This window comes from Silene latifolia, chromosome Y, assembly GCF_048544455.1.
Source record: "Silene latifolia isolate original U9 population chromosome Y, ASM4854445v1, whole genome shotgun sequence".
In the NCBI taxonomy this organism is placed as follows: Eukaryota; Viridiplantae; Streptophyta; class Magnoliopsida; order Caryophyllales; family Caryophyllaceae; genus Silene; species Silene latifolia.
This window is the reverse complement of record NC_133538.1, coordinates 230,544,100-230,616,188: the sequence shown is the minus strand read 5'-3', so window position 1 is coordinate 230,616,188 and position 72,089 is coordinate 230,544,100. Positions and strand designations below refer to the sequence as shown.

General features: G+C 40.7%; 2 protein-coding genes, 4 non-coding genes and 1 pseudogene across 6 annotated transcripts; 3 read left to right on the top strand and 4 right to left on the bottom strand.

Moving 5' to 3' along the window:
* Positions 1-11,082: 11,082 nt before the first annotated feature.
* LOC141630218 (pentatricopeptide repeat-containing protein At3g02490, mitochondrial-like) lies at positions 11,083-11,993 on the top strand (the record flags this gene model as incomplete). Its single annotated transcript, XM_074443073.1, has 1 exon — positions 11,083-11,993. A coding segment is annotated over one exon (867 nt), but the record flags the coding sequence as incomplete, so codon positions are not given.
* Positions 11,994-16,763: 4,770 nt separating this feature from the next.
* LOC141630217 (pentatricopeptide repeat-containing protein At3g02490, mitochondrial-like) lies at positions 16,764-18,441 on the top strand (annotated as a pseudogene).
* Positions 18,442-22,160: 3,719 nt separating this feature from the next.
* Positions 22,161-22,595, top strand: LOC141630216 (uncharacterized). Its single transcript, XM_074443072.1, has one exon. It carries the CDS (start codon positions 22,161-22,163, stop codon positions 22,593-22,595), a length of 435 nt encoding a protein of 144 aa, XP_074299173.1.
* A 9,170-nt stretch (positions 22,596-31,765) lies between these two features.
* On the bottom strand, positions 31,766-31,872 carry LOC141634690 (small nucleolar RNA R71). Its single transcript, XR_012539415.1, has one exon. It is a non-coding gene; the product is annotated as a small nucleolar RNA R71 (small nucleolar RNA).
* A 9,161-nt stretch (positions 31,873-41,033) lies between these two features.
* LOC141637126 (small nucleolar RNA R71) lies at positions 41,034-41,140 on the bottom strand. The gene has a single exon (XR_012541688.1). It is a non-coding gene; the product is annotated as a small nucleolar RNA R71 (small nucleolar RNA).
* Positions 41,141-50,343: 9,203 nt separating this feature from the next.
* LOC141637125 (small nucleolar RNA R71) lies at positions 50,344-50,450 on the bottom strand. Its single transcript, XR_012541687.1, has one exon. It is a non-coding gene; the product is annotated as a small nucleolar RNA R71 (small nucleolar RNA).
* A 9,199-nt stretch (positions 50,451-59,649) lies between these two features.
* On the bottom strand, positions 59,650-59,756 carry LOC141634787 (small nucleolar RNA R71). The gene has a single exon (XR_012539508.1). It is a non-coding gene; the product is annotated as a small nucleolar RNA R71 (small nucleolar RNA).
* Positions 59,757-72,089: the final 12,333 nt, after the last annotated feature.

Here is a 72,089-nt window from a genome sequence, read left to right as displayed (position 1 = left end):
TTTTTTTTAAAAATAAAAAAGGAGGCAGAAACTCATTTTTTAGTAGTACGGATGTCATTAACTGAAGCTGCTTGCCAAGAATGTAATGTGTCAGCAATTTTTATCCCAACAATAACATGTGAATTGAACTTAAATGAAAATAATAGAATAAATGTTACCATGTCAGCCTTCTCAGACTTAGTCTTCCTTTTCTTCTTTATCGGGGCAGTTTTCCCATAATATTTCGTTACTCCAACCTGTAACGGGACGCCCCTCAAACGACCTGGATGTTCGGGTCGGCCGATCGCTCTAGCAAGAACGTCATTACGACCACTGGGAGTGAATTTCCCTTCTTCTACCTCTTTCAATACGTTGTCCTATAATATATTAAATAAACTTCAAATTATATTTGTGACTAAAATAATAAAGTTAGTAATGAACTTGTCTTAATAAAATAATGCTTACTATGTTGTCCAACACTTCCTCATCATATTTGTCACGCGACCGGGATCCTTTAGGCGTGTGCCCTTCTTTATAAGTTACATGCCGATCCACCTCTTTCACTCCCTTTGCCACCTACACATTAACATGGTAACATTTATACATGTAAATGTGTATCAATGCAAGTCCAAGTGCGATTAAAAAAATAAAGTCTCACAGGGGAATAATGCATGCTACTTACGAGGTTCTCTTCTATCTTTCTGTAACCGCCTCGAGAACCATACCATTTCCCCTTCTTGCATGAAATGTTAGTACGATTTCTTCTGCTAACGGCCTTCAAATAATTATATAAAAGCGCAAGTAGATGAGATAATAAAAAGATTATATAAAGGACTCATTAATTAAAGAAATGATAAGTAAATCGTTAAAAGGCGAGGATATTTAACCTGAAACTTCTCAGTAGTTCTCATCTTTTTGAAAAGATCCCATTGTTCCTGCTTGATGGTGGGACACTTGTTTTCCGGTGGGCTCTTACGCATCTCCCCCGTTGCCTTGTCCACATACAACCAATCCCTAGCAACGTCACACCTCCACTGCCTGTGGACATCCGCTGCCTTATGCATTAAATACTCATCATGGCTTTCATCAGGTATAATAAAGCCTTCCTTTACACGAGCCAAGTTTAACTCCGCCAATTTTGGATTCAAATTTCTAAAATCATCTAAATGGATAGGCACAAACTGTCTTGTGCAAGTACCAATCCAACTGGAGAAAAGACCCGCATTTGGACCAGTAGGCAAAACCCATCTCACTCCATGTTATTTCGAACGGCTGTTTAGCGGCTATAGCTGCAAGGACTTTCTGGCACTTCGTAGCGCCCCTCTCACCAGGCTTATTATCCTGAGGCTTATTATTCTTTTGACTTCTTTTACGTTTTTCACCCATGATAATCCTAAAACCCAAATATGAATGATATAGGAAATGAACAACTTAACAACGTACATGCAGAGTATTATCTAAAACCCTAAACCCTAATAGGATTGAAAATTTAAAACAACAGATTGAGCTTCTAAAATCCTAAACCCTAATAAGAGGAGTGAAGTAGATGATGCGGGATGATAAAGATAACAAAGAAGACGAAAAACAAACAGATGCATGAAAAAGAAACAAGATGATCGTCTTAAAACCCTAATGACGAAACACAAAATGAAATATGTCAAAAAAATCATTGACAACGGGTAGAGGTACTACACCCGTTGTTGAAAGTATTAACAACGGGTAATTTAAATATAACCGTTGTTATTGTTGAACTTTTTTTTTTTTTTTTTAAAATTATCAGTAATTCCATTACGGTCCAAACTCAGTAACAATACATACCGTAACAGAAGCACCATATACCGCAACATTATTCAAAGCAATTTCAACACCAAAGATCCACATCTAATAATAAGATCAAGAAAATAAGATAACACCAAAGATGCATGCATACCGTATATCTAAGCTACAGGATTTACCATGCCATATCGCAACATTATTCAAAGAATGACCATTATTGATTTACCAATAAATTAAACCATCAAATTATTGGTCTGAAAATGACTCAAAATGTTGGTCGTCCATATCACTGTGTCCTGATGAACTATCTCAGGATCGGGGACGTTTCTTGGATGTCATAGTTTCTTCGTTAACCCAAATACCTTCACCATGGTCATCACGCATATAGATGCTTTCAGTGTCCTCATTATCAGTGTCATCATCGTCGAAATAAGATACAGTGGTAGACTGATCCATTCCCTCAAAAACGACATCCTGATCATCATCACCATTATCGGATGGACTACTCCTTCTACTCCTTATAGACAGTACAACAGACCACTTCTTATCCATAGGATCGGTGACATAGAACACTTGTTTAGCTTGGGATGCCATTATGAAAGGATCATCTTATTATTGCCAACCTTACCCAGATTGACCAACGTAAATCCCATCTTATCCTTTCGGACACAATGGATGTTGTTATCAACCCAGTTACATCGCAACAAAGGCATTGTGAAATCAATGTAATCTAGTACCAATATTTCTTGAATAACACCATAATAAAGGCATTTTCCCCAAATAGGCTTTTTATCTTTTGAAGTAGCAAAGTGCATTGCCTCAAATTCAGAACTCACACCACTATTTTGCATTGTGCTCAACTCATCTTGCTCGCGGGTGTAAAAAGTATATCCATTAATGGCAAAACTGTTGTAAAAGGTGACCCTGGCATTTGGACCTAAACCAAGACGTAGTAACCTAGGAGAGATGTCATCACCAGTTTGATCAGTACACTCTAAGACAATATTCCTAAACCACCCTGCAAACGTCTTCGTATGCTCGTTCGCAATCCACTTCTCGGCCTTGTTTTGGTGATCGTATTTGAGCTCATCTTTGTGTTGTTGAATATAAGGTTTCACCTCATCTTCGTTGTTTAGCACATACATGTGTGCTAAATGCAACATTTCACGTGTCACAATTTTTTCAACCCGGCCCCTAATACCTTTTCCGGTCATCCAGTCACTATGACGATTCTTAGGAACGCCAATCAACTCCTCAGGGGAGAGATGAGCGTAACAATATGAAAGAGCTTCGTCTAAAATAGCGTTCAAAGAATACAACCTTTCGGACGATACCGATTAGATGTATAGTCCTTGTAGACTTTCATCAATCTTTCGAAAGGATACTTGTATCTCAAGTACACGGGCCCAAGGTACAAAATCTCCCTAACCAAGTGAATGGTCAGATGAATCATGATAGTGAAGAAAGAGGGTGGAAAATACATTTCCAATTGACAAAGAGAGGTTACCACGAGGTCCCGCATTGAATCCGCGTCATCGGGATCGATGACTTTTCGCATATGGATTTGGAAGAAGAGACAGAATCTAGTTATAGCATATCTTACCTTTTCAGGTAAAATGGAACGAATAGCCACAGGTAGTAATTGTTGCATCAAAGTGTGACAATCATGTGATTTTAACCCGGTGAGTTTTAGGTCTTGCATCGACACTAGGCTTTTGATGTTCGACGAATAACCATGTGGCACTTTAATTCCATTCAAGCATGCACATAACTCTTTTTCTCATTCCGTGAAAGGGTATAAGTCTTTGGCGGTAAAAATATACGATTACCTCTCTTCTGTGGTGCCAACTCTAGCCTAATACCCATCATTTTCATATCTTCCCTAGCTGCGGCGTTATCCTTTGTTTTACCAGGAACATTCAGAAGGGTATTGATAATATTATCACAGACATTTTTCTCAATGTGCATGAAATCGAGGCAATGCCTGACCTCCAGGTCAGGCCAATATGGAAGTTTATCAAAAAATATGGATCTTTACTTATAACCACGAGTAGACAATTTAGAGCCGCTCTTCTTCCCATAATCTATCTCAATATGCTTTACTTTCTGATAAACTTCATGCCCACTCAAAATTCTAGGAGGTTGACGAAGTTCTTGTCTTCCATTGAATGCTTTCTGCATCTTGCGATAACAATGGTCATGATACAAGAACCTCCTATTTCCCATATACACATACTTACGAGAAGACTTCAAGTATTCAGACTCGATATCCTCCCCACACAATGGACAAGCCTCTTTCCACTACAACAAGTCCTATCTCTAATGACGTTTATCTAGTAGCAAAAATAGAAATGCCACCATAGTTATACTTAAGGTGGCATTTAATTTGGCAAATGTTCTAAATGCACTCATAACCTATTATTTTTGGCTATGTGCGCTTAGTCACTCGTTTTCTGCCCTCACATAATTCATTGCACTCTTTATTTGACTACCCCTTCCAAATAAAACAAAAACTCCTATTTACTTTGTCCAAAATACAGAAAACCCTAACTTCAAATCCGATCGCTTCTTTCACCCAATTCCCACAGGTTTGATCTTCCCTTATTCCTCTTTTTTAATGATCAATCATATCCTTGTAATTCATTTGTCAATTTGTTTGATTTCATTTGTTACCCATTAATTTTTTGTCAATTTCTGATTTCATTTGTTACCTATTAATTTTTTTGTCAATTTCTGATTTCATTTGTTACCCATTAATTCTTTGTCAATTTTCAGAAATTACTTCTTTTTTTCGTTTTTTTACTGGTTTAATTTGTTTGATTGTTTGATACTTATATGTATTATGCTTAATACTGCTAACTGCTCTCGATCCTGATGGTTTGAATTTTTTTGATTAATTTTTGCTTAAAACGGTCTTAAGTTAAGACCTCTCATAGTCTCCCTTTTCATTTTTACATTATTCAAATCGATTGTGAGTACCTCTTAACTTAAGATCGTCTGAAACTAAGAATTTGTATCACTTTTGTTCTTATCCTATCTTTTTGTTCCTTTCTTGTTTATGGAGTATTTCAATATTGCGTGTTGGGTTTGGGCTAAATTGCCAAAGAAAGCTGTTTACGAGTGGTTTTAAGTATTTGTGTATGTAAGCTAATTAGGTTTTCGGAATAGGTATTATGGTTCTTAGTTTGGTGGTATGGGGTATCTTATTTTTGGGTCGATTTATGATCGATTCTTATCTTTTGTATTTATTTGAAGTGTTATGAATCGAACTTTAATGATATATGAACTTCAGTTCTCTTACTAGTTTACTGTGTTTCTCTGTTTTTCTGCTGGCAAATTAGGACATGGCTTTTGTTTATCTGGTTCACTTTTTACTCCGCTCGATTTTATCAAACTTTTCCACCCCGATGTGATGCTTGTTAGTTGTGATTTCTGGGTATGCTGATCAGCGAACGTTTCAACAGTTATCCTTTCTGGAGTATAAGCATACTTACTGCATTCCTGCAGTCAATAGCTAACCAAAAGGTAAATGAAAGTAGTGCTTGCACTTCAGTCAGATGGAGATATATAGTACTTTCAGTTCTTTCTTTACTATGAGTATATAACTAGTTTTTAAACTTAGAATAGAACCATGACTTGTTTTATGTTAAATTAACGGGTCAATGAAATTGTTTGTTGATAATTACCATGATATATAATGGCTTACATAGTACTTTTAGTTTACTTTATAAGTAAACTTACTGGTTGAATCATGTAGAGTGTAAATGGTGAAATGTTGTACAATTTGGTTTATGATAGTTAATGCGAAAAGAAATATTATCTTGCTGCTGCATAGGCTTTTTCACCATGCTGCTTCTAAAGTACTCCAAATCATGCTATATAACTATGTTTGCTGATTTAAATGTGTTTGCTGAAAAGAAATATCATCTTACTGCTGCATAGACTATTTGTTTCCATACACATGTACATTATTACTTTTGATATAAATCTGTTAGCTTTCTTCTGATGTGTCAACCTTAGTAGCTAGTACCATAAGAAGCACCCAAATGAAGTTTTATTTTTCTTTCAACAGAAGGTTTTATTAGGTCCGCTGTTAGTAAGACCTTACTACTTACTAGCACGTACCATAGTGCAAGATAACCATTGTTTTAACATTAAAGTCCACAAGTAGCAACCCTTTTTTTTCAAGAGGAGCTAGCCTTATTTGGTAGAGATATCCTTAGTCACAGGCTCACAGCACATAGTTGTCGCCATCTTTTACTTGTTTCATATGAATGACCATAAGAAATAGCAAGTCTTTTTCCTTCATTTTTTACACTAACATAGATAATCTCTATATTATTAGGTAGTCTCTATATTAGGTCCAAAGTATTTATTCTCGTGTAAAATTTATAAGTGATGCGAGAAATGTTATTGGGTTTCCTTTGCGCAGGTCGGAAGGTCGGATTATAGCTAAAGATGCATGGTATTTTGGTTTCGACAAAGCCTTCTTAGCTCATATTTAGAAGCTGTGCTGTGAGATCAAGGCCAGAAATTGAAGCTTTTGTGAATGTTGTAATAGCTAATTTCTAGCAATTTTGACTTTTGGATGATTGATACTAATATAAGTTTAGACTATCTTTTGATTAAGTGTTACTGGATTGAGTTGATACTCATCTAGTCATCTAAGCTTTTGTAATGACAAATTTTAATTTCAATATTATATGCTATTATTTTACAAGTTTTTTCCTTTTTTTTATTAGGTACATTTTATTTTATTCATAAAAAATACTAAATAGCCAAAAGGCTTTAAAATTTAAAAAAGAAAAAAAAACAATGGCACGTGTTTCAATAAATAAAAAATTTTATAAAGGAAAAAGGGCGGATCTCGAAATTCGTACAAAGGGATTAGGTGGCGTTTATGTAGCTATTTACCAGCATTTAAATAAATGCCACCAGGAACTTTTAGCGACATTGCATCTAGCGGCATTTGGTCAAATGCTGCTACAGTCTCTCGCGGCATTAACATATGCCGCCTAAAGCAAAATTAAACGCCGTTAAAGATGTGCATTGTTGTAGTGTTCCAATGAACTGTGTGCCCAGAAAGGTCGCTATAAGCCGGATAGTCAGTTATTGTACACAATAACATCGCTCTCAAATTGAAAATTTCGTTCTTATATGCATCAAATACTTCTATCCCACTATCCCACAACAATCGCAAATCATCTAGAAGAGGTTCCAAATATACATCTATATCATTTCCAGGTTGTTTAGGGCCGGAAATTAACAACGACAACATCAAATACTTTCTTTTCATGCACACATATGGAGGTAAGTTATAAATAGCCAACACTACTGGCCAAGTACTATGTTGGTTACTCATGTTTCCGTGTGGGTTCATTCCATCAGTGGACTGCGCTAGACGTAAGTTTCTAGGTTCATTGCCGAACTCGGGATACTTAGCGTCGAACGATTTCCATTGCTTACCATCTGCCGGTTGTCTTAGCTTTCCATCATTTATTCTTCCTGTTTCATGCCAAGTTAACATTTTTGCATCATCGGGATTCGCATAAATCCTTATGACTCTTGGTATCAATGGAAAATACCACAACACCTTAGCCGGGATCCCTTCCTTATCCTTATAACGCCACTCCAAACATTTAGGGCAATTGGTTAAGTTTTGATATAATTTCCGATACAATATGCAATCATTTGGACATGCATGTATTTTCTCATATTTCATACCCACTCCTCTTATTAGTTTTTTCGCCTCATATGTCTTAACAGGTAGAACATTACCATCAGGAAGCAACTCCTTTATCAAGGCTAAAAAACTAGTGAAACATGTGTCACTCACCCCATTTGCCCCCTTGATATTATACAACTTCACCACAGCCGACATTTTTGTGAACTTACAACCAGGATACAGAGGTGCTTCAAACTCACACAACTTCTCATACATGTTGTTAAGGTCATCCCAATTACTAGTGTCATCACCTACATCTTCAAAAGCAATGGACTCATCAACATTCTCTTCATTATCTATAGACCCAACATTCAACTTCTCTACTTCCAACTCTTCCAACTCAAAAAACTCGGCAAACTCAGGATCATCAGTTAGCCTTTCGTGTACCTCAACATCATCTTCTTCAGAGTTATTCTCTTCCTCTAATGATTCCCCATGAAAAATCCAACGTGTATAGGATCGACTAAATCTCCACTTTTCTAGGTGTATTTTAACGTCCGGAAAAGCCATATAGCTAATATTACCACATCTTTCACAAGGACATACAATACTAAAAGAACCTTTCAAATTGTTCGAAACGATTTCATAAAATTCAGCTAAACCATCCTTGTAGGTGCGGTCACTCATATTTGCATCAATCATCCAAGTTCGAGTCATTATTCTACATTCGTAATAATAGGCAACTAATTCAGAAAATACAATAATAGGCAAACAAATAAACGAAATTCAGGAAAGCAATTAAGCTAAAATATCAACAAATTAGATAATAACCCAAAAAATCCTATATCTATAAGTGTTGCTAAGAAACATATATATACCTGATTGATAAACACGATGAGGGAGAGAAGACGGTGACAACAGTGACGGAGATGAAGACAGAGAGACGATCAGGGAGGAATGGAGGATGATATAGTAGCAGTATTAGCTTGTGTTTGTGTTTTGTAGCGTATAGCGAGAATAAAGCAACTGTTGTTCTTAAGATTTTCATAACATTAATAACAACGGTTATTGAGTCTGAAACCGTTGTGATTACTTTTCATAATTTTGCGCCAAATTATTAACAACGGTTAAAATTTATTATAGACTCAACCGTTGTTATTAATTTTTATATTAACAACGGTTTTTCAAGTATGACCCGTTGTTAAAAAGTATTAACAACGGGTTCTAATATAACCGTTGTGATTACTATTCATAATTTTGCGCCAAATTATTAACAACGGTTAAAATTTATTACAGATTCAACCGTTGTTATTAATTTTTATATTAACAACGGTTTTTCAAGTATGACCCGTTGTTAAAATAAATAACAACGGTTAACAACACAGAACCGTTGTAATTAAGTTTGGTAAAATTCGCGGAATCAATTCTACAACGTGTTTTGATGATTTTCGTGAATAAGCGTTGTTAAAGGGCCGTTGTGGTTGCCTGTATTTGTAGTAGTGCAGGGAATCTCGGAAATGTCGTACTACACCGCACTTGGAGTAAAAGTGGCAGTCTTGACCATAAAGACGACTAAGGTTGTTTTGTCAAGCACTAAATATCTAACCTATGGCGAAATCTGGAGTAGCATGTTTAGCTGCTAATTGGTGGTTGAAATACGACGAGTATTTGATAAAATCATTTGGTGTTGGAAAGTTAATGAATACTATGATGATGCAGTTTATTGCACCACAAGAACCTATTTTGGAAGATATTTTAGTGATGACAACTAATGACAACAAGACAATAAGTTACTTGCTATATTGTTTGGGCTCCTGTAGTCATCTTTAACATTTGACCAAATGTATTTTAGTTGCTCTTCCTCTCTCATGTTGTCGTCTCCTTCTTTGGTTCTGTTTGCCAAAAAAAATGTGCCTTGGTGTCATTGCACCGCCAAGAAGAATGTTTGAGTAGTTCAGCAAGGCTTCTTGGCAAAATCGTGTTTTCAGTCATTTTCTCCTTCTTTGTGGTGACTATTATGCACGGTCTACCATTTGAGTATATGGACCAATTCCTTTTTTGTTTCCATACTCCCGGCTTATTTTCGCTTATTCCCGGTAGATCGGAGCAACAACTTGCGCTAATTGTACTACAAAATCGCATGAGCTATACGCATATACCCTCATTCTAATTGTGCTTGTATAATTATGTCTAATTGATAGCCCGCGCCTCTTTATAATATAGCAATAATGACGTGTTCTGCTGGAAATCTTTGAATGGCACTGCTTCTATGAACTCTATTCCTTGCGAATGTTAGTCATACTTTCCATCTATACTTTCTAGCGAATGGCAGTTGTGCTAATTTAGTAACAACCGACTAATAGATGCACATTAAATATCCTGTATAATTAACTATCTTTTTTACAAGACTATGTTGCTCACTTTCTATGCACTATTTGCTTTGGCGCATCATAATCTCAAAGCTAAAACTGCAAACAGGCGTGGGATTATAACTTCGATTTTATTACCCCAGATCGGCAGGCTTATACACAAAATGTACTAGGCACAGAACTGTTAAATATTCGTAAAGTTTCCTCAAATCTTACTACGCACAGAACCACAAATCGGGGCTCCGCGCCCGGGAGGGCGCGGCGCAACGACTAGTATTTTTTTTTTTTTTTTTGAGAAAAGATCATTATCATTAATAAAAAAGTCATACGACATCTACAACATATGCCAAGCTCAATCGGATACAAATCAATTACAACCATAGGAAATAAATTCTTGTTCAGAGAATGAAACACTGCAACAGAGTCTCTATCATCGATTCGCCGCAAAAGGCTTTCATTCATAAGAGGGTCTCCGAATCTTCCTTGACAAGTATCCATTTCTTCTGACGTGATTGATTGTAGCCATGAATCGGACAAAATATGTAAAACCATATAACGATCTATAACAACGCTTATCTTCTGCTGACTTATTAGAAAACTGCAAACGAACCAGAAAACGAAAGCTCTCAAGCTGAGAGAAGGACACCACCGATAGACGGGGACAGAACCCTCAGAAAGAGAGACGAAACAAAAACGAAACCAGAAATTAAACAAAAACATAAAGGAAACAAAGCGGAACACAGGAAAAAAACGGAAGCCACCGCCTCCCTACTAACCCACACGACCGCCAGATCCAAGCACCACCCTGCCACACCACCTCAACAAACTCGTCTGATAAGACCCGAACAGCCCACATACACCACGCAGAACGAGAGGAACGGGTAGACCCGTACGATCCAGAACCGGGTGTGGGTAAGAAAGGGGAGGAGGGTAAATCGGAAGAGAGGAGACGGGTCGCCGGAGAAAGGTCTTGAGAGACCCCATCCCCGGCGACATGGTAGGGGGTTGATGGGTGGCGGTGGGAGGAAGGAGGAGAACGGCGGCAGCAAAGGGGGAGGATTTAGGGTTTTGTTTTTAAAGAAAAGGGGGAGAAAAAACTAGAGAGAGAAGGGGTTGATACGGAGTATTTTAGTATTGCAGATAATTCGCAACGACTAGTATTTTGAAGTTTATAAAAATAGTACAATTTTGTCAAAAAAAAATCTCCCCAAAACCCTACTCCTCTTTTTCTGTTCCTTCTCCTCTCTAACCATTTTTACCACAAAAAGCTCAAATCTTTACCATTGAAATGAACAACAATGGCGTTTTCTCCTCCGTCACAACTTTCTCTCAACACCCAGAATTTCTCGTCCCTTCTTTCTTCACCAGGTTACTCCTTCTACTACAACTACTGCTGCTGTTGTTCCTTTTGTTTCTTCATCTTCAACCCTAAATTACTCAACTTTTACCCCTAATTTTCACCGCTTTTATTCATCTGATTCACCAACTAATACTGGTAAATCCCCTGAAACATCGCTTGTAATTGATATTTTCTCAAAACCCTTGAATCATGATGAAATTAAAAAAGAATTAGATGATAATAATGTTGTTGTTAGTATTGATTTAATCAATGAAGTGCTTAAACATCTGGGATCCCAACCCGATACCGGGAGTAAGTTATTTAATTGGGTTTCTAAGATCGATGGAAAAGATGTTGTTTTAGGTTCAAATTTTTATAATTTGATGTTAGGGATTTATGGTAGAAATGGTTTTGCTAAGGAATTTTGGGATTTCTACGCTTCGATGAGGAAAAAGGGTTTTGGGATTAAAAGAGGTGCTTATGATTGTGTTTTAGAGAGATTTGAGAAGGATGGTTTGGTGGGTGATGTGGAGAAATTGAAAGGGTTGTTTGTGAAAAATGCATCGGTCGAAACAGTGGGTTCTAGGGTTAAAAGGATTGTTAGGAGGGATGTTTGGGATGAGAGTGTTGAGAAGGATTTGAAGGGATTGGGTATCAATTATTCGACTAAGTTGGTTAAGATGGTGTTGGAGAAGCTTGCTTTCGAGCCTAATAAGGGGTTGATCTTTTTTAGGTGGTTGGATGATACAGGAGCCTTAGTTCAGCTGTATCAAGCTTGCTCTAATGGTGATAGAGGTCCAACAATGGAGTTAGACGAGTGAGTTTGAGAGAAGAGAATAAGAGAGAGAGAACAGAGAAAATTGAAGAGAATTGTATTTGATTATTAAGAATGAATGAAATGATTACAACATTCCTATTTATATGAGATTACAGCTAACAGCAATAACAGATTCTGTTATTTGACAGCTAAGCAATAACTAATTCTGTTATTTGACAGCTAACAAATGCCTAACAGATTTTCTTAACAAAATTCTTAACAAAATTCTTCTAACTGTATCATTACTTCCTCCTTGAAAACTTGACTTGTCCTCAAGTCAAATGAACATCAAACTCAGGAAACTGCTTCTCAAAACTTTCAGCAGGCTCCCATGTAGCTTCTGAAGCAGGATAACCCTCCCATTGCACCAAATATTGTACTTGTGCTCCATTCTGAAACTTCACTGATCTCCTTTCTAAAATGGTCTGGGGTTTGGGAGAATGTATGTGTGATTGCCCTTGAAGCCATGGAGGAATGTGAGCAGCCATAGGTAGAGTGCCATGAAATGTTTTCAACTATGATACATGAAAAACATCATGTATCATGGATGCTGCAGGAAGCTTAAGCTTGTAAGCCACCTTCCCAATTAGAGCTCCTATTTGAAATGGCCCATAGAATTTATGAGCTAGCTTCCGACTACTTCTCTGCTGCACTGTTTGTTGTTTGTAGGGCTGAAGTTTGAGCCACACCCAGTCCCCTACAGCAAAACTCCTTTCTGATCTGTGCTGATCAGCTAGCTGTTTCATCCTCCCCTGAGCTTTTACCAAGTTCTGCTTCAGTAAATTCACCATTGCCTCTCTTTTTTGCATTGACCTGTCCACAGAATTCACCTTAGACTCCCCTGGTAAGTAAGGTAAATGTAAGGGTGGTGGTTGATTGTAGACTATCTCATAAGGAGTATGGCCTGTAGCAGTATGGAAGTGGGTATTAAACCACCACTCAGCTAATGGTAACCACATACTCCAATCCTTGGGTTGCTCCCCACACATGCATCTCAGGTAAGCTTCAAGACACCTATTAACCACCTCCGTTTGGCCATCTGTCTGTGGGTGATAGGCTAACGATAGGTTGAACTCAGTCCCATGCAAGGAAAAGAGAGATTTCCAAAATTGACTTAAGAAAACTGAGTCTCTATCACTGACTATACTCCTGGGCCAACCATGTAGCTTGAATACATTGTCTAGATAAACTTGAGCGACTTGAACAGCAGAATATGGATGGAATAATGCCATAAAGTGAGCACATTTGCTTAATCTGTCCACTACCACCAGGATCACCTCTTTACCCATGGACTTAGGTAGCCCTGTTATAAAATCCATAGAAATGTCAACCCATACCTCTTCAGGAACTGGTAGAGGTTGAAGCAGCCCAGGATAAGCCACATTCTCATTCTTTGCTGCCTGACAAACCTTGCATTGCTTGACAAACCAACTAATATCTTTAGACATCCCCTTCCAGTAAAATAAGGACTTAACTCTCCTAATAGTGCCATCCCTTCCTGAATGTCCAGCCTCACCAGATGAATGATGCCACTTTAGAATTTGCGTCCTCAAGATCTCATCCTTTCCAACAGCTATCTTCCCTTTCCTTCTTATCAACCCATCCATTAGTGTGTAATGCTTGACAGACTGTTGCTGTTGGAGGGACTGGAGTATGGTATTTAGATGCAGATCATTAGAATAGCTACTCTTAATCCTTTGCACCAAATCTGAGTCTACTAAAGAAATGGCCAAAAATAGAATCTCAGATGCAGTGACCCTTGATAATGCATCAGCAGCCAAGTTTTCCTTTCCACTTCTGTAAACAATCTCATAATCAAACCCCATCAATTTAGACAACCAGAACTGTTGAAAGGGAGTAGAAATCTTCTGTTGTAATAACCATTTTAAACTTTTTTGATCAGTTTTGATGATGAAATGTTGGCCTGACAAATACTGCTCCCATTTTTGGACTGCGAATACAATGGCTAGAAGTTCTTTTTCATATACTGATAACTTTTTCCACTTGGGTCCCAACGTCCTGCTAATATAGGCTAATGGATGTCCTAGTTGCATTAGAACAGCACCAATGCCCTCATTTGAGGCATCAGTCTCAACAATGAATGGTTGAGAAAAGTCTGGTACTGCCAGTACAGGAGCAGTAGTAAGTGCATCTTTCAAGGCTTCAAATGCTTCCTGAGCTGAGGTGGACCAAGAATAAGCTCCTTTCTTAAGTAGATTAGTCAGTGGTCTACTGATGATTGCATAATTCTTTACAAATTTTCTGTAGTACCCGGCTAATCCCAAAAAACTCCTCAATTCTTTAACAGACTTGGGCACTGGCCATTCAGCTACAGCTTGAACCTTTTTAGGGTCAGTTTCAACCCCCCTACCAGAAATAAAATGCCCTAAGTACTCCACTTTTTCCATAGCAAAAGCACACTTAGACCTCTTAGCATACATGTTGTTTTGCTGCATTATACTAAACACCAGCTCCAAGTGTTGCCAATGTTCAGCTTGAGTTTTGCTGTATACTAAAATGTCATCAAAGAAGACCAAAACACACTTCCTGAGTAATGGTCTGAAGGTTGCGTTCATCCAATTTTGAAAAGAGGCAGGTGCATTGGTTAAGCCAAAAGGCATTACCAAAAATTCATAGTGTCCCCCATGGGTTTTAAATGCTGTCTTGTACACATCTTCATAGTGCACCCTTAACTGATGGTAGCCAGCTCTCAAATCAAGCTTTGTAAAGATTGTTGCTCCTGCCAATTCATCAATCAATTCATCTACCACTGGAATAGGGAATTTGTCTTTGACAGTTCTCCTATTTAACTCTCTGTAATCCACACAAAGTCTCCAAGATCCATCCTTCTTGCCAACCAAAACTACTGGTGATGCAAAGGGACTAGAACTGACTTGAATGATCCCACTGTCCAACATTTCTTGCACAAGTTTCTCAATAACATCTCTTTTAACCAGTGGATATCTGTAAGGTCGAATGCTTACAGGTTCTGAGCCTTGTAATAGAGGTATTCTGTGATCAAACACTCCTCTAGATGGAGGCAATGCCTTAGGTTCATCAAAAATTCCCCTGAACTTTTCTAAAATCCCAAGCAATGTAGGATCTTGTGTCTTATCTGGGGTTGCCAAAGCATGAATCCCCATTTCCATGGCCTGTCCTAAATCTTCCACCCTTTGAGGAACCAACTGTAACAAACATAATTGTGTTGATTCCATCAAACACTTGTCTGCGTTTTTCCCTTGCAACATCTTAATCTTCTGAGAGTGAACTCCTTTTAAGACCACTGTCCTCCCATTTAACTGAAATTGCATGACTAACTTCTTGAAATCCCATTGGACAGGCCCAAGGGTACTGAGCCACTGAACTCCCAACACCATGTCACAGCTGCCCAAGGGAATAAGCAAGGCATCTGTCACCAATGTCTGATTCTGCAGTACCCAACTGAACCCTCTGCAAATATTTTGACAAGCCAAGTGGTTTCCATCTGCTACTGTTACTGCTTGAGGGGTGATTGTGTCAATCTTACAACCAAGCTGTTGGGCTAATGCTAAGTCCATGAAGTTATGGGTACTTCCTGAGTCAATAAGAATGTGTATAGGTTTCTTGTTGACAAAACCTACTACCCTCATAGTTTGATAGCCTGGGTTCCCTGACAAAGCATTAACAGATATGTAAGGCTCATCTAACAAAAGTTCAGGTTCCTCCATTTTCTCCTCACCATGCACTAACTCTTCCTCAGAATCTCCTGTCTCATCATCCCACCCTTGAACTTCTACAGTAAACACTTGTTTCTCTTTGAAAGGACACTTATGATTCCTGTCATATGGCTGATTACAATAATAGCACTCTCCTTTGGCTATCTTATCAGCCCTAACATTGGCAGGAATATAGTTCCTTTGCCTAGGTTTTGGTGGGTAATTATTAACAACATTTTTAAGAGGTGGCATGTTTGGTGTAGGCAATAATGGGGGCTTTGATGGCTGTTTAGTAAAGGAAGAGTAGGACTTATTAAAAGATGGAACAGCAGACACATGTGCCTGAATTGCATCCTCCTGACATCTAGCAAATTCTATTGCATTCGCCATATTAGTGGGCTTAAAAGCTCTAACAAAGGGTTTAATAGTTGGTTTAAGACCCCCAATAAAACTGTCCAAGAAGAAATTATCAGGCAATAAAGGATTCTTTTGTTGCATCAAGCCCTTGAGTCGTTCAAATTCATCAATATAGTGAGTAATTGAAGTGGTTTGGTGTAATTTGTTAAACTTTTCCACAATATTATAGCTAAGATCATCTCTAAACCTTGCAGACAAATCAATGACAAATTGTTCCCAACTAGCATTATTATGGACAAACAAGTAATTAGAAGCCCACAATTCAGCTGTACCCACCATGGTCAAACAAGCCATGTCAACCTTTTGAGAATCAGCAACTTTACACAATGCAAAATATCTACTACACTTTTGCACCCAAGTAACAACCCCACTACCATTGAAAGAAGGAAATTCAAGTTTAGGAACAAACCCTAATTGTCTGGTTGATGAGCCCAAACCATTAGAAGAGTCTGAAGTAAGAATGCCATTACCCTGTTGAATGTGTTGCTGCAAATTCTGGAACATACTCATCATTTGCGTCATATTTTGGCATAATTGAGCATTCTGCTGAGCTTGTTCATCCAATTTCTTTGCTTGATCTTGAAGCTGTTGTTGTAAATTCTTTACTTGATTCTCCATTTTTGCTTTGCTGCGTGTTGGCGCCAGGATACCTTATCTGATACCAATGATACAGGAGCCTTAGTTCAGCTGTATCAAGCTTGCTCTAATGGTGATAGAGGTCCAACAATGGAGTTAGACGAGTGAGTTTGAGAGAAGAGAATAAGAGAGAGAGAACAGAGAGAATTGAAGAGAATTGTATTTGATTATTAAGAATGAATGAAATGATTACAACATTCCTATTTATATGAGATTACAGCTAACAGCAATAACAGATTCTGTTATTTGACAGCTAAGCAATAACTAATTCTGTTATTTGACAGCTAACAAATGCCTAACAGATTTTCTTACTAGAATTCTAAACAAAATTCTTCTAATTGTATCATTGGAGGAAAGTGGGTTGTTTAAGCATGATCGGGTGACTTATAATACGATGGCGATTGTTTTGGGTAGAGAGGATTGTATTGATAGGTTTTGGAATGTTCTTAGGGATATGAGGAATGCTGGGTGTGAGTTGGAGAAGAGGACTTATATTAAGGTGTTGGGCCGGTTTATTGATAGAAAAATGATGAAGGATGCTGTTGGTTTATTTGAGTTTGTGATGGATGAGGCAAATAAGCCTTCCCGGCAAGATTGTACCTTTGTATCACGGAAACTTGCTACAGCTAAGGAACTTGACATGGAATTGTTTTCTAGAGTTGTTAAGGCGTTTACAGGGAAGGGTTTAGCTTTGCAAGATGCTATGTTGGATTCTGTGCTCAAATCGTTGACTAGTGTTGGGAGGATGAAGGAGTGTAAGCAGCTATTGGATGCTATGGTCGAAGCCGGGTTTGCACCTAGTGGGTCTATGAAAGCTAGGGTTGCTTATGATCTCAGCAGTTCTAAACTAAAAGACGAAGCAGATGAGTATATGTAGAACCTCGAGGGTCATGGCTTGGCCCCGGATTACAAGACATGGTCTTCATTGATTGAAGCCTTGAAGGGCATTGTGTAGCTGGCGATTTTGACACGGCTAGAGATTGTTTGGAGAATATGATCGAAAAGCAGGGAATTTGTCATGTAGGATATTTTCTTGATATGATCATGAATTCATACTGCGATAGGTACAGAGCTGCTGAAGCATGCAAAATGCTCACAGACCTTGTTAACAAGAAATCGAATTTTGAACCATGGCATAATACATACAAGACGCTAATCACCAAGCTTCTCGGTCAAAGAGGCTTCCAAGATGCCTTGTCTTTGCTTGGTTTGAAGAAGAAAAAAGGGTTTCCTCCTTTCGTGGTTCCATTCATCACATATATTGCTAAGAAAGGAACTGTGGATGAGGCCATGAAATTTTTCAAGGGGATGACCGTGAAGAGGTACCCGTCCAACAGTATCTTTATCCGGGTATTTGAAGCCTATTCCAAGGAAGGAAGACACAAACAAGCCCAAGACCTCCTTGCCAAATGCCCCAAGTACATTCGGAACCATGCTGATGTTCTCAATATCTTTTCTAGCATGAAGACTGAAAAACCTGCCGAGCCGAAGCTTGCTTCTGTGGCTGCTTAGGTTACATTTATCAAAATATTGCATCAATTTCCCCAAAAAATTAATAGTTTAGCTCATCTTCATTTCTTTACTAGTAGAGCTGATTAATCTGTTCAGCTGTAATGCCGTCGAAAAATTTGTAGTGTAGCTCATCTTCACTTCTGGTATGTTATTCCTTGTTATCCTAAGTCAAATTTTATTGCCCTGAATTTTTCAGTGTTTGTTCCACATGCAATAATACAGTTCAGTCACTGTAATCACATTTTTTTCTCTTGTAAACATGTCAAGGTTTGTATGTACTTTAAACCCTGGTATTCTAAAAGAAATAACGGGAAAAACTAAGTCGAATAAGATCATTGTAAAGTGTACAACGTTTTCATTCCCAAACCACGTTATGTACTGTAGCTTGTATAATGACGAAAATAATGAGTAGTTCTATTTTATCTTACAATGGTTTTACATAAGACCAACTGATTGAAGATAACAAAGAGTCGACGAATCTCCGGTAGGAATCAAACCAATGACAGTGATCTGATCTTTATCTTCAAAAAATACCCTTTCACTTGACAGGGGCTTCCAACGGGGCAAAAAGACAACTATGATCAACTTTGATTTTCCAAAGGAAACAAAATAATCAAGTAGAGTACAAACTTATCCACAGTAACTTGTGGTCTAAACTTGAAGTAGTAGCCTCTTTTGTAAACCTGGCAAATGGGTCAACTTGGTCGGATTTGTGTCAGGTTTGGGTGATACAATCCAAACAAATGAAGCTGATGCAGATCTCAACCAACTAATTTGCGCGCCAAAAGTCACTTAAATGGGGGGAGATGAAAATGTTACCAAATTAATAATCACCAAATTCAGAGATAAGAAAATGTCAGATATGCAAAACAGAATGAAAAGAGGGAATATGTGTGCTGCACCAATAGGATTGAGCCAGCTTATGGAGTAAGGGTGGAGGCACCTCAAGTACTACCTTATTAGGACCACTAAAATAATGTAGCCGTTTAATTAACTACTCCCTCCATTCAACTCTACTTTACATGTTTTCTTTATCACGTTTTCCAACGCGACTTTTACGCGGTAAATATATTTAGCTACGTATTTGCAAAAATTATAAAAGTTTGATATTTTTAATCTTATCTTAATAAAAACAAGAACATTTAAAGGATTTCTGTGTAGCCACATCATCATTGCAAGGTTTTTTAATTTTTTTTAAAATTCCGGAAATATGGGTCCCACGGAGAAAACTACGGAAGTCATTACAAAATAACGTTTGTTCTGATGTTATTTGCGAAATTGTTCGGAACGTACTGATTTAATTATTCGAATACAACAACTAATGTAGTCTACCATGAAATTTTCCAACATTTGGAATGATATTAGACTACTTTCGTTAATTCTACAATTATGTTTCTTCAATTTGATTGTAAACCCTTTTCAAATTTGATAACTATTTCCATTTTATAGCGATATTTATATTGTTTGCTTTTTATTATTTCCCATATATTGCATTTATTATATACTATATACTATGTTTCACGTTACAACACCGAATTTGCGGGGTTTATATCACATATTTACAACATGTGCAAGTTTCAATCCCTTGCTTTAGCACGCGTTTTATTCTATTATCAATATATAAAAGAAATACAAAATAAAATATCCATGTATATTACTTAACAATTTTTAAATATTTACTTTCAGTGATTATAAGTTCATACCCGTGCAAATTGCACGGGTTGAAAACTAGTGTACTCTTAAAGACGAATCAAATAAGATTCCACATAAATATATTTTAACATATGTATCGAGAGAAAATTGAATTTAAATGTCCACTTGTGAATAGTGTGCAAAAGAGAAACATGCAAAGTGGAGTTGAATGTAGGGAGTATATGCCAAACAATGAGCTGCCTTGGTACTATCATATTCTATGATTGTGCTCCAAGTAAGCTTCACTATTTAAGTACGATCCTATGTCAGAATAAAGCATTCAGAAAGTTTACTATTCTGGTGTATTTAGGAGTTAATTCCCAGGTGAATCATTCACTGCAGAATTTGCTATGTACTAGCCTATCAATTTCATTAATTGTACATCTATTCTTCCCTTATTTACATTTATTTCCCTGCTTTTTGTTCTCTTTAGAGCAAGTGCAAAGGAAGAACTTTTTATAAAGTTCTTCCTTTACCATGTCATATTTTGGCAATCTCAAGAATTAAGAACCTTTTGTCACAATGGGAGAACTTTAAATAAAGTTCTTGAATGAGCCACACTATTTAATTATCAATTTTAATTTATTGTTTTATAGTTTATTTTACAATCTATATTTTATTTGTGTATTTTTTTTATTTTAAACTTAATTTATCATTAGATTTATTCAACAATTTACTTTATTTTGAATTTGGACCAATTTCTTTTTTTAAGTTTAATCATATTTAATAAGTTACGTGATTAAAAAAAGAAAATTTAAATTTTTATAATTTTAAAATACATGACAACATAATAAAAACGAAACTTAAAAAATAAACAAAAAATAAAATAAAACTTAAAACAACATAACACATGAAATTAACAAATATTTGAAATCTAATTAATTTATCTCAACTATTCCTCCAAACCTTTGCCAAATATGCTCAACCAAATCCGCTTTAAGTTGGTGATGAGTTTCACGATCACGAACCTCCGCACGTCTTTGAAGCGTAGTCCGAAATTCTTCAATAGATCCTTGACTGTATGTAATAGGACTTTCATCAATATCAGGATTAAAGTTTGTAACTTGATCCCCTTCATCTTCAACAATCATGTTATGCATTAGTATGCAAGCATACATTATACTAGATTTCATGCCCGGGCGTTGCCCGGGTAATATCGTAAGTTATTCACAACACTGATTTCATAATATTTATCTTGAGGCTGATATTAAAAAAATGTCAGAGCGATGCACAAGATACTTAATAGTGTCTTTTAGAATATCTTGAGCTATTAGCTCAACTATGAGAATGATTTATTTAAAAAATATCATTTGCTAATAGTTTTATGGTTTTACTCTTAAAATAACAATCAACCACTTATTGTTAGTTTTATGTTAGCGGTACTGCTTGAATTTTTTTTTCATGTTTTTCGTGCAATTCCTTTCAATTGTTGTACGGAAAATGACCTTGTCGTTAATGACTTTATCAAATTGTCGAATCAGTACGTGATGTATGAAGACAATGAGAGAGGATTTTTACCTCTTGTACTGACTCGCCAATATACTCCTTGTACCAATTCTGTCAATATTACCCCCGTATTGTATCCGACAGAAATAACCCGACCATACCCGACCCGACACCTGAGGAGAACCCGACCTTGAAATATAATCCAAATTGACCCGATTAATATGATCGGCACATATGTTTATTGTTGTACTCAAGACTCCATAAATAACTTGAAATTAACTTACCCGATCCGAATCTGAAATGCCCCAATGTGACCGAAATTCTTATAAACCTAAAAGTGCCCCGATCGGATCTAAACCAATCTGGTTGATCAGTTCCCAGATTTAATTTAAATAACACTTTATCGCAGATTGTGATAAGTTTATTTGTAAACTAATTTACATACTCAATTTATTAGATTTGTTTTTACATTAAATCTGTCATGGGTTAGGTCATAATATAATATAAGAAGTGTTTATATATATACAAATAAATACTCCCTCTATTATTCTTTATATGTCATTTTGTATATTGATAAATTTACTCTTTATATGTCGTTTTATATTTTTCTATGCATTTTCTCTTTTAATGTAATTGTAAATTAATTATGGGTGCTTAATTTCAATCCAAATAAAGCTGGCAGATGGCATGAACAACCAGATGGATACTCTCCTGCTAGCTGTTACAGGTGGCTGAGAGGGTTCAGGCCTAAAGTTTGTTGGCAGCATGTGGTCTGGAATCCTTGGAACATTCCAAAGAATAGTTTTATGGGATGGTTATGGGTCATGATGCTCTGCAGACTAAGAACAAGCTTCTGCAATATGGGGTTGCCAGTGATGCTGACTGTCTCCTGTGTGGGCAAGACACTGAATCTCAGGAACATCTTTTTTTTGCCTGTGTCTATAGTAGAAGAGTTATCCAGTCTGTGAATCAGATTATGGGAGGAGCTTTTCCCACCCATGATCTGCTGGATTGGTGTATGCATCAAAATGGCACCAAGGTCCAGAAAAGTGTGTATTTTGTTGTGCTTATGTGTCTGATATATCAGGTCTGGCAGCAAAGGAATAAGAGTAGGGTGGAGATGACTGTTCTCAGGCCAGAAATGCTTAGCAAAGTGATCGAGCAGGAGGTGACAGCTAGGATCAGGAGTAGAGATATGCAACACTTGAAACATGATGACCTTGAATGGTTACATAGCATGAAACTCTTATAATTATCTTATATGGCTCTTGTACTATGATATCCTCTTATTAATATATTCTTACATTTTACCAAAAAAAAAAAAAAAAAAAATCCAAACAAAGCTTTTTTCATTGGTTGTTGATAAAGAAATTTATTATAGGTCATAAAGTATTAAGAATTTTACTCTTTTCAAAGCTTTATTTGAGTTTTTCTATCATGTGCCCACTAGGCACATGTTAAGAAAATAAAAAATGGAAATAATTAATGCTATTGTCATGGAAAATTGAAATAAATAACCACATTTATCTTTTACCCATAAAAATAGCATTAACTATTTCAATTTTGGTTTTCTTAACATGTGCCTAGTGGGCACATGATAGAAAAACCCTTATTTAAATGCCTACGTAATGTTATTGATGGGGCATATTCTGCACCCGCTGACCGAGTCAACATATTGAGCAAGGTCAAAGATATCCACAGCAAGTCACCGTATTAGACAACCTAACCAACGCAGCCTGTCGGCCTGTCACTTGGGTCTCGGCTAGGCAACTAGCCAGCCGGGAGGCATATCAGCGTACTCACATCCAAGTCCCCTCGACATGGAGTCAACCAGGCCAGCCGGCCTGTCATGGGCCCCTCGGCCGAGGGTAGAACAGTCTTTCCACCTGCTAGCCACTTGGCCACTTGGCCACTACGTGACAAAAGGTGAAAGTCTATAAATACTCCTCAATCCTCATTGAGAAAACGATCCACAATTCATCCTAAAACTCACTATTAATCTGGTATAAACTCCCTTATCTCTCTACAATATACTTTGCCAAGTAACACACAACTTAGTCTCTTTAAGTTTACTGACTTGAGCGTCGGAGTGAGTACGCTCGGTACCAAGCCGAGCCCTCAGTTTGTTCATCTTAAACAGGAAAGAGCGAAAGGAAGAGTCAAGCAAAGACATCATTCTACAAGCTTACGTGGACACAAATCCTGTTCCGGAATTACACCCGGAACAATTGGCGCCGTCTGTGGGGATAGCCTACTAAAAGCTGGTCACCTACCTTACAAAAAAAAAAAACCAAAAACCATTCAAAGAGCTAAGAGAATGTCAAAACAACAAGAAATAATTGTGAGTGACGAAACCGCATTCTACCAGGATGACGCGTTCCCTAATTCTGAGATCGGGCAGTCCCCCACCGGCCGAGTCATTGAGCCGGTGAAGTACGGGATGCCAAGAGAGCCAGAAACACCGCTGCCCACCGGCCAAGTCACCGTCATGGGACATGTGGTCGATGCGGCAAACCAAAGCGAAGCTATTCCTGGACCTGATGGGTGGTACGCCGGTCACCCCTGTCACGACGACGGTGACGGCAGCGCCTCCACAGATGACCAGGGCCCACAAAGTGACTCCGAACAACTTGACCGGAGTAATACAAGGAGCTGGGCATCCAAGGACGCCGGCGGAGCCCGTGGTGCCAGTGGCAGGCCAAAGTCCATCCCCCACTCGTGGGAGGACAGCGTCGCCGCAGCAACAACGAGGCCACCCCCGAAGAAATGAAGAAAGAAGTCCGACTCTCCAAAGTCGGACAACAAGAAGCCCTTCCCGCCACGGGGAGAGAAGCCTGACTAGGGTTGCGAGGAGCCGATCGCCACGTGTCATTCGGCACGTGGTCAGACAGCCCCTCAGTGCCTACGTCCTCGAAGTCCCGATGCCAACCAAACTGAAGCTGCCGTCCCTATCATACAAAGGGGATAGCGACCCAACCGACCATGCCGAGGCTTTCGAGTCATACATGTCGGTATGGGAGCAACCCGATGAGGTGTGGTGTCGAGTATTCCCAACAACCCTCCACGGCATGGCTCAGAGTTGGTACAAGGGGCTACCTAATGGTTCGGTATACTGCTATGCCGACCTAAGAGACAACTTCATAGCCCAGTACGCCTGCAACAAGAGAAGGGCCGTGGAAACCTCGGATCTCCTAACCATCCGACAGGGGGAGGACGAGTCCCTCCGAAGCTATGTGAAGAGGTTCGATGCTAAGGTTCAGCAGATTCGTGAGCTGAACACCGAACTGGCAGCCTTCACACTGATGAAAGGCCTGCCTAAAGGCGAGTTCAAAAATGAGCTCATCAAGTGCGAGGACCTCAACCTCGACACCGCCAGAAAGATGGCCGATCGAGCCGTAAAGGTGGAGGACTATCACAAGACCTGGGTAGGCCACAGCGAAGCTGGGCACCCAGAGAGGAGGAGCCGCCGGGACAACGTAGATGAAGGACGCCGTGACATGAATAGGTCACGGCCTGAAAGATTTTACAGGAAACAGAACTCGGCGGGCGCCGGGGGGAGTTCGGGACCATACACCCAGAAGCGGTACAGCGGTCTCACCCCCTGGTCAAATCACCGGCCGAGGTCTTTGCCCTGAGTAAGAATGAAGGGCAGAAGTGGGCCAGGCCCCCCAAGGCGAGGGGGGACGGCGACACTAACCAATTTTGTGACTACCACGGCCAAACCGGCCATAAGACCGACAACTGTCGGCATTTGAGGAACGCCATCGATGAGCTAATCCGAAAAGGGGCCCTCAGCAAGTTTGTAGCTGGAGGCCCGGAAACAAGCTCCGACGGGGCGAACAGAAAATCAGTATTCCAGAGGATGGGAGTGATCCAGGTTGTAACCGGAGGAAACGAGAACGGTGGGTCAGCTAATGGGCACAAACGACACCTGAATGAGCTATACCAAGCCATCAACTTTGTGCCCAAAACAGCGATCCCCGCTTCCACCGTCCCCGATATAACCATCGGAAAGAAGGACTACGAAGGAGTCATCGCTCCGCACAGCGACCCGCTCATAGTCCACTTAGACATAGCCAACCACTTGGTCAAAAGGTTCCTGATTGACACAGGCGCCTACACAAACATCATGTTCAGGGAGTGCTTTCTCAATCTCGGTCTAAAGATTGAAGACCTGAGCCCCTGCACCAACCCTCTATACAGCTTCTCCGGGGCCGGCCTGGTACCCCTGGGGTCAATCAGACTGCCGGTGATGTTTGGCCAAGCCGATGCGGCCAAGAATGTTTTATCCGAGTTCGTGGTCATTGATGGTTCGTCTGCCTACAATGTTCTCATAGGCCGAGTCACTTTGAGCGAGGTCGATGCAGTGATGTCCATCCAGGCCCTGACATTGATGTATGTCTCGGACCAGGGGGAAGCGCAAAAGCTCGTCTCAAAGGACGAAAGAGACGAAATCGTCAATGTCCAAATATCTGCCAGAGGGTGCAACATGCAATCCCTCAAAGTGGCGAAAAAATCAGAGAAAGGGAAGAGCTCATCCTTACAACAGGAGGGTGATCCGATGAGCACCAACAACGTCGGCGTGGTCGAAAGAGCCCAGACCGAGGAAGTGGAAATTGACCCAGGGCGCACCGTAACTGTCGGTGTCGGCCTGGAGCCAAAATTCAGAGCCGATCTCCTAGACCTGCTGAGGAAGAACAAAGACGTCTTCGCGTACTCAGCCGCCGAGATGCCAGGCGTGAGCCGGGAGGTGATCGTTCACAAGCTGAACGTACTCTCCACTGCTCGCCCTGTCAAGCAGAAGATGAGGAACTCCTCGGCCGAAAAGGATGAGGCCATCAAGGCCGAGGTAGACAAACTATTAGAGGCGGGCTTTATCATGCCTTGTACTTACCCTGAGTGGCTAGCAAACGTTGTAATGGTAAAGAAGTCATCAGGGGGGTGGAGGATGTGTGTTGATTTTACAAATCTTAATAAAGCATGCCCTAAAGATTGCTATCCCTTGCCTCGAATAGATAGTTTAATTGACGCAACGGCAGGCTACACTATGCTGAGCCTGCTAGACGCCTTTTTGGGATACCATCAAGTATTCATGGCCGAGGAAGACATGCCTAAGTGCGCATTCATCACCATACACGGCACATACATGTATAAAATGATGCCGTTCGGTTTGAAAAACGCTGGCGCAACTTACACTAGGCTGGTGGACAAAGTGTTTCAAGATCAAAAAGGGCAAAACATCGAGGCTTACGTCGACGATGCTATTGTAAAAAGCAAGTCTGACAGCGAGCACTTGGCCGATTTGAGCGAACTTGGCCGATTTGAGCGAAACATTTTGTTCACTAAGGAAATATAAGATGAAGCTTAACCCAATGAAATGCAACTTCGGTGTCCGGGCCGGCAAGTTGATCGGCGTACTTGTCAGCGCCAGGGGAATTGATGCCAATCCAGAGAAGATCAAAGCAATATTAGACCTGCCGGAGCCGAGGAATCGAAAAGAGGTTATGATGCTGACCGGGAGGATGGCGGCTCTCGCCCGCTTCATCTCTCGGTCGGCCGACAAGAGCACCCCATTCTTTGAAGTGTTGAAGGGGAAAAAAAGACTTTTCTTTGGGGAGGAGCAGTGCGGCTTTCAAACAACTCGAAAGCCCACCTACTAACTCTCCCGACCCCCGTCCGGCCGACGCTGGGGGAGACGCTATACCTATATTTAGCAGTTACCTCGGCCACGGTCAGTGCCGTAATCGTCAGAGAAGAAAACAAGCAGCAACACCCAATCTACTTTATCAGCCATACACTGCTGCCCGCCGAAAGAAATTACCCACTGATTGAAAAAGCGGCCTTCGCCGTCGTCGTTGCCGCAAGGAAGTTAAAACCCTACTTCGACGCACATCCCGTGACGGTCTTAACCGACCAGCCATTGGAAAAATCATTGGAAAAATTCAAAAAATCCGGCCGACTTATCAAATGGGCAGTGGAGCTATCCGGCTTCGGCATTCAGTACAAGCCGAGGCCTTCGATAAAGGGGCAGGCGCTTGCAGACTTCCTGGCCGAGTGCACTTATCAAGAATAATCACATCCCGGTGTGTGGGAAGTATACACCGACGGGTCCTCCACGGCAAACAACTCAGGAGCCGGCATCCTTATCACCAGCCCTAACGGGGACGAGTTTGAGTACGCCTTAAAGTTTACCTTCTCGGCCTCAAACAACGAATCCGAATATGAGGCGGTGATAACTGGAGTCGAGTTAGCTAGAGCTGCCGGGGCGGAGCATATTGTGTTGAAGACAGATTCACTCCTAGTGACCAATCAAATCAGAGGAGAGTATGAGGCTCGAGACGACGGGATGGTGAGATACCTGGAAAGGGTCAAAGATGACACTGCAAAATTGAAATCTTTCCAAATACAATGTGTCCCCAGGTCTGAGAACAACCGAGCCGACGCTCTCTCAAAACTTGCCAGTTCAAGCATCAAGAATGTCAGTCGAACCGTGCTGGTGGATATCAGGAATGCTAAAAGCATCACTGAGACCGTCGGCATGGTGGGCGACATCGAAGCCGAGACGACGTGGATGACTCCGATAATAAAATACAAACTAACAAAAGAGTTACCGGAGGACCGCAGTCTCTCTCAGAAGATAAAGAGGATCACCGCAAGGTACTTGGTGTTCGAAGGAGAACTATACAGATGGTCCGTGATAAGACCATTTTTGAAATGTGTCGACCCAGCCGACGCGGAGCTCATACTGACAGAGATTCACGAAAGCATCTGTGGACATCACATGGGGGCAAGAACGCTAGCCCACAAAGCTCTCCGAGCCGGCTACTTCTGGCCTACCATGCTTGAAGATTCCAGAGTTAAGACCAAGAAGTGCAAGAATTATCAGATGCATGCTCCGGTGATACACGCACCTTCCCGAGACTTGCAACCAGTGCTTAGCCCCCTACCATTTGCACACTTTGGGGATGGATTTATTAGGGCCATTTCCGACGGCCTCCGGAGGAAGGAAGTACCTAATCGTCGCCGTTGACTACTTCACCAAATGGGTCGAGGCTGTCGCGGTACCTGCCAAGACCACGGCGGCCGTAAGAAAGGTGATTTGGGAGAACGTCATAACTCGATTTGGGTTGCCCCAAGTCATGGTATTTGACCACGGCCGAGAGTTTTGGAGCGACATGGTAATGAACTGGTTGGAGGAGCTCGGTATAAAATTTGCATACTCCTCCGTCTGCCACCCTCAGAGCAACGGGCAGGCGGAAGCAGCTAATAAAACAATCCTAAACGGGCTGAAAAAGAAGGTTGAAGATCTAAAGGGAAGGTGGGGTGATGAACTACCGGCGTCTGTGGTCCCTTAGAACCACGGAGAAAGAAGCAACGGGATACAATCCATTCCACCTTGTCTATGGGTCCGAGGCCGTCCCCCAATTGAAGCGCGGTGCCGGCATTCGTAACGCAAACCTTTGACCCAGTCGAAAATGAGGAAGGCCTGAGAGCCTCCCTAGACCTGGTCGAAGAAAGTCGAGACACGGCACGGCTTAACTTGGCAGTATATCAAAACCGGTTAAGAAGAGCATACAACCGTAGGGTTCACAAAAGGGACTTAAGAGTAGGAGATCTAGTCCTAAGAAAATCGGCCGCAACCAACAAAGGAAACATCCATGGTAAAATGACGGCCAACTGGGAAGGACCCTACAAGGTGGTTGAAGAAATGAGGCCGGGGACATACCGACTGACAGACATGGAGGGTGTTCCTCTGATGAGCCATTGGAAGAAAGACAACCTAAGGAAATACTTCGTATAGCGGCGGAGGTGTCCGAGACCATTGTGGGCACCCCAACGCTTGATTATACCTTATGAAGAGTGATCCAAGTTTTCCATTTGAAATGCTTGTCCCCTCCGTAGTCGTACCAAGGTAGACGCCGCGGCCAACGCCGGGCAGTCACGAGTAGACGCCACGGCTGATGTGACCATAATTGGCGCATATTTAGCCCCCGAATTAGCCTTGTTTCCATGCTTTTTAGTGCTTATTTGGGTCATTTCTTATTTTTAGTTCTTTGTTTCGCATATGCTTTGAGATTTTGATCCCTTGGTAGGAAAAGAGTAAGAATCTTGCATTTTCATGGCAAAACGAGACTAAATTGATCGAATTCAATGACCAAGCATCAAGGAGAGACAATATTAGAAGGCCTTTGTACATATCATAGTAGAAGAGCAATGTTGAGAAAGGATCCTTGAGTCCCCAAGGAAATCCCCAAGGAATTTATGAAGAAAAGGGAAGAAGAAGAGAAGAATTGTTGCTGACTGACAATCCGAGCGGATTGTCACCAATCCGTCCGTCCAGCCCCAGCACAATCTGAGCGTCTTTGCCACAATCCGCTCGGATTCCACCTCCACAATCCGCCCTGATTCCACCTCCACAATCCGCCCGGATTCCCCTGAATCCGCTCGGATTCCAAAGCCAGAATCCGCCCGTCCCGACCCTATTCCGCCCGGATTCCAGCACAGCATGGATTGTCTTCTCCAAGCTATGAAAAAGAAGCCCTTCTCTCAGAAAATACCGGCTCCTCCTTGCTCAACTTAAAAAGTGTAATTACTAGTTTAGCCCTTAGTTAACCCTAATGCATCCTCCCTAATTTTCACTATAAATACCCCATTAGCCTAATTAGAGGAGCATGTTCTTCTTATCAATAATTAGTGTAGTTAATATCAATCAAATCTCTCTTTAATATTGTAATCAAGTATTAATCAAGTTTTAATCCAAGTTTTAGTTCTTTAATCTCTCTCTTGTTCATCATTTATTTTGGGTAATTGAAGATTATTTTGGGTTATTGTTGGGAGATTGACAACCTCTCAATCAAGCATTCAAGTACTTCTTTTATCTTTGCTTTATTATTGGAATCATTAGTAGGTATAATCTCTTAATCCCGTTTTAATTATTGTTAATTACTTTCATTTATTCATCATGTTTCATATTGTTGGTATGATTGACAACCTTGCTAGCATGATCAACATGATAATGAGTGAGTAGTCTCTTAGCTAGGGTTAATGGGTGATTAGGGGAAACCAACATAGGGAATGATTCATGCTTAAATTAATATGCTTTCATGTTTTATTTGCTTGCTTGTTTTGATCTCAACTCATGCACATGTTATATTTGATGAAATGCTAAGCCTATGAATCCTTGCATTTACTATCATCTTCTATCTTTTCAATGAGACTTGTAAGACCATGCATGTTGTTGAGTAGGGAAGATTAAGTCGACTTGTAGGTGTTGTACAATCTAATCGATTCGGCTCCGGGACCCAAACTTTCCTAGGATTGTAAGATATAACCCAACTCAATCCATCACAACAATAATTGCTTGCTTATAATTTGAGAACATGTTTGTATGATCATATCCCATGATTCCCCTATGATCCCATGATACCCTAGTGCCTTTAATCAATTGTTTACACCCCTTTAATTCATCTTGTTTGTTTATTTTCATTGCTATTTTAGTTTGGTAACCTTCTACATCAACCCAATTTGTGACACACCTTAGACACCACTAGTTACAATAGAAATCTCATTTCAACTCCCGTCCCTTGGGATCCGACCTTTACTTGCCTCTTTACTAATTGTAGAGTTGTTTGTGGAGTTATAAATTGTGTTTTGATTCGACCGTGACCAACGACCACATCTTAATTTGTGAACACTTAGCGGGATCGCATCAAAAATGGCGCCGTTGCCGGGGACGGTGTTTGTTTGATTTAGATTTCTTTTTATTATCATTAGTTGTGTCTTTCTTCGCCTTGAGGAAGTAAAACTCCTCAAGGTTTGTTCTAATTGTTTTCGAGTTGTTTGATATTTTGCATGTCTAGAAGGTTACAAGGTGATTTGTTACCTTTTGACCGTGAAATCGAAAGAACCTTGACGAACAATAGGAGAGTTGTTAGGAGGAATTTACGAGGTATTAGTGAAGTTGTCCAACCCACTAGTGAGTTTGTCAATCCTTTCGCAATAGAAGGAGAAGAAAACCCATTACACAATACCCCACAAAATCCCCCTACAATGCCAAAATTCTCGTCACACTCCGTACCCACCGAGGAGAATCTACCAAATGGTACTCCTACACCGCAACATCTCATCGGAAATTTTATTTCCAAGTCCGCCTTCATCCAACTAGTTGAGAGGAGCCAATTCGGGAGGATGCCTAGTGAGGACCCTCATTCCCATATGGAAACCTTTTGCGAATATTGTGATGCTATCTCTCAAACGGGCGTGACTCAAGACCAAATTAGATGGGTCTTATTTCCTTTTTCATTAATCGGCACCGCGAAGCAATGGTTGAAGGGCCTTGATAAGGCCACCCTTGGAATAGATTCTTGGAAGAAGTTGGCTCTAGCTTTCTACAAAAAATTCTACCCACCGGAAAAGACTAACATGCTAAGAGCTCAAATTACGGGTTTTAAGCAAAGGGATGAAGACTCTTTGTATGAAGCTTGGGAGCGGTTCAAGGGAATTTGTCGCTCATGTCCTCACCATGGACTTAGCGAATGGTTTTTGGTGCAACAATTTTGGAATGGTTTATATGAAGATTCTAGGAACATTCTCAACATGGGATCAAATGGAATGTTCACCGAAGTTGATGACAATCAAACATGGAACAAGATTGAGGAAATGGCGGTCCATAACTCACAATATAGTAGACCTCGCAAGGCTACTAGAGGATGAAAGCATGAAGTGGACTCCGTTACTCAATTGGGTGCTCAACTTAGTGCTCACATTGACACAATCAACTTGAAGTTTGAACAAGCTATGGCTACACTTGAGGAAAATTCAAAATCATCAAAGCATCATGTTAATGCCATGGCGGCATCCTCATCAATCCCAAGTGGGATATGTGAGAATTGTGGAACTTTGGGACATTACCAAGGTGAATGTAGGGGAACAAATGAACAAGTGAATGCTTTCCAAGCATACAAGAGTGGTACCCCTTATTCCAACTTTTACAATGAAAACACCAAATTCCATCCAAATCTCTCATACAAAAGCCAAAATGTTCAAAACCCTCAAACAACATACACTCCACCACCCATGAGAAACCAAAATCAAAGACCCTTTTACAATCAAAACCAAGGTTACCAAAATCAAAATCCATACAATCACCAAAATGACCAAGGCTTTGATGTCCAAAAAGCGGTCCTCCAAATGCAAAAGAATCAACAAGAATTTTTCACTCAAATGCAAAAAGATAGCCAAGCAAAGGAAACCACCATCAACAACATTCTAGCTCACACCAAGATGTTGGAAACACAATTGACTCAACTAGCATCTTCAAGCTCACAAAAACAAAAGGGGCAATTACCACCTCAAAGTAATCCCCCTAGACATGAAACGGTTAGTGCCATTCACTTGAGAAGTGGTACAAGGTATGAAGCACCGGGAAGAAGCAAGTTGAGGATGAAGTTGTGGAAGCTAGTGAAAAGGAAGAAATTGTGCAAAACTCCAAAGATGGAGAATCATCAAAAGAAGAAAGTTCAAAGAAAAATGAAGAAAAGGCCAAGGAGAAGGAGCCCATTGTGATTAGACTTCCTTTTCCAAGTCGTCAAGCAAAGCCCAAATTTGATGATCAACTTGGAAAGTTCATGGAAATTGTGAAGAATTTAGAAGTCTCAATTCCTTTCACGGAATTAATCAATCACGTTCCGGCCTATGCGAAATACATGAAAGATATCCTCACAAAGAAGAAGTCGATCCGGAAGCTTGAGACTATCGCCTTCACTAAGGTGAGTAGTGCAATAATTCAAGGGAGTTCACCTCCAAAGTTAAAGGATCCGGGAAGCTTCTCAATACCGTGTACCATTGGCGACACGACGATCAACAAAGCCTTATGTGATCTAGGGGCTAGTGTGAGTGTCATGCCGTACTCGGTAAGTAAAAGGTTGGGGATGGGAGAGCTTAAATGCACCAATATCACACTCCAAATGGCCGATAGATCGACGAAGACACCGTTAGGGATATGGGAAGATGTCCCCGTGCGAATTGGGAAGTTTTTCATCCCGGTGGACTTTGTCATTGTTGATATGGAGGAGGATTCCAACATTCCAATCATCCTAGGAAGACCTTTCCTACACATATAAGTGGGAGATGAAAGCATAACTTTTAATCTCGACAAGACTATGAGAGCTCCTCGTTTGCATGAGCCATGTTTCATGATTGATCATTATAGCCGAAAGGATGAAAGGAAGAAATCGGAACTCCAATGGAAGAAGAAAATTGAAGATGCTCCATTCAAAGAGCAAGTGAATTGTGACAAGGAGAGCTTGCAAAGCTCATAAAAATCAACCAAGGAAGAAGAGGATGGCCTCATTGGCCAAGAGAAGAAATTGGGAGAGTTGTCTCCATCTAAGCAAGAGATTTTCAATGATCAACTCAATGAAGTTTGTGGTCTTTGGGACGACGAATTTGAAGGGATTTTTAATCCCTACATTGGACATGCCATCGATCATGATCAACAACAAGGGCCAAAGTCTATTGAGAACCTCTACCATGATAATGAACAAGCTTTTGATTACTTCTTCAAGGTGTTGAGCAACATCAACAACACCTTGGACATGCCCCCTTGACATCTCATCAAGAATGAGAGTTTGGTGGAGTCTTCCCTAAACCACCACTTGTAAATATTTCTAACTCCCTAACTTACTTTTCAATTCTTGTATTGCATTGTTGTCATTTTTGGATTTTTATTTACTTTGATCAAAATAATTGTCATGCTTGAGAGAAAGTGAGGGAGGGACTAACGATTTCAATTGATGTGTAGTGCTTTTAACTTAGTGTGGGGATGGCAATTGCCTAGGCTATCCATGCCTTAGTAGTGCCCCCACAATGACGAACACAAGACTTGAAGAAAGAATGGAAGAATGATAAGGGAAATGCGCTGTGCACGGGTGGAACTGAATCCGTGTACACAGGGCCAGAATCCGAGCGGATTCCCAAGAATCCGCCCGTCTTATAGAATCCGAGCGTATTGCAGAAATGACGCCCGTCTTGAACTGAGCTAAATTTTGAAAAATTCTTGACTGTGACTGAATCCGGGCGTCCTGTGAAGATTCCGCCCGTCTTGTAGAATCCGTCCGTCTTGTGAGAAAGACGCCCGTCTTTGCAGCTGAGGAAAACAAGCAAATTTTTCTGGATTGAAATCCGTCCGTCTTTGAGCAAATCCTCCCGTCCCGTGTTCAGCAAATCCGAGCGGATTGTAACAAATCCGCCCGTCTTTAGGCGAGTTTTGCAAAATTCAGAAAGACCAGAATCCGCACGGATTGGGCAGAATCCGCACGGATTGCCCCTGCAGATTTGAAATTTTCGGCCTCTTTAAAACCCCTACCACCTTCATTCATTCATTCATTCATTCATAAACACTACCCACAACATCAAAACCCTCATCCTCTCCATCACAAAAACAAAAACCCTCAACAACATTCACCAAAATCAAATCAAACCATCCTTCCAACAACAAATTAATCACTCCTTCCTCAACAAAAATCAAAACCAAGAACAAAATCTTCAACCTTTGAGTCGATTTTTGTTTTCATAAAGGCAAAGCCTTTCACCTTCAAATCGATTTGGGCATACTTCAAATTGAAGATTTTTCATTCTTTTCTTGGTTAATTCATCAATGGCAAGGACTAAGGGAGCAACAATGGCAACAAAGGCACCAAAGGCTAAGGCACTCTCACAAAGGCAAAAGGCTCTTCAAACAAAGAAAGCATTGGCTATGGTGGTAGCAACACCAAACTTGGAAGTGCAACATCAACAACAACCTTCTATGGGAGCAACAACACCTTCTACTCCGGTAATTGATCAACTTTTGCATTATCCGGAGGTAACTTTTATTTCCGATACCCATAGAAATACCTTTGTCAAGTTTGCTATGAAATCATTACAATCCACCAAATTCATATGTGAAGATACCTTACAAAAATTGGGTGTTCTTGAACAAACAAAAGCCTTTTTCAATGCCATGGGGTTAAAGAAATTGTTTGAAACAAGGGAATTGACATACCCCTCCCTTACCTTGGAATTTTTAAGTTCTTTGAAAGTCACCAAAGTTGAGAATAGGGAGAATATCGAGTTTCGTCTAGCTAATGTTAGTAGACGCATTACCTTTCGGGAATTGGGTGAAATTTTGGGTCTTAGTGATGAATCGAGTTATTTTAAGAGTTATGGAAAGTATGACCCCGAACCTCTTTGGGAGGCAATCTCCGGGAAGAAATTTGAGGATTTTCATGCGAGTCGTGCTCTTTTGGTCCACCATCCGGGCATAAGAGTATGGCACAAGGTCGTGGGTAACACCATAATTGCTAGGAAAGATACCAACCATTTCACAAGACTTGATTTTATTCTCCTTGAATCGGCTTTGAATATCGGAAGAGTTCACACCAAGACTTACAATTCCTTGAGGCTCTTGGTATATAGATGGCTCAACATCGATAGTGGGAAGAAGGGCACGACCGTTATTATCAATGGCGGCCTAGTTACACTCCTAGCCAAGCACTTTGATCCTAACTTCAATAAGGATAACAAGTACAAAGCAAAGGAGGGCGGCCATCTTGTTGATATGCATACTATGATTCACAAGTTCAAGTGGGTTGCCCATAACCCCCTTGACACTAAGTATGGATGGCTAACTAGTGAAGCTAGATCGTTCACCTTGCCTTCAAAGATTTGCCGTCTAAGCGTCCACCGGACCAATTATCTACTTCCCCTTTCCGAAGAAGCCGAGTATATCATTCAACAACAAAAGGGTGATCTTGAAATGCCCTCCTCTTCCAATGTCATACCACCTTACCCCTTTAAGTATGAAGAGTTCAAGCCGGAAGGAGTTGAAGTTGGTAAAGACTATGTGACCCTTCTCATGCAAGCAATGCACAAGCAAGCCTATGAAGATCGGAAAAATGCCTACTTGGCTCAATATCCACCCCTCCTACATTTAGCTAGGCAAGGACTACTTGATCCATCTTGTCCTTTGCCTAGTTGGGCGGATAGAGAAGTCTTATTTCCGGGTGCATCTAGGGTCGTTGTGGGTGACAATGAGGTTGTTGGAAATGATGAGGAAGTTGATGATAATATTGAGGAAGAAGCAAGTGAAGGAGAAAAGGATGGTGAAGATGATGATGAGGAAGATGAGGAAGAAAGTGAAGAAGCAAATGACAAGGAAAGTGGCAATGTCACCACTTCTCATGAGGGAAGTGATGATGATAGCATGATGGAAGATTAGCAAGCCTTGGAGACTCCTACACTCTCATGGTTTGTCTATTTCTCTCTTTGTATTTTATTTCATTTTGATCATTGTTGGAGTAGTCCTAGCCCCATCAAAGGACTCACACCTCGGTACCATTGAGGTGCTCTCATTCTATTGTTCCCATTTTCAAAATCCAAAATGACAAATTAGTTTCATGCATAGCATAGTGTGTGCATGAACTATACCCATCCTTGGACATTAGCAATAGTGTCTCACTCGGTTTGGGGAAGTTAATGCATACGCAACGGGAGGTAATCTAAATTATCCTCTCCGTCATAACAAAAACCATGCATCATGTAGTGTAGCTTAGTATAGATTGCATTTAGTATAGAAATCATGCATCATCATTGCATAATTTGCATCATTTTGGCCATTGAGGACAATGCCCATATTAGTGTGGGGATGGGAATTCTAACATTTGATTCTTATTCAAAAATCCAAAAAAATTGAAAAATTTCAAAAATCATAAAAATTTTAAAATTGAAAACCCAAAAACATGTCTATTTCCCTTTATAGTGTAGTCTTGTATATATTGTTTTGTATATATTGTGTTTGTCCATCCTTTTTCACATTGATCGACTACGCCACATCCGAGACATGAGGATATTGAAGACCGCATGGTATGATCTTTCCAATCTCCTTTTTCCTCTTTATGTTAATGACTATGTGGCTTTATTTTGATTGATGCGGTATAACAATGTGAACTTAGGACTTGCATTTAGTTTATATGGCATATTAGTTGGTAGAATCATTTGCATTAGGATGTTTATATGTTAGTTGCATCATGGCATGTAGTTTGCATGTTAGAAAAATTTTGTGAAACCGTCTATTTGGGAAGCTTGACAAGTGTATATAGGCCGTAGTAGATGGCTTTTGTTCTTAAGACTTTGCTTGTTAGAATACTTGTAAAACACCCTAGGATGTGTCATGCTAGTATCCTTTGACCCATGGATTAAGGCCTAGTCAAGAGTACCTTGTGGTGTGATAACTCCTTGGCTACCGTTTATTCCAAGGTGACCCTTGAAACCATGCAACCATCATTCATCCATGTTCTACCATATTTTTGTCAACAAAAGGGAATGGGCACAAAAAGAAATCAATTTGAGTTCAATGAAATGAAAAGTGAAAGAAAGTTTGCAAAATGCATCAAATGAGAAGAGGAGCAAAAATAGAACTCCTAAGCTTCAAATACAAGGCACCCTCGTTACTAATTGGGGTGACTTTGAAAATGTTCAAAAGAAAATGCAAAAAGTTGAAAAATTGTCAAGTGTTGAAAAGCCAAAAATCAAAAGAAATGGCAAAAGAAAGTGTTCTCAAATGTTATATGCCACAAGAAATTGGGGGAAAACAAAAACCAAATCAAACTCCCAAATGAAACTCAAATTTTATTGATCCCTTTATCCATCGTATCCATTTTTGTGCATGGTAGAGAGAGGACGACCCTTCTTCTTGTCTAGGCAAGAGGGGAAATTTCGCGATCCTCCAGTGTTTCTAACACCATAGGGAGTCTACTCTTGACAAAAGCATTTAACGATTGAGGACAAAAGTACCCTAGCTTGACACAACTTGGAGGTGATTTATTGGTATCCTTCTAGGCTTAGTAGTTTGAATAAATTGCATCTATGAAGGAGTGTGTACCCTTGAATTGCTTCCCTTGTAGATAATTTCCGCCACTTGATGAGGGAGTGGCTATTCTTTTTGTAGATGCATCCATTATGTGATTTTGTGTGCTTAATGTTTGGATGTGTCGCCATTTTGGCAAGACCCACCTTGCCTTGCAAGAAGGCATCCTACCTCATGGTTGTCTTGTTGTGAGTTGAAGGGGCGGAGTGAGACCCGCTAATTGTCTCATATCGGCTATATTATTAGGATAGGTTAGTATTGGTCCTAGTCTTTGTCACCTCTTTACTCGGGACGAGCAAAGGTTCGGTTTGGGGATATTTGATGTGACCATAATTGGCGCATATTTAGCCCCCGAATTAGCCTTGTTTCCATGCTTTTTAGTGCTTATTTGGGTCATTTCTTATCTTTAGTTCTTTGTTTGGCATATTCTTTGAGATTTTGATCCCTTGGTAGGAAAGGAGTAAGAATCTTGCATTTTCATGGCAAAACGAGACTAAATTGATCGAATTCAATGACCAAGCATCAAGGAGAGACAAGATTAGAAGGCCTTTGTACATATCATAGTAGAAGAGCAATGTTGAGAAAGGATCCTTGAGTCCCCAAGGAAATCCCCAAGGAATTTATGAAGAAAAGGGAAGAAGAAGAGAAGAATTGTTCTTTGATCGACAATCCGAGCGGATTGTCACCAATCCGTCCGTCCGGCCCGGCAAAGACAATCCGAGCGTCTTTGCCACAATCCGCTCGATTCCACCTCCACAATCCGCCCGGATTCCCCGAATCCGCTCGATTCCAAAGCCGAGAATCCGCCCGTCCCGACCCTATTCCGCCGGATTCCGACAAGACACGGATTGTCTTCTCCAAGCTACGAAAAAGAAGCCCTTCTCTCGAAAAATACCGGCTCCTCCTTGCTCAACTTAAAAGTGTAATTACTAGTTTAGCCCTTAGTTAACCCTAATGCATCCTCCCTAATTTTCACTATAAATACCCCATTAGTCTAATTAGAGGAGCATGTTCTTCTTATTAATAATTAGTGTAGTTAATATCAATCAAATCTCTCTTTAATATTGTAATCAAGTATTAATCAAGTTTTAATCCAAGTTTTAGTTCTTTAATCTCTCTCTTGTTCATCATTTATTTTGGGTAATTGAATATTATTTTGGGTTATTGTTGGGAGATTGACAACCTCTCAATCAAGCATTCAAGTACTTCTTTTATCTTTGCTTTATTATTGGAATCATTAGTAGGTATAATCTCTTAATCCCGTTTTAATTATTGTTAATTACTTTCATTTATTCATCATGTTTCATATTGTTGGTATGATTGACAACCTTGCTAGCATGATCAACATGATAATGAGTGAGTAGTCTCTTAGCTAGGGTTAATGGGTGATTAGGGGAAACCAACATAGGGAATGATTCATGCTTAAATTAATATGCTTTCATGTTTTATTTGCTTGCTTGTTTTGATCTCAACTCATGCACATGTTATATTTGATGAAATGCTAAGCCTATGAATCCTTGCATTTACTATCATCTTCTATCTTTTCAATGAGACTTGTAAGACATAACCTAACTCGAGTCTCATTAGACCATGAATGTTGTTGAGTAGGGAAGATTAAGTCGACTTGTAGGTGTTGTACAATCTAATCGATTCGGCTCCGGGACCCAAACTTTCCTAGGATTGTAAGATATAACCCAACTCAATCCATCACAACAATAATTGCTTGCTTATAATTTGAGAACATGTTTGTATGATCATATCCCATGATTCCCCTATGATCCCATGATACCCTAGTGCCTTTAATCAATTGTTTACACCCCTTTAATTCATCTTGCTTGTTTATTTTCATTGCTATTTTAGTTTAGTAACCTTCTACATCAACCCAATTTGTGACACCCCTTAGACACCACTAGTTACAATAGAAATCTCATTTCAACTCCCGTCCCTTGGGATCCGACCTTTACTTGCCTCTTTACTAATTGTAGAGTTGTTTGTGGAGTTATAAATTGTGTTTTGATTCGACCGTGACCAACGACCACATCTTAATTTGTGAACACTTAGCGGGATCGCATCAAAAATGGCGCCGTTGCCGGGGACGTTGTTTGTTTGATTTAGATTTCTTTTTATTATCATTAGTTGTGTCTTTCTTCGCCTTGAGGAAGTAAAACTCCTCAAGGTTTGTTCTAATTGTTTTCGAGTTGTTTGATATTTTGCATGTCTAGAAGGTTACAAGGTGATTTGTTACCTTTTGACCGTGAAATCGAAAGAACCTTGACGAACAATAGGAGAGTTGTTAGGAGGAATTTACGAGGTATTAGTGAAGTTGTCCAACCCACTAGTGAGTTTGTCAATCCTTTCGCAATAGAAGGAGAAGAAAACCCATTACACAATACCCCACAAAATCCCCCTACAATGCCAAAATTCTCGTCACACTCCGTACCCACCGAGGAGAATCTACCAAATGGTACTCCTACACCGCAACATCTCACCGGAAATTTTATTTCCAAGTCCGCCTTCATCCAACTAGTTGAGAGGAGCCAATTCGGGGGGATGCCTAGTGAGGACCCTCATTCCCATATGGAAACCTTTTGCGACTATTGTGATGCTATCTCTCAAACGGGCGTGACTCAAGACCAAATTAGATGGGTCTTATTTCCTTTTTCATTAATCGGCACCACGAAGCAATGGTTGAAGGGCCTTGATAAGGCCACCCTTGGAATAGATTCTTGGAAGAAGTTGGCTCTAGCTTTCTACAAAAAATTCTACCCACCGGAAAAGACTAACATGCTAAGAGCTCAAATTACGGGTTTTAAGCAAAGGGATGAAGAGTCTTTGTATGAAGCTTGGGAGCGGTTCAAGGGAATTTGTCGCTCATGTCCTCACCATGGACTTAGTGAATGGTTTTTGGTGCAACAATTTTGGAATGGTTTATATGAAGATTCTAGGAACATTCTCAATATGGGATCAAATGGAATGTTCACTGAAGTTGATGACAATCAAACATGGAACAAGATTGAGGAAATGGCGGTCCATAACTCATAATATAGTAGACCTCGCAAGGCTACTAGAGGATGAAAGCATGAAGTGGACTCCGTTACTCAATTGGGTGCTCAACTTAGTGCTCACATTGACACAATCAACTTGAAGTTTGAACAAGCTATGGCTAGACTTGAGGAAAATTCAAAATCATCAAAGCATCATGTTAATGCCATGGCGGCATCCTCATCAATCCCAAGTGGGATATGTGAGAATTGTGGAACTTTGGAACATGACCAAGGTGAATGTAGGGGAACAAATGAACAAGTGAATGCTTTCCAAGCATACAAGAGTGGTACCCCTTATTCCAACTTTTACAATGAAAACACCAAATTCCATCCAAATCTCTCATACAAAAGCCAAAATGTTCAAAACCCTCAAACAACATACACTCCACCACCCATGAGAAACCAAAATCAAAGACCCTTTTACAATCAAAACCAAGGTTACCAAAATCAAAATCCATACAATCACCAAAATGACCAAGGCTTTGATGTCCAAAAAGCGGTCCTCCAAATGCAAAAGAATCAACAAGAATTTTTCACTCAAATGCAAAAAGATAGCCAAGCAAAGGAAACCACCATCAACAACATTCTAGCTCACACCAAGATGTTGGAAACACAATTGACTCAACTAGCATCTTCAAGCTCACAAAAACAAAAGGGGCAATTACCACCTCAAAGTAATCCCCCTAGACATGAAACGGTTAGTGCCATTCACTTGAGAAGTGGTACAAGGTATGAAGCACCGGGAAGAAGCAAGTTGAGGATGAAGTTGTGGAAGCTAGTGAAAAGGAAGAAATTGTGCAAAACTCCAAAGATGGAGAATCATCAAAAGAAGAAAGTTCAAAGAAAAATGAAGAAAAGGCCAAGGAGAAGGAGCCCATTGTGATTAGACTTCCTTTTCCAAGTCGTCAAGCCAAGCCCAAATTTGATGATCAACTTGGAAAGTTCATGGAAATTGTGAAGAATTTAGAAGTCTCAATTCCTTTCACGGAATTAATCAATCACGTTCCGGGCTATGCAAAATACATGAAAGATATCCTCACAAAGAAGAAGTCGATCCGGAAGCTTGAGACTATCGCCTTCACTAAGGTGAGTAGTGCAATACTTCAAGGGAGTTCACCTCCAAAGTTAAAGGATCCGGGAAGCTTCTCAATACCGTGTACCATTGGCGACACGACGATCAACAAAGCCTTATGTGATCTAGGGGCTAGTGTGAGTGTCATGCCGTACTCGGTAAGTAAAAGGTTGGGGATGGGAGAGCTTAAATGCACCAATATCACACTCCAAATGGCCGATAGATCGACGAAGACACCGTTAGGGATATGGGAAGATGTCCCCGTGCGAATTGGGAAGTTTTTCATCCCGGTGGACTTTGTCATTGTTGATATGGAGGAGGATTCCAACATTCCAATCATCCTAGGAAGACCTTTCCTACACACCGCCGGTGCGGTAATTGATGTGAAACATGGTGAGCTCACTCTATAAGTGGGAGATGAAAGCATAACTTTTAATCTCGACAAGACTATGAGAGCTCCTCGTTTGCATGAGCCATGTTTTATGATTGATCATTATAGCCGAAAGGATGAAAGGAAGAAATCGGAACTCCAATGGAAGAAGAAAATTGAAGATGCTCCATTCAAAGAGCAAGTGAATTGTGACAAGGAGAGCTTGCAAAGCTCATCAAAATCAACCAAGGAAGAAGAGAATGGCCTCATTGGCCAAGAGAAGAAATTGGGAGAGTTGTTTCCATCTAAGCAAGAGATTTTCAATGATCAACTCAATGAAGTTTGTGGTCTTTGGGACGACGAATTTGAAGGGATTTTTAATCCCTACATTGGATATGCCATCGATCATGATCAACAACAAGGGCCAAAGTCTATTGAGAACCTCTACCATGATAATGAACAAGCTTTTGATTACTTCTTCAAGGTGTTGAGCAACATCAACAACACCTTGGACATGCCCCCTTGACATCTCATCAAGAATGAGAGTTTGGTGGAGTCTTCCCTAAACCACCACTTGTAAATATTTCTAACTCCCTAACTTACTTTTCAATTCTTGTATTGCATTGTTGTCATTTTTGGATTTTTATTTACTTTGATCGAAATAATTGTCATGCTTGAGAGAAAGTGAGGGAGGGACTAACGATTTCAATTGATGTGTAGTGCTTTTAACTTAGTGTGGGGATGGCAATTGCCTAGGCTATCCATGCCTTAGTAGTGCCCCCACAATGACGAACACAAGACTTGAAGAAAGAATGGAAGAATGATAAGGGAAATGCGCTGTGCACGGGTGGGCGAATCCGTGTACACAGGGCCAGAATCCGAGCGGATTCCTAAGAATCCGCCCGTCTTATAGAATCCGAGCGTATTGCAGAAAAGACGCCCGTCTTGAACTGAGCTAAATTTTGAAAAATTCTTGACTGTGACTGAATCCGGGCGTCCTGTGAAGAATCCGCCCGTCTTGTAGAATCCGTCCGTCTTGTGAGAAAGACGCCCGTCTTTGCAGCTGAGGAAAACAAGCAAATTTTTCTGGACTGAAATCCGTCCGTCTTTGAGCAAATCCGCCCGTCCCGTGTTCAGCAAATCCGAGCGGATTGTAACAAATCCGCCCGTCTTTAGGCGAGTTTTGCAAAATTCAGAAAGACCAGAATCCGCACGGATTGGGCAGAATCCGCACGGATTGCCCCTACAGATTTGAAATTTTCGGCCTCTTTAAAACCCCTCCCACCTTCATTCATTCATTCATTCATTCATTCATTCATAAACACTACCCACAACATCAAAACCCTCATCCTCTCCATCACAAAAACAAAAACCCTCAACAACATTCACCAAAATCAAATCAAACCATCCTTCCAACAACAAATTAATCACTCCTTCCTCAACAAAAATCAAAACCAAGAACAAAATCTTCAACCTTTGAGTCGATTTTTGTTTTCATAAAGGCAAAGCCTTTCACCTTCAAATCGATTTGGGCATACTAAAAATTGAAGATTTTTCATTCTTTTCTTGGTTAATTCATCAATGGCAAGGACTAAGGGAGCAACAAAGGCAACAAAGGAACCAAAGGCTAAGGCACTCTCACAAAGGCAAAAGGCTCTTCAAACAAAGAAAGCATTGGCTATGGTGGTAGCAACACCAAACTTGGAAGTGCAACATCAACAACAACCTTCTATGGGAGCAACAACACCTTCTACTCCGGTAATTGATCAACTTTTGCATTATCCGGAGGTAACTTTTATTTCCGATACCCATAGAAATACCTTTGTCAAGTTTGCTATGAAATCATTACAATCCACCAAATTCATATGTGAAGATACCTTACAAAAATTGGGTGTTCTTGAACAAACAAAAGCCTTTTTCAATGCCATGGTGTTAAAAAAATTGTTTGAAACAAGGGAATTGACATACCCCTCCCTTACCTTGGAATTTTTAAGTTCTTTGAAAGTCACCAAAGTTGAGAATAGGGAGAATATCGAGTTTCGTCTAGCTAATGTTATTAGACGCATTACCTTTCGGGAATTGGGTGAAATTTTGGGTCTTAGTGATGAACCGAGTTATTTTAAGAGTTATGGAAAGTATGACCCCGAACCTCTTTGGGAGGCAATCTCCGGGAAGAAATTTGAGGATTTTCATGCAAGTCGTGCTCTTTTGGTCCACCATCCGGGCATAAGAGTATGGCACAAGGTCGTGGGTAACACCATAATTGCTAGGAAAGATACCAACCATTTCACAAGACTTGATTTTATTCTCCTTGAATCGGCTTTGAATATCGGAAGAGTTCACACCAAGCCTTACAATTCCTTGAGGCTCTTGGTAGATAGATGGCTCAACATCGATAGTGGGAATAAGGGCACGACCGTTATTGTCAATGGCGGCCTAGTTACACTCCTAGCCAAGCACTTTGATCCTAACTTCAATAAGGATAACAAGTACAAAGCAAAGGAGGGTGGCCATCTTGTTGATATGCATACTATGATTCACAAGTTCAAGTGGGTTGCCCATAACCCCCTTGACACTAAGTATGGATGGCTAACTAGTGAAGCTAGATCGTTCACCTTGCCTTCAAAGATTTGCCGTCTAAGCGTCCACCGGACCAATTATCTACTTCTCCTTTCCGAAGAAGCCGAGTATATCATTCAACAACAAAAGGGTGATCTTGAAATGCCCTCCTCTTCCAATGTCATACCACCTTACCCCTTTAAGTATGAAGAGTTCAAGCCGGAAGGAGTTGAAGTTGGTAAAGACTATGTGACTCTTCTCATGCAAGCAATGCACAAGCAAGCCTATGAAGATCGGAAAAATGCCTACTTGGCTCAATATCCACCCCTCCTACATTTAGCTAGGCAAGGACTACTTGATCCATCTTGTCCTTTGCCTAGTTGGGCGGATAGAGAAGTCTTATTTCCGGGTGCATCTAGGGTCGTTGTGGGTGACAATGAGGTTGTTGGAAATGATGAGGAAGTTGATGATAATATTGAGGAAGAAGCAAGTGAAGGAGAAAAGGATGGTGAAGATGATGATGAGGAAGATGAGGAAGAAAGTGAAGAAGCAAATGACAAGGAAAGTGGCAATGTCACCACTTCTCATGAGGGAAGTGATGATGATAGCATGATGGAAGATTAGCAAGCCTTGGAGACTCCTACACTCTCATGGTTTGTCTATTTCTCTCTTTGTATTTTATTTCATTTTGATCATTGTTGGAGTAGTCCTAGCCCCATCAAAGGACTCACACCTCGGTACCATTGAGGTGCTCTCATTCTATTGTTCCCATTTTCAAAATCCAAAATGACAAATTAGTTTCATGCATAGCATAGTGTGTGCATGAACTATACCCATCCTTGGACATTAGCAATAGTGTCTCACTCGGTTTGGGGAAGTTAATGCATACGCAACGGGAGGTAATCTAAATTATCCTCTCTGTCATAACAAAAACCATGCATCATGTAGTGTAGCTTAGTATAGATTGCATTTAGTATAGAAATCATGCATCATCATTGCATAATTTCCATCATTTTGGCCATTGAGGACAATGCCCATATTAGTGTGGGGATGGGAATTCTAACATTTGATTCTGATTCAAAAATCCAAAAAAATTGAAAAATTTCAAAAATCATAAAAATTTGAAAATTGAAAACCCAAAAACTTGTCTATTTCCCTTTATAGTGTAGTCTTGTATATATTGTTTTGTATATATTGTGTTTGTCCATCCTTTTTCACATTGATCGACTACGCCACATCCGAGACATGAGGATATTGAAGACCGCATGGTATGATCTTTCCAATCTCCTTTTTCCTCTTTATGTTAATGACTATGTGGCTTTATTTTGATTGATGCGGTATAACAATGTGAACTTAGGACTTGCATTTAGTTTATATGGCCTATTAGTTGGTAGAATCATTTGCATTAGGATGTTTATATGTTAGTTGCATCATGGCATGTAGTTTGCATGTTAGAAAAATTTTGTGAAACCGTCTATTTGGGAAGCTTGACAAGTGTATATAGGCCGTAGTAGATGGCTTTTGTTCTTAAGACTTTGCTTGTTAGAATACTTGTAAAACACCCTAGGATGTGTCATGCTAGTATCCTTTGACCCATGGATTAAGGCCTAGTCAAGAGTACCTTGTGGTGTGATAACTCCTTGGCTACCGTTTATTCCAAGGTGACCCTTGAAACCATGCAACCATCATTCATCCATGTTCTACCATATTTTTGTCAACAAAAGGGAATGGGCACAAAAAGAAATCAATTTGAGTTCAATGAAATGAAAAGTGAAAGAAAGTTTGCAAAATGCATCAAATGAGAAGAGGAGCAAAAATAGAACTCCTAAGCTTCAAATACAAGGCACCCTCGTTACTAATTGGGGTGACTTTGAAAATGTTCAAAAGAAAATGCAAAAAGTTGAAAAATTGTCAAGTGTTGAAAAGCCAAAAATCAAAAGAAATGGCAAAAAGAAAGTGTTCTCAAATGTTATATGCCACAAGAAATTGGGGGGAAAACAAAAACCAAATCAAACTCCCAAATGAAACTCAAATTTTATTGATCCCTTTATCCATCGTATCCATTTTTGTGCATGGTAGAGAGAGGACGACCCTTCTTCTTGTCTAGGCAAGAGGGGGAATTCCGCGATCCTCCAGTGTTTCTAACACCATAGGGAGTCTACTCTTGACAAAAGCATTTAACGATTGAGGACAAAAGTACCCTAGCTTGACACAACTTGGAGGTGATTTATTGGTATCCTTCTAGGCTTAGTAGTTTGAATAAATTGCATCTATGAAGGAGTGTGTACCCTTGAATTGCTTCCCTTGTAGATAATTTCCGCCACTTGATGAGGGAGTGGCTATTCTTTTTGTAGATGCATCCATTATGTGATTTTGTGTGCTTAATGTTTGGATGTGTCGCCATTTTGGCAAGACCCACCTTGCCTTGCAAGAAGGCATCCTACCTCATGGTTGTCTTGTTGTGAGTTGAAGGGGCGGAGTGAGACCCGCTAATTGTCTCATATCGGCTATATTATTAGGATAGGTTAGTATTGGTCCTAGTCTTTGTCACCTCTTTACTCGGGACGAGCAAAGGTTCGGTTTGGGGATATTTGATGTGACCATAATTGGCGCATATTTAGCCCCCGAATTAGCCTTGTTTCCATGCTTTTTAGTGCTTATTTGGGTCATTTCTTATCTTTAGTTCTTTGTTTGGCATATTCTTTGAGATTTTGATCCCTTGGTAGGAAAGGAGTAAGAATCTTGCATTTTCATGGCAAAACGAGACTAAATTGATCGAATTCAATGACCAAGCATCAAGGAGAGACAAGATTAGAAGGCCTTTGTACATATCATAGTAGAAGAGCAATGTTGAGAAAGGATCCTTGAGTCCCCAAGGAAATCCCCAAGGAATTTATGAAGAAAAGGGAAGAAGAAGAGAAGAATTGTTCGATGACAATCCGAGCGGATTGTCACCAATCCGTCCGTCTTTCAAAGACAATCCGAGCGTCTTTGCCACAATCCGCTCGATTCCACCTCCACAATCCGCCCGGATTCCCCGAATCCGCTCGATTCCAAAGCAGAATCCGCCCGTCCCGACCCTATTCCGCCGGATTCCAAAGACAAAGACGGATTGTCTTCTCCAAGCTACGAAAAAGAAGCCCTTCTCTCAGAAAATACCGGCTCCTCCTTGCTCAACTTAAAAAGTGTAATTACTAGTTTAGCCCTTAGTTAACCCTAATGCATCCTCCCTAATTTTCACTATAAATACCCCATTAGTCTAATTAGAGGAGCATGTTCTTCTTATTAATAATTAGTGTAGTTAATATCAATCAAATCTCTCTTTAATATTGTAATCAAGTATTAATCAAGTTTTAATCCAAGTTTTAGTTCTTTAATCTCTCTCTTGTTCATCATTTATTTTGGGTAATTGAATATTATTTTGGGTTATTGTTGGGAGATTGACAACCTCTCAATCAAGCATTCAAGTACTTCTTTTATCTTTGCTTTATTATTGGAATCATTAGTAGGTATAATCTCTTAATCCCGTTTTAATTATTGTTAATTACTTTCATTTATTCATCATGTTTCATATTGTTGGTATGATTGACAACCTTGCTAGCATGATCAACATGATAATGAGTGAGTAGTCTCTTAGCTAGGGTTAATGGGTGATTAGGGGAAACCAACATAGGGAATGATTCATGCTTAAATTAATATGCTTTCATGTTTTATTTGCTTGCTTGTTTTGATCTCAACTCATGCACATGTTATATTTGATGAAATGCTAAGCCTATGAATCCTTGCATTTACTATCATCTTCTATCTTTTCAATGAGACTTGTAAGACATAACCTAACTCGAGTCTCATTAGACCATGAATGTTGTTGAGTAGGGAAGATTAAGTCGACTTGTAGGTGTTGTACAATCTAATCGATTCGGCTCCGGGACCCAAACTTTCCTAGGATTGTAAGATATAACCCAACTCAATCCATCACAACAATAATTGCTTGCTTATAATTTGAGAACATGTTTGTATGATCATATCCCATGATTCCCCTATGATCCCATGATACCCTAGTGCCTTTAATCAATTGTTTACACCCCTTTAATTCATCTTGCTTGTTTATTTTCATTGCTATTTTAGTTTAGTAACCTTCTACATCAACCCAATTTGTGACACCCCTTAGACACCACTAGTTACAATAGAAATCTCATTTCAACTCCCGTCCCTTGGGATCCGACCTTTACTTGCCTCTTTACTAATTGTAGAGTTGTTTGTGGAGTTATAAATTGTGTTTTGATTCGACCGTGACCAACGACCACATCTTAATTTGTGAACACTTAGCGGGATCGCATCAAAAATGGCGCCCGTTGCGGGGACGTTGTTTGTTTGATTTAGATTTCTTTTTATTATCATTAGTTGTGTCTTTCTTCGCCTTGAGGAAGTAAAACTCCTCAAGGTTTGTTCTAATTGTTTTCGAGTTGTTTGATATTTTGCATGTCTAGAAGGTTACAAGGTGATTTGTTACCTTTTGACCGTGAAATCGAAAGAACCTTGACGAACAATAGGAGAGTTGTTAGGAGGAATTTACGAGGTATTAGTGAAGTTGTCCAACCCACTAGTGAGTTTGTCAATCCTTTCGCAATAGAAGGAGAAGAAAACCCATTACACAATACCCCACAAAATCCCCCTACAATGCCAAAATTCTCGTCACACTCCGTACCCACCGAGGAGAATCTACCAAATGGTACTCCTACACCGCAACATCTCACCGGAAATTTTATTTCCAAGTCCGCCTTCATCCAACTAGTTGAGAGGAGCCAATTCGGGGGGATGCCTAGTGAGGACCCTCATTCCCATATGGAAACCTTTTGCGACTATTGTGATGCTATCTCTCAAACGGGCGTGACTCAAGACCAAATTAGATGGGTCTTATTTCCTTTTTCATTAATCGGCACCACGAAGCAATGGTTGAAGGGCCTTGATAAGGCCACCCTTGGAATAGATTCTTGGAAGAAGTTGGCTCTAGCTTTCTACAAAAAATTCTACCCACCGGAAAAGACTAACATGCTAAGAGCTCAAATTACGGGTTTTAAGCAAAGGGATGAAGAGTCTTTGTATGAAGCTTGGGAGCGGTTCAAGGGAATTTGTCGCTCATGTCCTCACCATGGACTTAGTGAATGGTTTTTGGTGCAACAATTTTGGAATGGTTTATATGAAGATTCTAGGAACATTCTCAATATGGGATCAAATGGAATGTTCACTGAAGTTGATGACAATCAAACATGGAACAAGATTGAGGAAATGGCGGTCCATAACTCACAATATAGTAGACCTCGCAAGGCTACTAGAGGATGAAAGCATGAAGTGGACTCCGTTACTCAATTGGGTGCTCAACTTAGTGCTCACATTGACACAATCAACTTGAAGTTTGAACAAGCTATGGCTAGACTTGAGGAAAATTCAAAATCATCAAAGCATCATGTTAATGCCATGGCGGCATCCTCATCAATCCCAAGTGGGATATGTGAGAATTGTGGAACTTTGGAACATGACCAAGGTGAATGTAGGGGAACAAATGAACAAGTGAATGCTTTCCAAGCATACAAGAGTGGTACCCCTTATTCCAACTTTTACAATGAAAACACCAAATTCCATCCAAATCTCTCATACAAAAGCCAAAATGTTCAAAACCCTCAAACAACATACACTCCACCACCCATGAGAAACCAAAATCAAAGACCCTTTTACAATCAAAACCAAGGTTACCAAAATCAAAATCCATACAATCACCAAAATGACCAAGGCTTTGATGTCCAAAAAGCGGTCCTCCAAATGCAAAAGAATCAACAAGAATTTTTCACTCAAATGCAAAAAGATAGCCAAGCAAAGGAAACCACCATCAACAACATTCTAGCTCACACCAAGATGTTGGAAACACAATTGACTCAACTAGCATCTTCAAGCTCACAAAAACAAAAGGGGCAATTACCACCTCAAAGTAATCCCCCTAGACATGAAACAGTTAGTGCCATTCACTTGAGAAGTGGTACAAGGTATGAAGCACCGGGAAGAAGCAAGTTGAGGATGAAGTTGTGGAAGCTAGTGAAAAGGAAGAAATTGTGCAAAACTCCAAAGATGGAGAATCATCAAAAGAAGAAAGTTCAAAGAAAAATGAAGAAAAGGCCAAGGAGAAGGAGCCCATTGTGATTAGACTTCCTTTTCCAAGTCGTCAAGCCAAGCCCAAATTTGATGATCAACTTGGAAAGTTCATGGAAATTGTGAAGAATTTAGAAGTCTCAATTCCTTTCACGGAATTAATCAATCACGTTCCGGGCTATGCAAAATACATGAAAGATATCCTCACAAAGAAGAAGTCGATCCGGAAGCTTGAGACTATCGCCTTCACTAAGGTGAGTAGTGCAATACTTCAAGGAGTTCACCTCCAAAACTAAAGGATCCGGGAAGCTTCTCAATACCGTGTACCATTGGCGACACGACGATCAACAAAGCCTTATGTGATCTAGGGGCTAGTGTGAGTGTCATGCCGTACTCGGTAAGTAAAAGGTTGGGGATGGGAGAGCTTAAATGCACCAATATCACACTCCAAATGGCCGATAGATCGACGAAGACACCGTTAGGGATATGGGAAGATGTCCCCGTGCGAATTGGGAAGTTTTTCATCCCGGTGGACTTTGTCATTGTTGATATGGAGGAGGATTCCAACATTCCAATCATCCTAGGAAGACCTTTCCTACACACCGCCGGTGCGGTAATTGATGTGAAACATGGTGAGCTCACTCTATAAGTGGGAGATGAAAGCATAACTTTTAATCTCGACAAGACTATGAGAGCTCCTCGTTTGCATGAGCCATGTTTTATGATTGATCATTATAGCCGAAAGGATGAAAGGAAGAAATCGGAACTCCAATGGAAGAAGAAAATTGAAGATGCTCCATTCAAAGAGCAAGTGAATTGTGACAAGGAGAGCTTGCAAAGCTCATCAAAATCAACCAAGGAAGAAGAGAATGGCCTCATTGGCCAAGAGAAGAAATTGGGAGAGTTGTTTCCATCTAAGCAAGAGATTTTCAATGATCAACTCAATGAAGTTTGTGGTCTTTGGGACGACGAATTTGAAGGGATTTTTAATCCCTACATTGGATATGCCATCGATCATGATCAACAACAAGGGCCAAAGTCTATTGAGAACCTCTACCATGATAATGAACAAGCTTTTGATTACTTCTTCAAGGTGTTGAGCAACATCAACAACACCTTGGACATGCCCCCTTGACATCTCATCAAGAATGAGAGTTTGGTGGAGTCTTCCCTAAACCACCACTTGTAAATATTTCTAACTCCCTAACTTACTTTTCAATTCTTGTATTGCATTGTTGTCATTTTTGGATTTTTATTTACTTTGATCGAAATAATTGTCATGCTTGAGAGAAAGTGAGGGAGGGACTAACGATTTCAATTGATGTGTAGTGCTTTTAACTTAGTGTGGGGATGGCAATTGCCTAGGCTATCCATGCCTTAGTAGTGCCCCCACAATGACGAACACAAGACTTGAAGAAAGAATGGAAGAATGATAAGGGAAATGCGCTGTGCACGGGTGGAACTGAATCCGTGTACACAGGGCCAGAATCCGAGCGGATTCCCAAGAATCCGCCCGTCTTATAGAATCCGAGCGTATTGCAGAAAAGACGCCCGTCTTGAACTGAGCTAAATTTTGAAAAATTCTTGACTGTGACTGAATCGGGCGTCCCGTGAAGAATCCGCCCGTCTTGTAGAATCCGTCCGTCTTGTGAGAAAGACGCCCGTCTTTTTGGTGAGGAAAACAAGCAAATTTTTTCGGACTGAAATCCGTCCGTCTTTGAGCAAATCCGCCCGTCCGTGTTCAAGCAAATCCGAGCGGATTGTAACAAATCCGCCCGTCTTTAGGCGAGTTTTGCAAAATTCGGAAAGACGAGAATCCGCACGGATTGGGCGAGAATCCGCACGGATTGCCCCTCAGATTTGAAATTTTCGGCCTCTTTAAAACCCCTCCCACCTTCATTCATTCATTCATTCATTCATTCATTCATAAACACTACCCACAACATCAAAACCCTCATCCTCTCCATCACAAAAACAAAAACCCTCAACAACATTCACCAAAATCAAATCAAACCATCCTTCCAACAACAAATTAATCACTCCTTCCTCAACAAAAATCAAAACCAAGAACAAAATCTTCAACCTTTGAGTCGATTTTTGTTTTCATAAAGGCAAAGCCTTTCACCTTCAAATCGATTTGGGCATACTAAAAATTGAAGATTTTTCATTCTTTTCTTGGTTAATTCATCAATGGCAAGGACTAAGGGAGCAACAAAGGCAACAAAGGAACCAAAGGCTAAGGCACTCTCACAAAGGCAAAAGGCTCTTCAAACAAAGAAAGCATTGGCTATGGTGGTAGCAACACCAAACTTGGAAGTGCAACATCAACAACAACCTTCTATGGGAGCAACAACACCTTCTACTCCGGTAATTGATCAACTTTTGCATTATCCGGAGGTAACTTTTATTTCCGATACCCATAGAAATACCTTTGTCAAGTTTGCTATGAAATCATTACAATCCACCAAATTCATATGTGAAGATACCTTACAAAAATTGGGTGTTCTTGAACAAACAAAAGCCTTTTTCAATGCCATGGTGTTAAAAAAATTGTTTGAAACAAGGGAATTGACATACCCCTCCCTTACCTTGGAATTTTTAAGTTCTTTGAAAGTCACCAAAGTTGAGAATAGGGAGAATATCGAGTTTCGTCTAGCTAATGTTATTAGACGCATTACCTTTCGGGAATTGGGTGAAATTTTGGGTCTTAGTGATGAACCGAGTTATTTTAAGAGTTATGGAAAGTATGACCCGAACCTCTTTGGGAGGCAATCTCCGGGAAGAAATTTGAGGATTTTCATGCAAGTCGTGCTCTTTTGGTCCACCATCCGGGCATAAGAGTATGGCACAAGGTCGTGGGTAACACCATAATTGCTAGGAAAGATACCAACCATTTCACAAGACTTGATTTTATTCTCCTTGAATCGGCTTTGAATATCGGAAGAGTTCACACCAAGCCTTACAATTCCTTGAGGCTCTTGGTAGATAGATGGCTCAACATCGATAGTGGGAATAAGGGCACGACCGTTATTGTCAATGGCGGCCTAGTTACACTCCTAGCCAAGCACTTTGATCCTAACTTCAATAAGGATAACAAGTACAAAGCAAAGGAGGGTGGCCATCTTGTTGATATGCATACTATGATTCACAAGTTCAAGTGGGTTGCCCATAACCCCCTTGACACTAAGTATGGATGGCTAACTAGTGAAGCTAGATCGTTCACCTTGCCTTCAAAGATTTGCCGTCTAAGCGTCCACCGGACCAATTATCTACTTCTCCTTTCCGAAGAAGCCGAGTATATCATTCAACAACAAAAGGGTGATCTTGAAATGCCCTCCTCTTCCAATGTCATACCACCTTACCCCTTTAAGTATGAAGAGTTCAAGCCGGAAGGAGTTGAAGTTGGTAAAGACTATGTGACTCTTCTCATGCAAGCAATGCACAAGCATGCCTATGAAGATCGGAAAAATGCCTACTTGGCTCAATATCCACCCCTCCTACATTTAGCTAGGCAAGGACTACTTGATCCATCTTGTCCTTTGCCTAGTTGGGCGGATAGAGAAGTCTTATTTCCGGGTGCATCTAGGGTCGTTGTGGGTGACAATGAGGTTGTTGGAAATGATGAGGAAGTTGATGATAATATTGAGGAAGAAGCAAGTGAAGGAGAAAAGGATGGTGAAGATGATGATGAGGAAGATGAGGAAGAAAGTGAAGAAGCAAATGACAAGGAAAGTGGCAATGTCACCACTTCTCATGAGGGAAGTGATGATGATAGCATGATGGAAGATTAGCAAGCCTTGGAGACTCCTACACTCTCATGGTTTGTCTATTTCTCTCTTTGTATTTTATTTCATTTTGATCATTGTTGGAGTAGTCCTAGCCCCATCAAAGGACTCACACCTCGGTACCATTGAGGTGCTCTCATTCTATTGTTCCCATTTTCAAAATCCAAAATGACAAATTAGTTTCATGCATAGCATAGTGTGTGCATGAACTATACCCATCCTTGGACATTAGCAATAGTGTCTCACTCGGTTTGGGGAAGTTAATGCATACGCAACGGGAGGTAATCTAAATTATCCTCTCTGTCATAACAAAAACCATGCATCATGTAGTGTAGCTTAGTATAGATTGCATTTAGTATAGAAATCATGCATCATCATTGCATAATTTCCATCATTTTGGCCATTGAGGACAATGCCCATATTAGTGTGGGGATGGGAATTCTAACATTTGATTCTGATTCAAAAATCCAAAAAAATTGAAAAATTTCAAAAATCATAAAAATTTGAAAATTGAAAACCCAAAAACTTGTCTATTTCCCTTTATAGTGTAGTCTTGTATATATTGTTTTGTATATATTGTGTTTGTCCATCCTTTTTCACATTGATCGACTACGCCACATCCGAGACATGAGGATATTGAAGACCGCATGGTATGATCTTTCCAATCTCCTTTTTCCTCTTTATGTTAATGACTATGTGGCTTTATTTTGATTGATGCGGTATAACAATGTGAACTTAGGACTTGCATTTAGTTTATATGGCCTATTAGTTGGTAGAATCATTTGCATTAGGATGTTTATATGTTAGTTGCATCATGGCATGTAGTTTGCATGTTAGAAAAATTTTGTGAAACCGTCTATTTGGGAAGCTTGACAAGTGTATATAGGCCGTAGTAGATGGCTTTTGTTCTTAAGACTTTGCTTGTTAGAATACTTGTAAAACACCCTAGGATGTGTCATGCTAGTATCCTTTGACCCATGGATTAAGGCCTAGTCAAGAGTACCTTGTGGTGTGATAACTCCTTGGCTACCGTTTATTCCAAGGTGACCCTTGAAACCATGCAACCATCATTCATCCATGTTCTACCATATTTTTGTCAACAAAAGGGAATGGGCACAAAAAGAAATCAATTTGAGTTCAATGAAATGAAAAGTGAAAGAAAGTTTGCAAAATGCATCAAATGAGAAGAGGAGCAAAAATAGAACTCCTAAGCTTCAAATACAAGACACCCTCGTTACTAATTGGGGTGACTTTGAAAATGTTCAAAAGAAAATGCAAAAAGTTGAAAAATTGTCAAGTGTTGAAAAGCCAAAAATCAAAAGAAATGGCAAAAAGAAAGTGTTCTCAAATGTTATATGCCACAAGAAATTGGGGGGAAAACAAAAACCAAATCAAACTCCCAAATGAAACTCAAATTTTATTGATCCCTTTATCCATCGTATCCATTTTTGTGCATGGTAGAGAGGGGACGACCCTTCTTCTTGTCTAGGCAAGAGGGGGAATTCCGCGATCCTCCAGTGTTTCTAACACCATAGGGAGTCTACTCTTGACAAAAGCATTTAACGATTGAGGACAAAAGTACCCTAGCTTGACACAACTTGGAGGTGATTTATTGGTATCCTTCTAGGCTTAGTAGTTTGAAGAAATTGCATCTAAGAAGGAGTGTGTACCCTTGAATTGCTTCTCTTGTAGATAATTTCCGCCACTTGATGAGGGAGTGGCTATTCTTTTTGTAGATGCATCCATTATGTGATTTTGTGTGCTTAATGTTTGGATGTATCGCCATTTTGGCAAGACCCACCTTGCCTTGCAAGAAGGCATCCTACCTCATGGTTGTCTTGTTGTGAGTTGAAGGGGCGGAGTGAGACCCGCTAATTGTCTCATATCGGCTATATTATTAGGATAGGTTAGTATTGGTCCTAGTATTTGTCACCTCTTTACTCGGGACGAGCAAAGGTTCGGTTTGAGGATATTTGATGTGACCATAATTGGCGCATATTTAGCCCCCGAATTAGCCTTGTTTCCATGCTTTTTAGTGCTTATTTGGGTCATTTCTTATCTTTAGTTCTTTGTTTCGCATATTCTTTGAGATTTTGATCCCTTGGTAGGAAAGGAGTAAGAATCTTGCATTTTCATGGCAAAACGAGACTAAATTGATCGAATTCAATGACCAAGCATCAAGAAGAGACAAGATTAGAAGGCCTTTGTACATATCATAGTAGAAGAGCAATGTTGAGAAAGGATCCTTGAGTCCCCAAGGAAATCCCCAAGGAATTTATGAAGAAAAGGGAAGAAGAAGAGAAGAATTGTTCTTCGATTGACAATCCGAGCGGATTGTCACCAATCCGTCCGTCCCGGCCCCAAAGACAATCCGAGCGTCTTTGCCACAATCCGCTCGGATTCCACCTCCACAATCCGCCCGGATTCCCCCGAATCCGCTCGGATTCCAAAGCCAGAATCCGCCCGTCCCGACCCTATTCCGCCCGGATTCCAAAGACACAACGGATTGTCTTCTCCAAGCTACGAAAAAGAAGCCCTTCTCTCAGAAAATACCGGCTCCTCCTTGCTCAACTTAAAAAGTGTAATTACTAGTTTAGCCCTTAGTTAACCCTAATGCATCCTCCCTAATTTTCACTATAAATACCCCATTAGTCTAATTAGAGGAGCATGTTCTTCTTATCAATAATTAGTGTAGTTAATATCAATCAAATCTCTCTTTAATATTGTAATCAAGTATTAATCAAGTTTTAGTTCTTTAATCTCTCTCTTGTTCATCATTTATTTTGGGTAATTGAAGATTATTTTGGGTTATTGTTGGGAGATTGACAACCTCTCAATCAAGCATTCAAGTACTTCTTTTATCTTTGCTTTATTATTGGAATCATTAGTAGGTATAATCTCTTAATCCCGTTTTAATTATTGTTAATTACTTTCATTTATTCATCATGTTTCATATTGTTGGTATGATTGACAACCTTGCTAGCATGATCAACATGATAATGAGTGAGTAGTCTCTTAGCTAGGGTTAATGGGTGATTAGGGGAAACCAACATAGGGAATGATTCATGCTTAAATTAATATGCTTTCATGTTTTATTTGCTTGCTTGTTTTGATCTCAACTCATGCACATGTTATATTTGATGAAATGCTAAGCCTATGAATCCTTGCATTTACTATCATCTTCTATCTTTTCAATGAGACTTGTAAGACATAACCTAACTCGAGTCTCATTAGACCATGCATGTTGTTGAGTAGGGAAGATTAAGTCGACTTGTAGGTGTTGTACAATCTAATCGATTCGGCTCGGGACCCAAACTTTCCTAGGATTGTAAGATATAACCAACTCAATCCATCACAACAATAATTGCTTGCTTATAATTTGAGAACATGTTTGTATGATCATATCCCATGATTCCCCTATGATCCCATGATACCCTAGTGCCTGTAATCAATTGTTTACACCCCTTTAATTCATCTTGCTTGTTTATTTTCATTGCTATTTTAGTTTAGTAACCTTCTACATCAACCCAATTTGTGACACCCCTTAGACACCACTAGTTACAATAGAAATCTCATTTCAACTCCCGTCCCTTGGGATCCGACCTTTACTTGCCTCTTTACTAATTGTAGAGTTGTTTGTGGAGTTATAAATTGTGTTTTGATTCGACCGTGACCAACGACCACATCTTAATTTGTAAACACTTAGCGGGATCGCATCAAAAATGGCGCCGTTGCCGGGGACGGTGTTTGTTTGATTTAGATTTCTTTTTATTATCATTAGTTGTGTCTTTCTTCGCCTTGAGGAAGTAAAACTCCTCAAGGTTTGTTCTAATTGTTTTCGAGTTGTTTGATATTTTGCATGTCTAGAAGGTTACAAGGTGATTTGTTACCTTTTGACCGTGAAATCGAAAGAACCTTGACGAACAATAGGAGAGTTGTTAGGAGGAATTTACGAGGTATTAGTGAAGTTGTCTAACCAACTAGTGAGTTTGTCAATCCTTTCGCAATAGAAGGAGAAGAAAACCCATTACACAATACCCCACAAAATCCCCCTACAATGCCAAAATTCTCGTCACACTTCGTACCCACCGAGGAGAATCTACCAAATGGTACTCCTACACCGCAACATCTCACCGGAAATTTTATTTCCAAGTCCGCCTTCATCCAACTAGTTGAGAGGAGCCAATTCGGGGGGATGCCTAGTGAGGACCCTCATTCCCATATGGAAACCTTTTGCGACTATGGTGATGCTATCTCTCAAACGGGCGTGACTCAAGACCAAATTAGATGGGTCTTATTTCCTTTTTCATTAATCGGCACCGCGAAGTAATGGTTGAAGGGCCTTGATAAGGCCACCCTTGGAATAGATTCTTGGAAGAAGTTGGCTCTAGCTTTCTACAAAAAATTCTACCCACCGGAAAAGACTAACATGCTAAGAGCTCAAATTACGGGTTTTAAGCAAAGGGATGAAGAGTCTTTGTATGAAGCTTAGGAGCGGTTCAAGGGAATTTGTCGCTCATGTCCTCACCATGGACTTAGCGAATGGTTTTTGGTGCAACAATTTTGGAATGGTTTATATGAAGATTCTAGGAACATTCTCAATATGGGATCAAATGGAATGTTCACCGAAGTTGATGACAATCAAACATGGAACAAGATTGAGGAAATGGCGGTCCATAACTCACAATGTAGTAGACCTCGCAAGGCTACTAGAGGATGAAAGCATGAAGTGGACTCCGTTACTCAATTGGGTGCTCAACTTAGTGCTCACATTGACACAATCAACTTGAAGTTTGAACAAGCTATGGCTACACTTGAGGAAAATTCAAAATCATCAAAGCATCATGTTAATGCCATGGCGGCATCCTCATCAATCCCAAGTGGGATATGTGAGAATTGTGGAACTTTGGGACATGACCAAGGTGAATGTAGGGGAACAAATGAACAAGTGAATGCTTTCCAAGCATACAAGAGTGGTACCCCTTATTCCAACTTTTACAATGAAAACACCAAATTCCATCCAAATCTCTCATACAAAAGCCAAAATGTTCAAAACCCTCAAACAACATACACTCCACCACCCATGAGAAACCAAAATCAAAGACCCTTTTACAATCAAAACCAAGGTTACCAAAATCAAAATCCATACAATCACCAAAATGACCAAGGCTTTGATGTCCAAAAAGCGGTCCTCCAAATGCAAAAGAATCAACAAGAATTTTTCACTCAAATGCAAAAAGATAGCCAAGCAAAGGAAACCACCATCAACAACATTCTAGCTCACACCAAGATGTTGGAAACACAATTGACTCAACTAGCATCTTTAAGCTCACAAAAACAAAAGGGGCAATTACCACCTCAAAGTAATCCCCCTAGACATGAAACGGTTAGTGCCATTCACTTGAGAAGTGGTACAAGGTATGAAGCACCGGGAAGAAGCAAGTTGAGGATGAAGTTGTGGAAGCTAGTGAAAAGGAAGAAATTGTGCAAAACTCCAAAGATGGAGAATCATCAAAAGAAGAAAGTTCAAAGAAAAATGAAGAAAAGGCCAAGGAGAAGGAGCCCATTGTGATTAGACTTCCTTTTCCAAGTCGTCAAGCCAAGCCCAAATTTGATGATCAACTTGGAAAGTTCATGGAAATTGTGAAGAATTTAGAAGTCTCAATTTCTTTCACGGAATTAATCAATCACGTTCCGGCCTATGCGAAATACATGAACGATATCCTCACAAAGAAGAAGTCGATCCGGAAGCTTAAGACTATCGCCTTCACTAAGGTGAGTAGTGCAATACTTCAAGGGAGTTCACCTCCAAAGTTAAAGGATCCGGGAAGCTTCTCAATACCGTGTACCATTGGCGACACGACGATCAACAAAGCCTTATGTGATCTAGGGGCTAGTGTGAGTGTCATGCCGTACTCGGTAAGTAAAAGGTTGGGGATGGGAGAGCTTAAATGCACCAATATCACACTCCAAATGGCCGATAGATCGACGAAGACACCGTTAGGGATATGGGAAGATGTCCCCGTGCGAATTGGGAAGTTTTTCATCCCGGTGGACTTTGTCATTGTTGATATGGAGGAGGATTCCAACATTCCAATCATCCTAGGAAGACCTTTCCTACACACCGCCGGTGCAGTAATTGATGTGAAACATGGTGAGCTCACTCTAGAAGTGGGAGATGAAAGCATAACTTTTAATCTCGACAAGACTATGAGAGCTCCTCGTTTGCATGAGCCATGTTTAATGATTGATCATTATAGCTGAAAGGATGAAAGGAAGAAATCGGAACTCCAATGGAAGAAGAAAATTGAAGATGCTCCATTCAAAGAGCAAGTGAATTGTGACAAGGAGAGCTTGCAAAGCTCATCAAAATCAACCAAGGAAGAAGAGGATGGCCTCATTGGCCAAGAGAAGAAATTGGGAGAGTTGTCTCCATCTAAGCAAGAGATTTTCAATGATCAACTCAATGAAGTTTGTGGTCTTTGGGACGACGAATTTGAAGGGATTTTTAATCCCTACATTGGACATGCCATCGATCATGATCAACAACAAGGGCCAAAGTCTATTGAGAACCTCTACCATGATAATGAACAAGCTTTTGATTACTTCTTCAAGGTGTTGAGCAACATCAACAACACCTTGGACATGCCCCCTTGACATCTCATCAAGAATGAGAGTTTGGTGGAGTCTTCCCTAAACCACCACTTGTAAATATTTCTAACTCCCTAACTTACTTTTCAATTCTTGTATTGCATTGTTGTCATTTTTGGATTTTTATTTACTTTGATCAAAATAATTGTCATGCTTGAGAGAAAGTGAGGGAGGGACTAACGATTTCAATTGATGTGTAGTGCTTTTAACTTAGTGTGGGGATGGCAATTGCCTAGGCTATCCATGCCTTAGTAGTGCCCCCACAATGATGAACACAAGACTTGAAGAAAGAATGGAAGAATGATAAGGGAAATGCGCTGTGCACGGGTGGAACTGAATCCGTGTACACAGGGCCAGAATCCGAGCGGATTCCCAAGAATCCGCCCGTCTTATAGAATCCGAGCGTATTGCAGAAATGACGCCCGTCTTGAACTGAGCTACATTTTGACAAATTCTTGACTGTGACTGAATCCGGGCGTCCTGTGAAGAATCCGCCCGTCTTGTAGAATCCGTCCGTCTTGTGAGAAAGACGCCCGTCTTTGCAGCTGAGGAAAACAAGCAAATTTTTCTGGACTGAAATCCGTCCGTCTTTGAGCAAATCCTCCCGTCCCGTGTTCAGCAAATCCGAGCGGATTGTAACAAATCCGCCCGTCTTTAGGCGAGTTTTGCAAAATTCAGAAAGACCAGAATCCGCACGGATTGGGCAGAATCCGCACGGATTGCCCCTGCAGATTTGAAATTTTCGGCCTCTTTAAAACCCCTCCCACCTTCATTCATTCATTCATTCATTCATAAACACTACCCACAACATCAAAACCCTCATCCTCTCCATCACAAAAACAAAAACCCTCAACAACATTCACCAAAATCAAATCAAACCATCCTTCCAACAACAAATTACTCACTCCTTCCTCAACAAAAATCAAAACCAAGAACAAAATCTTCAACCTTTGAGTCGATTTTTATTTTCATAAAGGCAAAGCCTTTCACCTTCAAATCGATTTGGGCATACTAAAAATTGAAGATTTTTCATTCTTTTCTTGGTTAATTCATCAATGGCAAGGACTAAGGGAGCAACAAAGGCAACAAAGGCACCAAAGGCTAAGGCACTCTCACAAAGGCAAAAGGCTCTTCAAACAAAGAAAGCATTGGCTATGGTGGTAGCAACACCAAACTTGGAAGTGCAACATCAACAACAACCTTCTATGGGAGCAACAACACCTTCTACTCCGGTAATTGATCAACTTTTGCATTATCCGGAGGTAACTTTTATTTCCGATACCCATAGAAATACCTTTGTCAAGTTTGCTATGAAATCATTACAATCCACCAAATTCATATGTGAAGATACCTTACAAAAATTGGGTGTTCTTGAACAAACAAAAGCCTTTTTCAATGCCATGGGGTTAAAGAAATTGTTTGAAACAAGGGAATTGACATACCCCTCCCTTACCTTGGAATTTTTAAGTTCTTTGAAAGTCACCAAAGTTGAGAATAGGGAGAATATCGAGTTTCGTCTAGCTAATGTTAGTAGACGCATTACCTTTCGGGAATTGGGTGAAATTTTGGGTCTTAGTGATGAATCGAGTTATTTTAAGAGTTATGGAAAGTATGACCCCGAACCTCTTTGGGAGGCAATCTCCGGGAAGAAATTTGAGGATTTTCATGCGAGTCGTGCTCTTTTGGTCCACCATCCGGGCATAAGAGTATGGCACAAGGTCGTGGGTAACACCATAATTGCTAGGAAAGATACCAACCATTTCACAAGACTTGATTTTATTCTCCTTGAATCGGCTTTGAATATCGGAAGAGTTCACACCAAGCCTTACAATTCCTTGAGGCTCTTGGTAGATAGATGGCTCAACATCGATAGTGGGAAGAAGGGCACGACCGTTATTGTCAATGGCGGCCTAGTTACACTCCTAGCCAAGCACTTTGATCCTAACTTCAATAAGGATAACAAGTACAAAGCAAAGGAGGGTGGCCATCTTGTTGATATGCATACTATGATTCACAAGTTCAAGTGGGTTGCCCATAACCCCCTTGACACTAAGTATGGATGGCTAACTAGTGAAGCTAGATCGTTCACCTTGCCTTCAAAGATTTGCCGTCTAAGCGTCCACCGGACCAATTATCTACTTCCCCTTTCCGAAGAAGCCGAGTATATCATTCAACAACAAAAGGGTGATCTTGAAATGCCCTCCTCTTCCATTGTCATACCACCTTACCCCTTTAAGTATGAAGAGTTCAAGCCGGAAGGAGTTGAAGTCGGTAAAGACTATGTGACCCTTCTCATGCAAGCAATGCACAAGCAAGCCTATGAAGATCGGAAAAATGCCTACTTGGCTCAATATCCACCCCTCCTACATTTAGCTAGGCCTGGACTACTTGATCCATCTTGTCCTTTGCCTAGTTGGGCGGATAGAGAAGTCTTATTTCCGGGTGCATCTAGGGTCGTTGTGGGTGACAATGAGGTTGTTGGAAATTATGAGGAAGTTGATGATAATATTGAGGAAGAAGCAAGTGAAGGAGAAAAGGATGGTGAAGATGATGATGAGGAAGATGAGGAAGAAAGTGAAGAAGCAAATGACAAGGAAAGTGGCAATGTCACCACTTCTCATGAGGGAAGTGATGATGATAGCATGATGGAAGATTAGCAAGCCTTGGAGACTCCTACACTCTCATGGTTTGTCTATTTCTCTCTTTGTATTTTATTTCATTTTGATCATTGTTGGAGTAGCCCTAGCCCCATCAAAGGACTCACACCTCGGTACCATTGAGGTGCTCTCATTCTATTGTTCCCATTTTCAAAATCCAAAATGACAAATTAGTTTCATGCATAGCATAGTGAGTGCATGAACTATACCCATCCTTGGACATTAGCAATAGTGTCTCACTCGGTTTGGGGAAGTTAATGCATACGCAACGGGAGGTAATCTAAATTATCTTCTCCGTCATAACAAAAACCATGCATCATGTAGTGTAGCTTAGTATAGATTGCATTTAGTATAGAAATCATGCATCATCATTGCATAATTTCCATCATTTTGGCCATTGAGGACAATGCCCATATTAGTGTGGGGATGGGAATTCTAACATTTGATTCTTATTCAAAAATCCAAAAAAATTGAAAAATTTCAAAAATCATAAAAATTTGAAAATTGAAAACCCAAAAACATGTCTATTTCCCTTTATAGTGTAGTCTTATATATATTGTTTTGTATATATTGTGTTTGTCTATCCTTTTTCACATTGATCGACTACGCCACATCCGAGACATGAGGATATTGAAGACCGCATGGTATGATCTTTCCAATCTCCTTTTTCCTCTTTATGTTAATGACTATGTGGCTTTATTTTGATTGATGCGGTATAACAATGTGAACTTAGGACTTGCATTTAGTTTATATGTCATATTAGTTGGTAGAATCATTTGCATTAGGATGTTTATATGTTAGTTGCATCATGGCATGTAGTTTGCATGTTAGAAAAATTTTGTGAAACCGTCTATTTGGGTAGCTTGACAAGTGTATATAGGCCGTAGTAGATGGCTTTTGTTCTTAAGACTTTGCTTGTTAGAATACTTGTAAAACACCCTAGGATGTGTCATGCTAGTATCCTTTGACCCATGGATTAAGGCCTAGTCAAGAGTACCTTGTGGTGTGATAACTCCTTGGCTACCGTTTATTCCAAGGTGACCCTTGAAACCATGCAACCATCATTCATCCATGTTCTACTATATTTTTGTCAACAAAAGGGAATGGGCACAAAAAGAAATCAATTTGAGTTCAATGAAATGAAAAGTGAAAGAAAGTTTGCAAAATGCATCAAATGAGAAGAAGAGCAAAAATAGAACTCCTAAGCTTCAAATACAAGGCACCCTCGTTACTAATTGGGGTGACTTTGAAAATGTTCAAAAGAAAATGCAAAAAGTTGAAAAATTGTCAAGTGTTGAAAAGCCAAAAATCAAAAGAAATGGCAAAAAGAAAGTGTTCTCAAATGTTATATGCCACAAGAAATTGGGGGGAAAACAAAAACCAAAGCAAACTCCCAAATGAAAATCAAATTTTATTGATCCATTTATCCATCGTATCCATTTTTGTGCATGGTAGAGAGGGGATGACCCTTCTTCTTGTCTAGGCGAGAGGGGGAATTCCGCGATCCTCCAGTGTTTCTAACACCATAGGGAGTCTAATCTTGACAAAAGCATTTAACGATTGAGGACAAAAGTACCCTAGCTTGACACAACTTGGAGGTGATTTATTGGTATCCTTTTAGGCTTAGTAGTTTGAAGAAATTGCATCTATGAAGGAGTGTGTACCCTTGAATTGCTTCCCTTGTAGATAATTTCCGCCACTTGATGAGGGAGTGGCTATTCTTTTTGTAGATGCATCCATTATGTGATTTTGTGTGCTTAATGTTTGGATGTGTAGCCATTTTGGCAAGACCCACCTTGCCTTGCAAGAAGGCATCCTACCTCATGGTTGTCTTGTTGTGAGTTGAAGGGGCGGAGTGAGACCCGCTAATTGTCTCATATCGGCTATATTATTAGGATTGGTTAGTATTGGTCCTAGTCTTTGTCACCTCTTTACTCGGGACGAGCAAAGGTTCGGTTTGGGGATATTTGATGTGACCATAATTGGCGCATATTTAGCCCCCGAATTAGCCTTGTTTCCATGCTTTTTAGTGCTTATTTCGGTCATTTCTTATCTTTAGTTCTTTGTTTCGCATATTCTTTGAGATTTTGATCCCTTGGTAGGAAAGGAGTAAGAATCTTGCATTTTCATGGCAAAACGAGACTAAATTGATCGAATTCAATGACCAAGCATCAAGGAGAGACAAGATTAGAAGGCCTTTGTACATATCATAGTAGAAGAGCAATGTTGAGAAAGGATCCTTGAGTCCCCAAGGAAATCCCCAAGGAATTTATGAAGAAAAGGGAAGAAGAAGAGAAGAATTGTTGCTGACTGACAATCCGAGCGGATTGTCACCAATCCGTCCGTCCAGCCCCAGCACAATCCGAGCGTCTTTGCCACAATCCGCTCGGATTCCACCTCCACAATCCGCCCGGATTCCCCTGAATCCGCTCGGATTCCAAAGCCAGAATCCGCCCGTCCCGACCCTATTCCGCCCGGATTCCAGCACAGCACGGATTGTCTTCTCGAAGCTACGAAAAAGAAGCCCTTCTCTCAGAAAATACCGGCTCCTCCTTGCTCAACTTAAAAAGTGTAATTACTAGTTTAGCCCTTAGTTAACCCTAATGCATCCTCCCTAATTTTCACTATAAATACCCCATTAGTCTAATTAGAGGAGCATGTTCTTCTTATAAATAATTAGTGTAGTTAATATCAATCAAATCTTTCTTTAATATTGTAATCAAGTATTAATCAAGTTTTAATCCAAGTTTTAGTTCTTTAATCTCTCTCTTGTTCATCATTTATTTTGGGTAATTGAAGATTATTTTGGGTTATTGTTGGGAGATTGACAACCTCTCAATCAAGCATTCAAGTACTTCTTTTATCTTTGCTTTATTATTGGAATCATTAGTATGTATAATCTCTTAATCCCGTTTTAATTATTGTTAATTACTTTCATTTATTCATCATGTTTCATATTGTTGGTATGATTGAAAACCTTGCTAGCATGATCAACATGATAATGAGTGAGTAGTCTCTTAGCTAGGGTTAATGGGTGATTAGGGGAAACCAACATAGGGAATGATTCATGCTTAAATTAATATGCTTTCATGTTTTATTTGCTTGCTTGTTTTGATCTCAACTCATGCACATGTTATATTTGATGAAATGTTAAGCCTATGAATCCTTGCATTTACTATCATCTTCTATCTTTTCAATGAAACTTGTAAGACATAACCCAACTCGAGTCTCATTAGACCATGCATGTTGTTGAGTAGGGAAGATTAAGTCGACTTGTAGGTGTTGTACAATCTAATCGATTCGGCTCCGGGACCCAAACTTTCCTAGGATTGTAAGATATAACCCAACTCAATCCATCACAACAATAATTGCTTGCTTATAATTTGAGAACATGTTTGTATGATCATATCCCATGATTCCCCTATGATCCCATGATACCCTAGTGCCTTTAATCAATTGTTTACACCCCTTTAATTCATCTTGCTTGTTTATTTTTATTGCTATTTTAGTTTAGTAACCTTCTACATCAACCCAATTTGTGACACCCCTTAGACACCACTAGTTACAATAGAAATCTCATTTCAACTCCCGTCCCTTGGGATCCGACCTTTACTTGCCTCTTTACTAATTGTAGAGTTGTTTGTGGAGTTATAAATTGTGTTTTGATTCGACCGTGGCCAACGACCACATCTTAATTTGTGAACACTTAGCGGGATCGCATCAACGGCCAAGGCCGGGCAGTCACTACAATGGCAGTTGATACTCGCGAAAGCGACCAACATGCTTAGGAACGTATAAGTACAGTTGATAAACGCAAATCTGACCGCCTCGGCCAATCCGGGAGTGGCAGAGGAAGCGATCAATATGTCTCTGATCTGAACGCTGTCGAGCCGTAACCTCGATTGCCTCGGCCAAAGCCGGGAGTGACGGGGACACAACGACCGATACGCTAACATGTTCACAACGGCGGTTGGGAAGCGCAAATCTGTTCGCTCTGGCTAAGACCGGGAGTGGAGGAGGAAGCGACCGACATGCCAACATGTTTAAAAACGTTTAAGTACAATTGAGATGCGCCTTCTAACTGCCTCGGCCAAGCCGAAAGTAAAAACGAAAAAGCACTCAATATGTTGAAACGTAAGAAGACAACTTAATGGAGGCAAAATAAACAAACTTTATTGAAAAATGTTTACAGGTGAAGCACAACAAAGTCGACGGCCGTCCCCGTAGGGATAGCCTAAACACAACCTACCAAAGTTAAAAAAAAAACAAAAGGTACAACAAAAGGTTACAGACATAAGACTTGAAAGCGCCAAAAGGATGGCAGGACGAACAGCTGAAGCTCTCTGAAGGGCCGGGTGAATCTGGTGACGACCGCCCGTCTCCCAATGCTTGTTTCTGCTCGCCACCGGCAGCAGTAGCAGCATCACCATCAGTGGGAGGCCCAGAAGCCGATTTGGCAGCTTCACCTGCCTTTGCCCTCTCAGCTTCCTCCCTGGCCGCCTTCACCTTAGCATCCCGGGCCGCCTTCTCTGCAGCCTCCTCAGCGGCCTTCGCCGCCTTTGCCTTCTCCGCCGCCTTTGCCTTCTCCGCCGCCTTTGCCTCCGCAGCAACCGCCTTCTGATCAAGAAGCCGGTCGAAATATTTCAACGGGAAGGAGCCTTCAGGAAGGAGCTCTTTAATTACATCCCTGGTAGCATCTTCGGCCTGGTCCCGGTACTGGGCACACATGTCAGGGATGATGACATTTTTCAGCGTCTCAATGTCCTCCTCCCTCTGGGCAAGGATGGCCTTTGTGTTCTTGTGCTCCTTCGCCTCAGCCGAATGCAAGGTCTTCCATCTCTCCTTCTGCCCAACCACGGCGTTATAGCCGCCCTGAAATTTGTCCCGCTCCTCCCGCAGCTTAGCGGCATCAGCCAATGCAGGCTCAGCCTTGGCCCTCTCGGCTAGGACCGCCTTCTCAGCGTCCTCCCTAAGCTTTCGCTCAGCGAGGAAATCATTTTTAGCGGCCTGGAAGTCCTCTTTCGACCTCTCGGCCTCCTTCTTAGAGGCAGCAAGCTCGAGCCTAAGCCGTTCAAGCGCAGGGGCAGCTTCAGCCATGACCTTTTCTTGCTCCATAATATGAGCGCCGGCTAGTTCAGTCCACTTCGCCAGCTTCTTGGACAACCTTATGCCTTCCGCCCTAAGCTGGGCGGGGGAAGGCTTCAGGGATGAGGAGTCGACGGCGGCATTTTTATCGCCCGTCTGCACAGGCCGCTTCTCCAATTGCCGTTCGATAAGAAGAAGCGACAATGGCGGCGGGCGATCTACAAAAAACCCGGACAAAGCATCCATGTCAACATTCATTGACATGTCAGAGAGCCTGTCATCAGGAATGCCTAATGAACCTGCTAAATCTGAGCCATAGGTTAGATCCATACCAGCCAAGGCCTTCTTGGTTGGAGGGCCGGCTGACCCCTTTTCTTTCCCGGCATCGGTAACAGCAGCGGCGAAAGGCGTTGCCTCTTTTCTCTTATTTGAAGGAGGAGGACCCTCCGCAACGGTGACCTCCTCTTCAACATCAACGACGACCACCTGCTCCTTTTGGGTTACGGGGATTGAAGGTTGAGCCGAGCCGACGTTGCCGCCGTAGACGTTGTCTTCAGTCTCCGGCGCGGCACGTTACCGGCAATCTGCGCTTGAGCCGCCGCCACATCCAGTGCCTTCAACTGTTGCTCCATAAGTTCGTGAGGGGCCGGTCTGCGATCACGTGGCGCGGCCTTAGGATGAAGCTCAACAACTCTCCCGTTCTCGTCAAGTCCCAACCTCTTGAGGACAGAGACATGCAGTTCCGGGCCAAATCGGTCTGCAAAGAAACGAAGCAGGAGTTAAGCAAAAGAAATAAATCAAGGTTCAAATACATAAACATAAAAAGCAAAGATGGGCCTCATACCGACCCCACTCACCCTGGCTGAGGGCCGGTATGAGGCCGACGCGGCAGAGCAGCTCATCCTGAAGAACGATCTGCGTCGGGGGCATCCATCCCTTCGGCGTGCCATCCTTCTCGGACCTCAAATGACCTCATTGCCCGCGTTTCGTCCTCATTAAGATAGACCCTGCTGGCGTCCATCTTAAGCTTACTCCGGGAGTCATATTTGTCATGCTCCCCTTGATTCTCACACCGCAAATTAACGCGGCTCTGAAAGGACCGGGGCAGCGAGTAGTCCTCCGGAACCTCAACGTATACCCACCGCCCCTTCCAGTCCTTGCAAGATGTCAACTTGGAAACGGTAACATAACCCGCCTCGGTCTGTATGCTATACCACCCCGGGCCACCTAGGGTAGTCTCAAATAGAAGATGGTGGAGCGGCGGAATAGGTTCACCGTTGGGGCCTCCCCTTTAAAAAGACACAACCATACAAAGCCAATAATCGTCCTGATGGCCAACGGATGCAGTTGGGCCACGGCGACATTCATGGCTTTAATTATGGCAGCAACGTATTCATTCAGAGGAAACCGGAGCCCATACTCCAGGTGTCTGATGTATACGCCGATACAACCCTCGGGAGGGCAACATACGGCCTGACCCTCCTCAGGGACAATTATTTTATACCCCCTGCCGAATGAGTAATGATCCTCAAAAAGGTCAGAACCGGAGCAACTGGCGAACTTGTTCGTCCAAGCACGATCAGGATCGATCGAACAGGCGTCGCCGTGCCACGAGAAATGCGGCCTCGTTATGACAGAAGGGGTCGCCTCATCATCGCCATCATCAAAACCCTCCAAAAATTGCTCATCAATTTCAGGAGAAAGCGGCTTGGGACCCCCAAACCCTATCGGGGTGACAACCAGTGCCTCCTCTTCATCGGAGACGCGACGGTTCGCCCCTGAGAGAGGTCTTTGGGTTGAGCATCCGCATAAGACATTGTGACAACAAAAACTTAACAATTAAAAGTTGGAAAAATTTGTTTGTTTACCTTGGAAAGAGTGCTACGCCGAGTAACGCTTTGAAGACTAGAGAGAAATTTCTTCGAAAAAACTAAGAGAGGAGAAATTTTTTGAGAAAATGAAGTTTGATGGCCAAGAAACGGGGCACACTGCTCTATTTATAGAGCAAAGCCCATGAAGCGGACCAATCAGGGCAAAGCCCATGAAACGTCCACCAATCAATGCCAAGCCATGTGTCAAGCATGCAGCCACGGAATGTCAATCGACAAACAGTTACAAATCTTCTTCGACACGCTCCTTGGTATCTACTCGCCACCGGCCAGCTGATCAACCAAGCTTAGCAAAGACGGCCGGGGCAATCAAAAGTACAAACGGCACTCTCAACCTTGGTCTCGGCCAGCGCCATTTTCTTTTCCACATCGGATGTCCATTACATATCCATGTGGAGGGGGGATATGGTACGGCCTGAACAGAACCAAGCCGAGGAAGAAGTAGCCGGGGAAGAAGTTCAACTTGCGCAGAATACGCTCAACACTCATCGAAGGTCCATACCACGGCATAGACTACGCTGGGGGCAAATTGATGGGGCATATTCTGCACCCGCTGACCGAGTCAACATATTGAGCAAGGTCAAAGA

What these genes read in the sequence shown, in the direction of transcription:
- LOC141630216 (XM_074443072.1), top strand. Translation starts at nt 22,161, where the DNA reads ATGGGTCATGATGCTCTGCAGACTAAGAACAAGCTTCTGCAATATGGG.